The following is a 72,089-nucleotide window of genomic DNA, read 5'->3' on the forward strand; positions in this document are numbered from 1 at the left end:
ACACACCCAGTTTCCCTAAACATCTAATGCAACTAGCTCTTCCTAACTTAAAATATAGCATTATCTACTATTCCCTAGCAGGGATAGCATTACATGCATTGAATTCTTGAAACTAATTGATGTTGTATAAACAACAATGGACTTTCAACGGGAGTAAGAAATGACATGAGTAAGAAATTCTTAGTATATAGAAAAACATCTGTTATCAGCAGTGAATATCTGGATTTCCAAGGCCAGATCTGTAGCTGCCAATGCAGCACCTCATGAAGGCACAGAACATTTAACCTAACTTGTTTTCCTTGTTTCATAGGAAAGCCAAATTATGATTTTTTGGAGACACTCTGAGCAGATTGGCTTGTTGATGTGATGAGAGTGAGTGCTAAGCTGATTTTCTTCATGAGGAAGCCATAGAATCCTCTCTCAAGTTTTGGAAGGAAATACCTTGCATTTTTAGGTTAGAGAAAATTGAAGATGGATATATAAAGTTCAAAATAAAATTCTGAAAAAGTCTGGAAATGCAGTTGGAAACGAATCGTTTATAGACTTAAACACATGAGATGTTGATGGAGTTTTTGTTTGTTTGTTTCTTTGTTTGTTTGTTTTGTTTTGACATATATTTGACTTCCAGGATTGGCTTTAATGGAACAGAAGTCCTGTGTGGTCCAGTAACATAGGAGAAGAGATGTTGTTTTTGCATAGCAAAAGAATGTTGTGAAACCAAAAGGATATGCCTCAGGACTTGTGCTACAAGCCAAATTTCTGCTTGCAGTTAGGACCAAAGTAGGTGTGCATTAACAATAAGATGATAAAAAAGAAATTGAGAAACTGAGATGAAAAAAGAAAGATGTCCTTGCCAAGGAAAATCTGAGAAGAAGAATTTGTAAAAAAACTTACCTTGTAGACACATAGCAGGATATGCCATCTTGACAACTACTTGTAAATTCTGCTTTCTTGACAAGACAGAGAGGTAGGCTTTATCAACTACCTGTAAATCTAATTTGCTTGATGTGACAGAAGGGGATGGACTTCATCAAAAAAGACACAGAGATAACTCTAGTTGGTCAAAGCAACAAACTCTTAATCCAGATTACAAAATACATATGAACAAAGGAAACAGAGGAAGGGGGGGAAAGGGAGGGTAAATGAGCACCTGATAGGCTGATCAAGAAGAATGTAAACATCAGATACCTTAACCAGTGGGGAACAGGGAAGATTACCAGAGTGTTCTTGGATCTTCTCTTAGCATAATTTGTATTATTTTCTTCCATATTGTTTGTCTGAGTTAGAGTCTGGTACTGGACATCCTGCTGGAGTTGACAAATGATCTGAAACACTGATAATACAGGAGAATACTTATACAGAAGTTATTTCTTATTCAGTTGATGTAAGCAATATCTTCTTCTGTCCATGTGTCTAACAAAAAAAAGACAGGCATCTCCTGGAGAGAGTACAGTGGAGGGCCACAAAACTGATAAAGGGCCTGGAGCATCTCCCCCGTGAGGAAAGGCTAGGCAACCTGGCTCTGTTCAGTGTTGAGAAAAGAAGACTCAGAGAAGATCTGATCAATGTCTATAAATACATAAGGTGAGGGAGGCAAAGGACAGTCTCTTTTTGGCAGTGCGTGGTGGCAACAGGACAATAGGAAATGGCCACAAACTGATGCATAGGAAATTCCACATGAATGTGCATAAGAACTTCTTCACAGTAAGGGGGACAGAGCACTGGAACAGGTTGCGCAGAGAGGCTGTGGATTTGCCTTCTCTGGAGATATTCCAAACCCACCTGGACGCATACCTGTGCAACCTCATCCAGGGAGCCTGCTTTGCAGGGGGGTTAATGATCTCTAGAAGTCCCTTCCAGGCCCTACAATTCTGTAATTTTGCAATTCTGTGAAATGCAAAGCAAACTATTTTTTTCCTAGGAAGGATTATCATAATAAACCAATTCTTGCTAAATTATATCTTTTTCAAAGGCTCCTCTGAATGACCCTTTGGCTGCTGAATATTATAGTTAAGTTGGTACATGCTGTTAAAAAATATTGCTCTATTTTGCCTTTAGCAATCATGCAGTAAAATATTGCTTAGCACGGAAATGAAATGATATATTTAAGAGAGTTAATAATTGGAAGATATGCTACTGTATCTCCTGTTATTAAAATGAGTAACATGAGAGGATTTGAAATACATATCCATAATTATTTTTGTCTGTCTATTGAGGAAACAGAAAACCAATGACAAAAATAAAAAAAAAAAATTAAAAAAATTATAAAAAAATTAGTAAACTGGTTTTAGTTAATGTTATTATACCCACTTTGTTTTCCAATTGGTTTTGTAATGTACTTTTATAAATTATTTAAATGCAATTAATAAACACTGCTGCAAATATTGAGAGGGTCATTATTATTGTCAGTGGATTGCTTGTATGTATACCCTGAAAAATGGCTTTTCCATTTCTTCATGACTTCAAAATGAAAAAAAAAAAAGACTTCTTCCTAAACTTCATCACTTTTATTCTCTGCCCAACATCAGTTCTGTTGTCTTTGCATGTCATACCTTCTGCCCGCAAGGCATCCTGGGATAATGGTGAAGAAAATAAATAAATTAAATAAGAATTCATTTATTTAGGTATTTATTTCAAAACAAGTGTTTTACCTTTAAAGAAAGATCATTTTACCCACTCAATTATTACAAATTACCTTGTTCAGTGTCCCAGATTGAATTAAGCTATTTATGATATATGCCTTGTATATATGACAGGCTGTAGATGTTCCATCCCTGTAGGTGTTCAAGACTGGGTTGGATGGAGCCCTGGGCAGCATGGTCTACTACCAGAATAATATTTCAACATCACACTAAAAACAGCAACAACAACAACAAAAGATTCCTTGTCCTTACTGAAAAATAAATCCACTTTCTCTGAATGCTCTGCCAAATTGTAACAGGGCGCAACATATTCATACAACATAAGTATAGTTTCAGCATACATCTCCTTGCCATTTATTATCTCCTAACAGGGATGCAGCTGCAGGTTAATTGTGTTATCAAATTTTAGTAACTAATTTCTCTAGCTTACAGTGTAGGTTTTACAGAGATATATTTCTTTTATTACTACTGAAATGAAAACCTGAGGTAGTGGCTAAACCTTTTCTGCAAACACCTTTAAATTTCCTTTAAATTGATGTAGCATTTAGGATTAAAGTATAATAATTCAAGATATAACATTATTATTGTTTCTTTTTCTCCAAAGGAAACAATGACAATGTAGTCAGTAAATCCAAAATATTAAAAACCATATTGCTGGAAGGGGCTTCAAAAGGCCATTTTCCTACCTCTTTGCCCTCAGGCAGATTCTCTGTTATTACCAACAGATGTTTGTCTAATCCAGGCTTCCAAGGCTAAAGTTAGGAAAATGTCCAAACTGCTGAATTAGAGAGATTACAAATTAGAGAAAATTTCCTCTAATTTGTAACCTCAGACTCCTTTCTTGCATTACATAATGTCTGTAACATACATTTAAAGGCACTTAAAATTTCTCTCAACTCTTTCTGAGATTTTTCAGTTATTTCTAACTTTACTAGAGGAGGAATCAACCCTTCATCAGGTCAACATTTATGAGTAGGTAGATGCGTATAACTTCTTGACTTTATTTCCAAGTCCAGTAAAAAGTCAGGAATAAAAGAAAGAAGGAACGTGTTCCCAGATGTTTTTTCCCCCAGCTGCTCCCACACTGTGCTGTGGGCTGAAGACAATAAATGATTCAGTGTGATTCAGTGCATAAGTACTTACCTCCCTTTTGCCAAGTTTACTGTTACTGTTTACAATCTGGATGCAAATTTTATAAGAGTTTATTGCTTCTGTTTCCAGAACCTTCTATTTATTTATTTATTTATTTCCCCTTTTGAAGTAATGACTTTAATGTTTTGGAATTTAAATTCTGACAACAAAGGTGAAGCAAAATAAAGCCCTATTTTCTTTAGAAAATCTTAATCTTAGAAAATTCATCTGGTAGTCAGCTGGAAAACTTAATTCTGTTTCCAAAGCTGTTTCTATGTCATTTCTGACAGACATTCCTTGTTTAAGAAAGTTCTCACAGCCAAGATTCTACGGACTCCCTGAGCAGGCTGCTTCCATGCATGGGATTGTTCTATCTAACCAAAATCCCCTTTGCTGTATTTAAGACAATTTCAATGTGATGAGCTGATATTGACATTAGTAAGAAATGTTTGTCATGTATGTCCTTTATACTGGAAAACTGCTTGGGCTTGTGTTATGATAGGGTTAAAGAAAATACTGGTACTTTTTGTCCTGGCTATATATACATATATATAGCCAGTGAAGTATTACATTACTAAAAAGGGGAGATGTTAGAAATAATTTTATTTACTTAGAGGATGAGGAGGCGGATTCCCAAAGAAGTTCTGAATGCTGCATCCCTGGGGGTGCTAAAGGCCAGACTGGTTGTGGCCCTGAGCAGCCTGGTGGGTGATAGCCCCGACAATGGCAGGATGGTCTTTAAGTACTGCTCCAACACAAGCCGTTCTATGATCCTATGCTTTTATGATTCTTTGATTCTACAAGACATGGTTACTTGGGAAATTATATTACTTTCAAATGTTCCTCCTCTTTCTTCTTTGCGCTCATCATTTAATTGTTAATCACAATGTCCTATGGTATGGGATATCCCTTTAATCAATTGGAATCATCTGTACTGGTTATGTTCTCTTTCTGTTGCCCCAAGGATGCTTTAATTGCTATAAAAGCTCATATTTATGTTTGTAATTGTTTACTAAGTTTGGATTTTTCCACTTCCTGCTACAACTTATGCTCAAAGATTTGTCTTCTCCCTTCATATCATGCTGTCCTTACAATTTCTCTATCCTGTCATCATGGGGGAATTTGCACTATATTAGGAAAGGATCTAACTGTAGATTCTTGGGTTTCTGCTCCAATTCTTGTCCATCAGAAATGATTTCCTGGCTGGTGGTGACTCATAAAATAGAACACCTGCTAGTTCAATGCCAAAATAATTAAATATATTAACAAATGTATCAGATAGAATAAATTAATATCAATTTCTTATCCCGTCTTTTACTTCTTCCAGTGTTCTCCTTAGCACAAAATAGGTTGTTGAGTGCCAGTTTGTTTAGCATCAGTGTTTAAGATCTATGCTAATGATAAAAGTTAGCAGTATCATGCAGTGTGAACTCTGACAAATTTATATCACTGATTCTTCTGAGACCTCTTAAGTCTAACAAGGAGCTTAGTGGATGTAAATAAAAAGACTAATTCTACTTATTTTATCCTACTGTTTCTAGATTTTTAACTTGGGACAAACTACAGCATTTGATAAATTATATCCTTTAGAATATCATAGAAGGGTGGATGATGTGAGCATTGTAGAGTTTTGGCAGAGTAGGGCAGGCCTAGCATGAACAGGTATGTATTATAGTGGACAAAACCAAAGGAAGAGCAAGAAGAGTTCCTCTTGAATCCACAGTTGGAGGAGTTTCTATTGACAACTTAGGGACAGCGTGGCTTTATTATCTCATTGTCATGCTCCAGTGATTATACATCTTTATGGATATTGTTGGAAGAGATTTTCTAAGTGCTTCCTGACCCAAGTCAGCCCAAATCACCTCAGTGGGGAGATCAAGCTGAAACAGTGGAGTCTGCAAACTGGAAGAATTACCTGCTCTGAAGGCTAACAAAGGCCTAGCTAACATATTCAACTAGCTTCCTCTGTAGACCTTTTTGTAGTAGAATTGTTTATTTTTCATTGCTACAGTGCCTGAAAAGCACTGATCTGTTGTCAGGATTTTAAAGAAGTTCCAGAACATTTCCATGAAAACCTGACTCCCCCCTCCTCCTTCCCAAATAGCAGATATGATTCGTTTAAGTATCTTAAGTTACTAAGTATCTTATGTTGCTCTGAAAAATGGTTATGCACCAAGCACAAGAAAAAAAAACAAAAAAAAGTCTACCCTTTTCAAACACCATGCACTACATTATAATCTTGAATATTTTTTAATATATTTGCCTATGTCATTTCTGAAAGGCTTTTATTTTCAAATGTTTTATGTGGGCTGTCATTAACTGCTATACATTGCAAATGACTTTTATTTTGTATAAGAAAAGTTTGACAATAATGTTGTGTCTAATTGTACTGCTGCAGTATGATACCACACCATGTATTTTGGTTCTTCAAATCAGTATTTACCTTCTGTTATATTTGCATATATACCTTTTGTGGTAAATGCTAATTGGAAATGTCAGAGTTCTCTTTCAATTTAATTAGCATAATTGCACACATAAAAGAGTGGAAATCTCTTTTAATTTAAATAACATTTATTAAGACTGCCCAGAATATCATTGTTGTTGGGGTTTCCTAGGAAACCTTAAGTACATCAACTGTCAACTTACAGAGCAGCTTGACATCTGAAAATGCCTGTAAACTTACAATACTGGAAAAGGTCTGCCACCTGACTCCTTGATTTGTTCCATTTACTCCTCTTAAGTCTTTTGTGGATTTCTTTTTTTCTTTAGTTGTTTCTTATTCCCACCTTCTTGCTCTGTGCTTTTTTTAAGGACTGGAAGTCTTGTCTGGGAAAAGTATGGCAGAGATGATGCAAGAGTGGATGCAAACACTGGGGAGATTTTGGGTTCTATCAAGTAGATCTGTCAGTGGAGTTTGCTCTCATAAAGCCAAAAAATAAAAATAAATAAATAAAAATAAATAAAAGGAAAAAAAAAAAAGAAAAGAAAGAAAGAAGTATCTAAATACAGCAGTTAGTGCTGGTATTTTCTGGCATGTGCGTGAGACAAGTGAAAAATGTGCAAGCATTCTTTTGAGCAATGACATATGAGATAGGTTGTGAAAATCTGCTACAGACAAATACATGAGACAACTCTTTTATTTAGTAACATGCATTCTGCTGGCTTTTAAATGTCCCATGTTATTTTGGGTAAACCATTTTTGTTCTGTCACATTTCCTCACATGTGTTTAGAAAGAAATTCACGGGAATATGCAAGAGGAGCAGATTCTTAGAGGTAACCCATGGAGAGCCCTCAGAACCTCATTTCACATCTACTTCCTGACTAAGAAATTCAGCTCCACAAAACAAACAAACAAACAAACAAAATGCACAGCTGAACTATTAGATGATTTCTGCAGCATTTCTGATTTCTTTACAGGCAGTTTGTATGACAAGTTTCAGAAAGTATCCTTCCAAGAAAAGTTTCTGAAGTTCTGTAAAGGAGTATTTTTCACTTATTTTCTAAACTCCTTCACAAAAACACATGTAATCTTCACTGAACCCAAAAGAGAATAAAATACATAAATATACCAGGACATTTATGAATGAGAGACTACAAAGGCACAGGGAAATGATGGAAATGACATAAGGATTTAATAATGATAAAAACTTAGTGCTCTTTATAGAGTAAAAATGTCTCTGGGGGGACAGCTTATTACTGAATGGTCAGCAATTCAGAAATAGAACCAAAGAAACTTTTCAGAGTTTCAATTAGAATTTTTAAAACCGAATCCAATTTCCATACTCTAAGCTCTAGCAAAAATTACTGGAGAGCCTTGAAACTGCTATCAAAGTGGATTTTTTACTCTGATAACCAAATAATCATAAGTTGTAATAAGTTTTCTACGTGAAATGTGAAAAACAAGTTAAAAACCTTTTACTTATTTGTTAAGGAAAAAGTCTCCCCCCTCTTAAGAAAGACACACACACACACAGAGAATATATGATGGTTGTAATAATACAGCTGTAAGCATTTGACAAAAGTAGGTCTGTTGTGGCTTGGACCACTGAGTACTATTAGAATGCCGCAGAACACAACTCTGTTCTTAGTGAACAGTGAGTTATAACATTACTCAAAGATATCTTTCAGCCTTATACATACAGCGAGTCAAAGTTCCTGTTTCCTCAGCTTCTCCATTTGCTACATAATAATCTCCTTTAGATGTATTTTTACACATGCTTCTGCAAATTGACATTATTTCATTCATGCTTCTGTATAAATTGTAATAAAAATTTATCTCTTTAGAAAGGGTGCTGTGTGGAGCAACATTATTAGATGAATTTAATAACTGTCTGTTTTTTCCTTAAGCCAGTGAATTTACTATCTTAAATAGCAGCAAATTATAAAATAAATGAATTTGCAAAGACAGACTACATTTTAGTGTTAAAGATGAGATGGCTGCTGGGTTTTATGCAAGACATACTACCAGGAATAACCCATGGGCTATGCAGTCACTGTGGTATGGATCTTTTTCTTCATCATATGTAACTTAAATGTGCAGATGGAAGATATTTTGAATGCAGTAGAAATTAATGACTGATCAAAGAATGTTTGAACTTTAACATTCACTTCAAGAGTCCGTTAGCCATTTTGTAAGATACACCCATTTAAAGTCCACACTTCACAGCCTTCTTCCATGATGTTATAATACAAGGAAATTTCCCTCAATGGAAATACATCTGAAGGTAATCTGGATTACAGCTCTTTTATTTGTTGTTTTAGTTAAGAAGGCAAGAGTGAATGGTTCCTGCTGGCATGAAAATCTTGAAATGCAGGCCTAGGCTAAAGCTTGATTAGAGATCCTTAGGGCCTTGTTTAATTTCAGCAAAATAACACAGAGCTATATAGTTGTTAGAACAAGGCTTTAGATTGTAAGTGGGGTTTGGGAACATTGTATGATTCAGTCCTCCTTCTGTATCCATAAATATTCTGTGGGCTATTCAAGTCATTTACAGATCTTTCTGGTGTGCTGCTTGTCAAGATCAGATTGCCATTTTATGTAGCCAACTGAAACTGAGTTTACAGCCTTGGAAAAAAACTCAAGAATGTGAAAGGTGATACAGAAATTTACTGAACACTGTGTGCTGCAGAACAGATTAAATCTTGAGAACTTGTGGACTGGTAAAATGAGTTTGTAGTCTAGTCTAATTTTTTTCCTCTTTTCCACCTCAGTTACATATTTCAGACATGTTTTGTCAGTCTGTAATGTCTGGCTAAGCAGTTCACTTGCCTTGCTCCCACACTCTGTTCATTTTCAATGATGCTATCTCCCTGTTCATGTGGTTCAGAAATTATTTCTGTTCTTGCATTACCTACTTCACTTTTAAGTGAGCAAAAGAAGGGGGAAAATAGTGCTATTGATATACAGAAAAGTGGTATATCTGGATTGAGGGAAATGGTTAAACACCAGGACTCTACCTCATATGAGGAAGAGTGAGGTTCTGTTATATGGGGAACACAAGTCATTTGATAGGCTAAAGGTGATGTCCTTGGCAATGAGAGTGGAACCAAAGGAAAGTGTGAAGTACTTGCCCTTTCTGGGAGGCAGTCGATGCAGTCTTTCAACATCCAGTATAATTATCATTTCAATTTATCCAGGAGAGAACTTTCTGCAAAGCACTATAATTTATTTCATTTAAATTCCCTGAATTCCCTGATGCATGCATAGCACAGAGCACCTTCATTCATATATACTTGTATATCCACTCTAAAAGTGTTTGGCTTTGCCCTATGAGAAGTATTTCTCTTAAGACGTGAATATAAAAGAAAGTCATTTCCAATAAATGTTCCATATAATCCACCCCAAGTCCTATGTCACCCACAATAAAAAAGGCAGAGGTGTTCCATGCCCTGTGCCTTTCAGTGTTCAAGAGGGATTTGGACAATGCTCTCATTAATATACTTTAAGTTTTTGTTAATCCTTAAGAGGTTTGGCAGTAAGTCCAAATGGTCTTTGAATGAACTGCACCATGCTAGGCTATGCTATGCTGTGCTGTGCTATGCTGTGATATTCTATTCTGTTCTACTCCTCTCTAATTCTTTTTTATGGGTTGCAAATTTTATTTGTAGCTTTCCTTAAATCTAACTACCATCTTCTTGCTATTCTCTAGATGCAAGATCTGCCATTTTGTCAGTTTTAAGCTTCAAAACTTCATTTGCCTTGACTTTACTTTAGAATCCTACTTTAAACTTAATATTCAAGCTAATGAAGTTTTCTCAGTGAATTGCCACAGAGGCAATTCACAACCAAGTGAATATCACCTCCTAAAACTTTCAAGATATAGTGTATAAAACAGAAACCATGATACCTTCTTCTCTCTCTGCATGCTTTGGTATGGAAACATGAATACTGACTGCTAAGTGAAGTGAAACTTTGAATCTTATAGTTCTGAACTTAGAAAACATCAGCACCTCAAAACTACAGAAAGCCTGACTAGAAGAAATCCTCTTCTAATTAAGACATTTGGATTTGAGAGCATGGTCTTCTCAATTTAATATTGAGGCACAACAAACATAATGTAAATGAGAATCAGGGCTTCTACATTTACATCAGTTTTCCTTTCAGCATGACTAGAAATATCAGTGGGAAAAGGGAGAGAGGGAAAGAGGAAGGAAAGGTCCTCTACACTGTCTATAGTTCCTAGCTTAGTTACATGAATATAAACAAACAGATCACTAAAAGCCTGCAGAGACAGGCCTGCTTTATAGTAGTCTGGGAGAAAAGCTAGGCATCAGGCTGCCTAAGGATGCACGTTGTTGCAATAAGTCTGCAGGACTTGTTAACAGTTGTGGAAGGCTGAATATCATTAGCTTCCCCTCATTTATTTTACTGCTAGGTTTGCAGTATTTGCACTAAAGAGGCATACATGAAAATGCAAACAGTCTGCTTCTCATGTACCCTGTATTTCTCCATGACACCATTAGCTAAAAGATGAAGACACAGATTTCCTGAGTAAGAGGTAAGCTGTCATCCATATTTTTCTGCAGAAAAGAAAAATATTTTTTGCCCATTTAGTAATATGAGTAGACTTGTTTTAAGGTGAGAAGCACAGGCTACAAATAGAAATTACATTATGACAACTTTATTCAAGTACTTAAGTAGTAATTATCCTAACATTTCTAATGGGCATATGGAACTCACCATTCCCTCACACACAGTCCGTGTGTTCTCTTTGACCTTCATATTCTCTCACATGTGTTCTCACTAGGACAGACACAAAGTTATTATCAATATTCAGTTGGTCTGTGGAGACATTTTAGAAAATAGTACTTTCTATTACTTCAATATATCCTAGTATGATTTATCCCCATTTCTTTTGCATGTAGCAAAAGCAAATAAACAAACAAAAAGTGAAAAAAGTGTTGTTTTTTTTTGTTGTTGTTGTTGTTGTTGTTGTTGTTTTCTTCTTTAACACTCCATTATGAATTGTTATTGAGTAACTGAAATTGAGGCTAAAATTTGCTTACAGCCTTGAGTGCTGTCCAGACAAAGCACTGGTACCATGCAGCTACATATATTCAATCAGCAGAGAGCAAATCCTCCTTTCTTAGCAATAAGGAAAGCAAACACTAGTTGAAAAGACTGCAATAATGAACACATCAAGAGGAATCGCCTGGTCTAAAAAAAAAGAACAGAAAACAAAGCTGGATTTTCAACTGTCTTACAGCTTATTCTGCTGTATATGTTGTGCAACGAGAGATTGGATTGCACTTTCCTTCCACTGAATAACATGATAGGCCAACGTTTCACAACACAGTATTTTTCATCATGTTGATGATGGAAAGGTCCAGTGCAACAGGGAAGACAAATCCCACTTGTGAAAAATCACTTTGAAATCCAGCTGAAGAAGCTGGTCTCCCCAGGGTTCTGTGTGGGCAATACAGGCAGAAAACAGAAATGGGGAAATCTGATACATGAAACACATTTCCAGCTTTCTCAGACAATTTTATAATACTCAACCTAAATTTATTATATATTTATACAGTTGTATATAATTCATGTATCAATAACAAAATCGTCATTCTTAAAACTGCATTCAAATAACAAGTCAGTTTTACAGAACACAGTTTCTATTCACCATTCCTCTTAATTGAAAATGGCTGCTAGTATTCTGATTCTCTCTTTATAAAATCCAGCCTACAATTTGCCCTCTAGATCTCTAACACTACTCTCCTCTATCTCTTCTTATTGCTATTTCTCAAAATGTCCTCAGACAAATGCTGCTGTTGTAGAAGACCATTTCCTGCAATCAATCAAAGCACCTTTCATGAACTTTGCTATTTATTAGGTAGCAAACGAATGGTTCAAAGCAGGTAAAAAGCTGTTTCTGTGGTCCATGTAGAAAATTCAAAGCAAGATAACAAATTAGCTTTATTTCCTCTGATTCTGTACATTATAACTTAGCAAAAATAAAGTTAGAATAATGCAGAGGCCAAAGAGTTAAAATTCAGGTGCATGTTCTTTAACCACCTCAGCATTGACTATGAAGTTGCATCCATTCTTTTAGGAGGTTTTTCTAAAGGAGTTTGGTTACCTTCTCTGTCATTTTGCCTTTTATATATATTGCCACAGATAGAGCATTTGCAAAGACTAAAGGAAAAGGCTGAGTGGTATTTGTGAAAAGCATGTAATTAGTTGCACATTAGTGAGCTTTCAGATATCAGCTGGAGCCATAGAAGTCATGAGTATCAGCTGTCTTTGTTGTAGCTATGATTACCAGACTTCTCTGTTTTAACTGTAAGTTTGCCGTATGTTTATGGTGACACATGGCAGGGTTTGATTCAGCAGAATTTAAATAGACATCCACAAAGATCAGGCCAGAGGCAATAACCATGCAAAGGTCATCATCTTGTATAGTTAAATTTGCCTGAACAACTACAGAGTACATTGGCTGTGGTAGACTCTTATCTCTTCTCCCATGAAATATTTGGGGGGAAAGGTACTATGAAAATGTTGGGAGAATAATAGAACACGTATAATTTGATGAGTAAAATATTTTAAACAGTTATTGTGTACTAATTGTGTACAGTTATGTTTTATATATAAACATAAATAAAACTATATTATGTTTTAGTTTTATACATAAGCTGTTGTTTTAATCTATTTTAACTGTGACACAGTTGAACAACAAAGTTGATACAACACTCAGTGGATTTTCTTGAATGATTTGTATTATTCTCAGAACATAGTATCATAGAACCATAGAATTACCCAGGTTGGAAAAGATCTCAAAGATCATCAAGTCCAACCACAGCCTAACCATAGTACCCTAACTCTAACAACCCTCTGCCAAATCATATCTCTGAGCAAAAACATAGATCAGCCCTAGAAATTTTTGGTGGTCCTTTCAGATGGTGTAAGTATTTTGTTTCAAAAGAGAGGTGCAAAACTTCTATGTTTAATTTCTATTTTATATTTTCATGTCAATCTTGAATCTCAGATCAATTTTTCAAGAAAATTAATATTAATTTGATATTAAAACTTTGGAGTGAATTGGACAATTTATGGGCTGGGATCAAAAGAATATATTAAGAAGGCTGGTTACATTTGGCAGTTCAACTACATTCTGCTTTGGAACGTTGGGACATTTGTGGACTGTAAATCTGGAAAAGCTCAAGACAAAAAAATAAAGGTTTGACAACTAAGAAAATTGTCTCCTGTGGGTTCTTTAATAAGTAAGAACCTTTTAAGTGGTCCATAAAAAGAACACAGAACAGTACATTTAATGATAAAGCCATGGAATCCACTGAATAAGAATGTATTTGCTTGATAGCATGATTGGCATATGCCATTATGTGGTGTGCATCTTTCTACCGCTGCTCTAAATATTTCCTTGTTGGGCTGGTAGCAAAGGATTTTGCAATGATCTATAATGACTAGCAATATTTAAAAACAGTTTTATGAAGACAAGCATTTAACATGCCCACATATAGAACATAATACAACAAAATGTTTTACTTTACTTTGTCAGCCTCTTTGCAGGTACATCATAAAATCATTCACAAAATAAAGCTGGAAGTATAATCTAAGCCATCTGACTTCCCCCTAGTGAGATTCCCAGCTTTCCTTAAACATCTGCTTACAGACATTTCTCTGTCCTGTGCTCAAAGGTTACCAGTAAGGGATTGCTGAGTGTACACAGAAAAGGAATCCCAGCACTCATCTGTCCTTACAGCCAGAAATTATTTTCCTAAGTCTAACCTAAATCTAATTTTTCATCTACTTTACTCACACATTTGAGATCTCTAATTTCTCATAATACTGCAACCCCAAACTATTTTAGGTGTCCTGCGATATATGCAATAAATCTTGTCAGTAAAATGTTGAGTGAAGGATTACTGTTCTTTGTGTATCAAAATGAAAATGCAAAGCTTGACATTTATGTCTGTTTCTGCTGTTTATCTGCTATTTCTGCATGGCTTCTAGCACTGTTTCTCAGTCATGGTTATCAGTCTAAAATGTGAGTATGACGACACTGAGGCTAGTTATGCCTCTTGCAGTCACATATCTCAGAAGACCAGAATTTACTATTTCTGACCTACAGAATACTGCTTAGAAAAAGCCAAAGCAGATATATCTTACAGAACTCTGCAGTCTTGGTTAGACAAGTGTGATACTGTTTCCAGACATGCTTGCATAATTTTTGCCTATTCTTCTTGCTCATCTCTTATGACAGATGAGAATCCCATGAACTCTTATTAACAAAAGAAAGATATCATTGGTGAGGGTTCACAGACACAGTCTTAATGAACACAACAGCAATTATATATGGGAGATCATATTCTTTGGCAAGTTTTTGTGTGTTTTATATAATTAAAATTTGCAGTGTTTACTTTATTGTGCATATTTCTATACAAGAAACACTGTGGTTAGGCAGTTTTCAATTCTGAAATGGCAAAGAATGATTATAATACAGTGCTTTGGTTTGTGTATTGGCGAGAAATCCAGTTGTGATGGGCTTATTATTACTATGTCTAGCAGTGCCTATTCTGGGAGTTTCAAAAATTGCCATTCGGGTGAGTTTCAGACTTTGATATTAAAATTTCATCTGTCTTTATGGAGCGATCAGTGGAGTGTCTTAGACATAGATTACAAGATTACAAGAAGATGCTTTCTGAATCCACTGATCTACAGTAATCTCATGAGAAAAGAGAAGTTGATAAAGTCAAATATAATATTCAAATTGAGTTTTATTTGCTCATTTAGAGAATTATAATTTTCATAATAAATGAAAATATTAAGATATTATAATCTTCCCAGAATTACATTTTTGCTTATTTGGAGACTTCAAATGATGCAAAAGACTGACATTAGGGGAATGTGCATATATTAGTATCTTTAAACTCATCAATGAACTTCTTCACAGAGCACAAGTGGTGGCATTCTGGTCATGAGATAGAAATTATGCATAAAGAAAAGCATAAGGAAATAGAAAATAAACTGAGAGTCCATTTGTGCTTCGATACCACATAATTCCAGCAGGCATGCCCATGATATTAAAAGGCCAACCTATGCCTCAAGAAGTGTTCTGGCTCTCATCAAGTGTCTCATTACCACAATTAAGGAGACTTAGCTGTTCAGTAGTTAGAGTAATTCCAGGAGTTAACTTCATTAGCCAGTCTATTTTAGTAAATCTGTGTTTTATATACATACAAAATAATTTTCAGTTTGTAAATCTCTACTTAAAGCTGCTAAATAGCCTATAAACAAACACAGATTCTAAGATGAGAATCTAATAATGGAGTCTAATTTGTCTTAAATCCCCGAAGTCCTGCAGTACATGTCAAATGCCCAGTAGGTGATTCACAGCTTGCTGACTAAAATGAAAAAGAACCCCTGGGTTAGTGCAGGTAATAAATAACATTGCAGATTTCTGCCATTAAGTACTGCTGAAGCTCTATAAGCTAAGAATGACAGAATCAGCTTTTTTACTTCTTAATACTTATGCACAGAGTTAATGATTTAACACTGACACCTTTCACACGAGAAGACAGCTCTCATTTCTGAAGAGCCTCATGGCCGATTGATCTGATTTACCATAGATCAGATGTGAACCAGCCCCCTAGGCTGAGTGACACCACTGTTCTAAGAATGAAAAGGACTTCAATGCAGAAAGTGAAAATGCATATATATATATACATTTTCAATGTAAAACTATGGGGGGAAGAACAGACTCACGAAATAATACAGGAATGGTGGGCTAATGACCCACCTGAAAAATATATTTGATAAAACTGTTGGGAAAGAGAAAACAAATGCCTTTCAGGTTCTGGACTCTAGGTACAGTGAAGTATGAACACAAATTGCAAAAGAATGTATTAGCAAAATACATTCTTCAACCATTATAATCAGTTACTGTAGAAAATAAATTTTCTCTTTGCCAAAAGTAATACAAAGCATTTTCATTTAGGTCACTTTAAGGAAAAAAAAATGATAATCACATCACAATGTCCTTATGATGCAAAAAAATAGTATTTTTTTCCGATCTTGTAAATATATGATCTTCTTAATTTTTGCAACTATGTAAAGAAACCTGATTATGCTTTACTTCCTCTATGCGTAGAAGGAATTCATCCAAATTCTTTCAATAATAATAATAATAATAAAAAACCAAAACAAACAAACAAACAAACAAACAAAACTAAAAAACGACCTTATCATCTAACTGATTTCTGTGCTTCTGGCCTCTTTTATACAAATAGCCAGATGAGAATTGTATTAATTGTTATATCAAAATGTTTCTAGTATTAGATTGTAGACTGTAGTCTTGGAATTTCTTTCAACTGCTTTTATCTACTCCCCTTATTACAGAAGAACTTCAATTTATTCAAAAAATTCTGTTAATCTTTTGCTCAGACAGAGTAGTATTTGCCATACTATCTCACTTCCAGCTTTCAGTTTGTGTACATTCTAGTTTAAATTAAGATATTGTATACCATGGGGTAATTTTTAATAGTCATAGAAAAAAGCAGTTGTACAGTGGATATGCTTCTTTCAAAGGAATTCAAGAAACCACAGCTGTAGTCCTCTACAAAGTCTTTTTCATTACATGGGAAAGAAAAAGCATAACTGTTTTTGTATGACATTACAATTTGCCACCATTATGCCCCTGAGGCATAAATGGAGTCTCCAAATATCAGTCATCTTACACCATAGATAGTCACTAGTATCCACTTAGGCTATAAAATAGTGGGATAAAAAACTCTTTCATGATGAAACATCTTTCACAATGAAAATTATTAGCACAAAACTTGTCTTTCTTCAAAGGATAGGACTGCTCTCCAGAATTTTAAGAGCAGCTCCTCCCATTTGGTATAGAGCCGGAAGGTCTGTTGTTATTGCTATAATCCTGTTATCTATAGACTTTCTATTTACAGATGAGGCAGCTGTGTTTGTGCAGTTGGCTATTTCCACTGAAAGTGAAAGGTGCTGGATACAGCATTGACCAATACAGTTAACACACTCAGAGGTATGATCTAACCACATAAGCTCTTTAACAATTCCAAAAACTACACATAGCTGTGAATTTCTTGACACACACTGAACTATGAAGATCCCTTCGATTCTATTGAAAATACAGGCCTTGGTGGAATGTCACAGGTTACAGGATTCATCCTATATAAAGACAAAGGAACAAAGTCTCTGTTCAGAGGATATGGGCAGGAACAGGAGGAAAGGGTCTTTATACATTTTGAAGATGAACAGAAATGCATAATGTTGTTTCTTTTGGAGATCTGTGCAATCTGTGCAAAAAGCAGGTTGTGGACTCCTCACACAGCCCTGCTATAGCCAGACAGATTAGGAAAGCCACTGTTTGTCTTTTGCTAAACATTAATTTCAACTTTCCGGAGTTCTCTGTCTGACGACAGAGCTGAGTAATTCTGTTGCTGCTTTTCTGTATGGTTGCCTAGATACTCAGTTTCCTTGAGGATCATGCTGATTAAAGTGCAGTTGCAATTTGATGATTTGAAGACCCTGTTCTGTCACCTAAGTAAAGAAATCCTCAGAAAAGAAAAAAAAAAAAAAAAAAAAAAGTTTTGTGCTTAAACACAGTTATTGCAGAGGGATACTCAAAGTTTTACACATTTTTCTGTCAGTGATTTTAGTGATGTTAGCTCAGCATTTGTGTTATTGTACAAACCAGCACATTTCCAGCATTACCTGTCCTTATAATCTGCCTAGCTTTTTTTTTCAGTGTGCAACTTGATGGCTGTTTCCACAAGTAGGCACAAATCTTTCTCAGGGTGAGAACATCACAGGCCAAAATGCACATTGCAGCCTTGTTTTCTCATGGTGATCGCCAGACCTATTTTTGATATAATCCTTGTCTGGAAGCCATGATAAAAGCACTAAATAGTAGCAGGTTAGGAGCAGTGTTGTGTTTCTTCCTTTCCAGATAGTCTTCCTTTAGTAAGAGTAAAGCTTCTATATTTGTCTGATGTCTGTTTTGCTCATTCCTAGAGTTACAGAATGCCTAGCAGTAAATATGATAAGAATTAGAATCCAATATACTAATAGTCTACATGTGAATCTCTTGAAATTCTGTAGGAACTTGTAATTGGATAAAAAATTTATATATTTTTTTTTTCTTGCACATAAGAAAAAACACAACCTATGAAAAGGAGACATTTTGCTGAAAAACTGATTGCATGAATAATTTCTCAAGTTTAATGAAACTGAAAATTTTGTCTCACATTTACTTAATTTTTCCCAATAGAGATATAGGGGAAATAACTGATCTATTCAAAAAATATACAGACTTCATTTACTGAATGAAAGATACTCATATAAATATATATCTATAATAGATATATGTATTTCTAGCTACTTGTTTATAATTTGATATGAAAAAATTAGAATTTTGTTACCTGACTTGTTATCTCAGTACTTTGGTTGTTATGGTTTTATATGGAATAATAAGAATGTCAAATCTAGTGCAGTAAATGGTTAAAAAACCTTAGGTCTTTACTTGTGTCTCCTTGTTTTTCAATTAGCCATGACTTTCTGAAAGCCCTGAATTTTATTTCAGCATTCATTCAGCCATTTCTGCATTACAGCAAGACAAATAAAATATTCTTCCCATTTCATTACACCTTGAAAGTATCTTTCTTTGTGTGTGTGTTTTTTTTTTCTCTCTGTAACACAAAAGCTGATGAATTGTAACAAATCAAAGCATACGAGACCATCATAGTTCTGTTCTTATCCAGCAATACATAATGTGTATATATGATCTTAAAACACTGCTGAATAAAGACAGACATGGGACACAGGAAAACATTTTGTTCAGCTAATAATCTGAAAATCAGAAATATTTTGTTCAACTAAATATTTTATTAGTATTCTATGTTGTAGTTATGTTATTTCCCCTGAAACAAAATAATTACAAAATGTGTGAAGTTGAGCTGAATGTCCAGCCTTGCTTCTGAAACATTAATCTTATGAATTGCAGATAAGCAGGAGTTGTCCTCCTGTTACAAATGTTGCAGAGTGAACTTTCACTTTTAGAAAGAGAATTTCCCAGTTTCTTCATCATCATTCCTTTTATCCTAAACTAGGTGTAACCAATTCTCCTCCTCATGCAGAGGAACAAGTAGTGGAAATGAATAATGTGATAACAAGTCAAGTCAGGAAAATGATAGAGATCAGTTGTTTTCTGTCTTCTTTGTCTTCAGGTAATGTATAATAATATATTTTTTCAGTACAAGAAACAGTTGTGTGTTTACTTCTCTTATGGATGAGATGGATGCTAATATTCAGGTATCTAAATAAATTTTGCTCCATCTCAAATAAGCACGCATACTTTTTTTCCTTTAGATAGCAAACAGTCTTATCCATCTGTAATGACAGACAGGGAAATATTGGGAAAATATCCACTTTGCTGTCTTTTAGGTGAGAAGGAACAGTCCATCATTTATTTAATTCCAGTACTGATGTACTGATATTAATCTCATAAGATATTCAGCAAGAAAAGGACACAACCCTTAAAATAAAGTGAAAGACCTAAACAATGACAATACATTGCAATCTGACAAAATCTCCTATACACATGGAGTTATTCTTCCATTCTATTGGCCTTTCAGTGATTTTAACACAAGCTGTCCGATTTCACAACCCAAGGTAGAAAAAGGTAGATGGAGTGTGTAGGAAATTAATATGATAATACAGTGAGAAAACAGTCTCATTATTATGACACTGAGTGAATGATCTTAGTAAATCTTCAGAAAACTAAATATAGAAATGTTCAAAGAGGATTAAATTTGCAATAACGGAGAGTGTCTAAAGAGGCTATGAAATGAACATATAGTTAAATTAATTCACTAGTTGAGGAACTGCTTAATGACATAACTAAAATTTATTGCAGGTATTTCTTATGATGTGAGAAACGAACTATTTTCTGGAATTACTGAGCTATACAATTCACTCCTTCTTAAGGAACATTCAATTAATTATATTTTCTTTCTACTGTTCTGTGATTTCTAAATATATATGTTTTAAATTCCATCAAGCAGGTCAAACTTCATATTATGAAAAAAGTTCTGTGGTACTTACTTTCTAGAAGTGCATATAACAGATGGGCAATGCTGACTTGTGAGGATGTTATTACAGTTGTACCTTGTGGTGAAGAATCCCTCCATACTTACATAGAAATACCTCTTTTCCTGTGAGGTAGAACAATTCAATTACCATAGAAAATTAAAATAAAAGTATCGTCCTAGCTCAACAGAAAAATATGTGGCGCAGATGGCATGAGATGTGTTTTACTGTGAATACAGCAATATCCATATACAAACTCAAATGTCTTCTGGTTCTGGTGCCTTTAAAAACCGAGCACAGTAAATACCATATGCTTATATGCTCCTTTCAGTCTAACACATTAATTTTTCTTTGTCTTAAATGTGTCACATTTTCAAAGTTACTATTGCTACTTCATTTATGCTTTTATCCTTGCTTGAGCATTATCTGTGAGACTCTGGTTCAGATTAGATTCCCTTCTTGTTCAAATTGTGAAAATACAGCTTTTCTTTTCCTGGAAGATCTATCATGATCAATAAACTAATCATGCTGTCAGAAGGAAACTTGTGACTGGACAAAATTGCATAAGCTTAATGAAAGTTCATTCTGCACATTTGTCCTGGGGATTTAGAGCACTTAATAGACCAGTATTTTTTGTCAGTTGTTCTTTCTCAGAAACTACACTGGGAGCTTTGAATTTCTGGACTTGATCACTGTGTGATTAGAAATATGCAGATGTAAGCAACTCTCTGAAGGATCATGTGGCTAAAAAAAATTAAAAAATACCCGGTGATGTCATAAGTAGTATTTTATCCTATTTTCAGCTATATGAACAAATACATCTATTTTCATGTTTTGAGAAAGCACTGGTGGCATTTTTAATCTACATAGTAAATTGACAAAAAGAGTTAAAAAAAAAAAAAGACATTTACTTAGGGTCACTTTCAAAAATTCCTAGATACCCTGGATATTTAAAAAATGATCAAAGTCACTTGGTTAATTTGAAGAAATATACAGTATCTATTGAATGAGTGACAACATATTAACATTTAGTGGTGCCTGAACTAAGCAGCAATTTACATGTACTGTCACAAAGAATTACTTTTAGATAACACCAAGGATGGTTTTGTCTTCCTTTATCCAGAGAGGCTGCTCTTCTGACAAAGGACACATCTCTATCTACAGATCTAAATTCCTATCAAAATGCTTTCATCTCTGTGCACTTTACTGATTACAACCCAAAAAGCTGGACAGAACTTTTTCTTCATGTTGTCAGTATTAGGTCAAACTATTATTATAATGAAATCAGCATGGATTTGTATATCCAACAGTGTTTTGACCTTTCTACTGTATCTCGTGGCTGATGTTCAGAAATCCTCAATATTTTTGAAGCAGATGGTCAGTAGATTTTTATCATAGTAAGAGGCCAGGTGGCAATGGCACAGAATAAAACTATTGAAATGACTGTGGTTTTAACTCTGATCAACTAAATAGTATTGATTCTTATCATTAAAGCAGAAAGATACGTTTCAACACAAAATATAAGCTATGGACTTAAAATATTTAATACTTACGGGGGTAAAAATCTCGCTCATTTACTCCACAATCTCTTAATAGTAAGAGCTGGTAAGTAATCACCTCCTATAAATAGCACAATTACCAAATAAGTCAAGGATGTTTACAAAGAACATTTGTAATCTCTTAGATTAGATTAGATTAGAATACTAGTCTCTTAGATTAGAATACTTCATATACTTGCTTTTTAAGCCCAATTCTCAAATTATTATCATCAAGATTAATCAACTAATATTTGGATATGAGGAAATACTGAGGAGTCATAATTGCACAATGTTAATCAACGACAGGAAGAGTGATGAGAAAATTGAATAAAAGGAGGAGAGGTTTTCCAGACTTTTTAAATACATTTATAGAGACCAATTTTAATTTGCCTATGTGATCTGATTAAGCATGTGATTAATGCTTTCAAATTAACAGTCAAAAGATCAATATGAATAAATTAAAAAATTGCTTAAAGTAAATTGCCAAAATATTTAAAAAATTATTTTGCCACTGAAGAACTGGAGACTCATGGCCTCTTTTAGCTCAGGTTATATGAATTGTCTGTCAAATTCTAATGTCATATTTTACATCAATGACATATTAATCTTTCCACAAAAGCAAATCAATTCATTTATTTGGAAGCTGATGAAGTTCCTCAATAAAGCACTATCTTTGAAATCCTTTTTTTCTTTGTTTTTGTTGGATACTGAGTCAACAGAATTTGAGCTTTGTAACCTCCTACTAACAAGATACCTCACTGAGTAAGTGCTTCAAATATGATATTTCTTATGTAAATCCAAATCTTGAAAGGGTGCAAGTTTCAAATATATTAATATTTTGGAAAAATTAATATGTCATAAAAAAGGAATTCAAATACTTACCAGTGTTAATATATTTTTCTTGTCTAATTCCAGCACTATTTTTTTTCATATTTTATATGTATATCTCACTTAGCTAAAATCTATTTGCATACCTCGGAGCAAGTGGGAATATGAGTAATTGAAAGTGTTAAAATTGGACAAAATAATAGGATGTACTATCAACATCATTCCTATCACTAATTCCATTAGCTGTATTTAAAATAAATAAATAAATAAATAAATAAAATCATGGAATCATCATATCATAGTATCATAGTATCATAGTATCGTGCGAGTTGGAAGGGACCTTAGAGATCATCGAGTCCAACTCCCGGGTTTCGAGCCCCCTTGTAGTGTATTAGGCGAATAGCGGGGACTCGGGCTGTTACGGGTAAGGTTCCACCTCCCTAGTGAATATGCATGACGCAATCATGTGGGCGTGATAAGCCACACCTACTACCTAGAAGGCTCGGTGCCAAGGTTATACCCAGAAGGCTCTGTGCCAAGGTTATATAAGGGTGTGTAAACTTGAATAAATTGCCATTTTGCCATGTGCTCGCTTGCTACTGTCTTGGCATCTGGCCCAGCCGCGAACAGTCAGGAATGAACACGGGACAATTCACTATTACACCCCCTGTGTAGCGAAGCGGCACTTCTACCCCTGCGCCACAGGGGGGATTCAAACCCGGGCCCTCCGGTGCCGCAAGCAGCAGCTTATACCACTGTGCCACTGGGGGCACACAAATTCAATGGCACAACATCAAGATCAATAAATAATATAATTCCACATTAGTCTAAACTTGAGATTTGCACTCCAGATAATTGTGAAGATGCTGAACTTCAAGCTTGTATGTTCTGTGAAAAGTGATTTGACTAGAAAGTCTCCAAGCCTAAAATTTATGAAATCACCCTGGTTGTAGCGATGTTATATTTATATATATTCCATGACCTTGTCACTTGGATGACCAGATAGGAGATATAGCAAGAATATACCACAGATTTTTGCCTGTGTGTTGACTTCCTTTTCTCCGCAAAGGAAACTAAGTTGACGATGTAGATGAAAGGCAACTGAGTCTTATCTCATTAGGGAGTTAAGAAGGAGCCATAGCACACACTTTAGAATTTGGGAAGATTAAGTATATGTAACTCATTGATGGATATTTTTGCATGTTTTAAGCCAAGTGTTTAAATGTTTTGCTGATCTGGCAACTACAGACAATCATTTTCTGAAGTATTTCCAGGTTTTTTGAATGATAGCCAGAGAAAAGAATATATATTTTCTTTCTCCAATTTTTACAAGTGAAGCTTTTATTTTTCGACACCACATCTATTTGCTCAATATTTTGCAAAAACAATGCCTAGTTTTAAAATATTCATATTTTATTCCATTCACTACTGACATTCCAACATAAAACCCTGGAATAGAAGAGTACTCTTTCATGGTTTCCGTTTCCAAATTTCTGAGCAGTTCTGCAGCATAGTCCTTTGTATATTCAAAACTAGGCTATCAAAATATAATGCCAATTTAAGCCACAACCATTATTTATATTAATAGTGAAGGAGGAAAAAACGTAGTGGTAAATTAATCTTTGTGCCGCAAAGAACTCCTTAAAATAGGTTTTCAACATGCATAGTAATGAACTATTGCTATCTCTCCTCAACAGACATCTTTAAATAACTATGTCCAAAGTTGTTTAAAATCCTTTTCCTAGAATTTCAGTTTCAGTAATGCAGGGAAGACTGATTTCTCACTTATAGTGCTGATCAACACAAGCCTTTTTTTTTTTTTTTTTTTTTTTTTTATCTTCTGCTTAATATAGGGAACTCATGAATCAGCTGTGACTTTTACATGCCTTCCCTTTGACCTTCCCACAGATAATCATAATAACGCTGGGCTGCTGAGAATCAATCAGTTTTCATAAAGGCAGCAGCCTTCAGATTAATCTCATATTATTAATTCTGCAAGTTAAAAAGACAAGCAGAAAGACAAGATGGCTTTCAGTGCTATTTACTTCCCTAAAAATATTTCCTGTGGATAATAAACAAACAAATTTCCAATCTGGTGGAGCTGTAAATTTGCAGCCTTCATGAAAATTAATTTAAATGGATGTGACTGTGAGGTTGGGATTGTAAAGATTAGGGAGACTCCTGTAGTTATAATTGCCTGTTCAGTTCATCTGCTGCTCTGTCACTCAAGAGTGGCACAGCTGCATTAACAACTCTAATCATAATCTAATTCTCAGATCAAATTCCCATCTTCAATATATCCTTTAATAAAGCTTCCATACCCCATCTTTTAGCCTTAATTATTGCTTCCTGTCTCCCCTGACAACCAAATTAAAAGGTACATGCTGCAGCTCTATAATAAAAAATAGCACAGACACAACTACTGTACTGCAAATTCACACTAACCTTGTGAAGGTTGGATGGCTTGAGATAACTAGATATTTTACTGATAGCACAAACACTAGAAGATAAGAAATACTATTTTATAATCATGTATTGATTTTTCCTTTTTCCTACTAATATGGAAAATTATCTGGACCAGGTTTTAGATTAGCGAAGTGAGAAAAGACAATTTTATAGGAAAACTGTCTAGATCCCAACATGAGGACTGTTTCTCTTCTTAAAGCTGGAGTTCTTGAAATGTCAGTTGTTGACAGAAGGCTTTGTACTAGCTAAAGTTAAATCCCTCAGCACAAGAGATGAGATGCCAAGTCAGCAAGACACCTAATCGAGCATTTACCTTTTGGCATTTGAATACTCTCAAGTCCACAACAGCATTAACATGTTTTATGTGCAGAACTCCTGAAGTAATGCCTCCTATTTATTTCCATAGAAACTACAACAGATGCAAAGAGCACAATAATGCTGTTTGATAGAACAAATTCTCAGCTACATTGACAACAACAAAAACCCATCATAGTCATCACCACCAGTTATGCATTTTCACCAGCAATGAACAACAGCTTGCATGTCATGCTTGTAAAAACCTGCACCAGTAGAGATGACCCACTGTCACCTTTGCTGAAATGCACCACCCACCACATCACTGTGTTCACATTCAGTTTTTCTTCATAAATGTTGCTCAAGCATCCATGAAAGCCAGCATGTGCAATTTTTTTAACATGAAGTAATTCAATTCCATATCTTTGCAACATATCCACTCCCATGTCAGACGCTGTTCTGTCAGACTGTCCCTCTGCTGCCATCCATAACACAGCAACAAAATATAATAGAATACTGGTGGAAATGATCAATCTATAGTGCCATATCACCAACATCCACCTCTGTGATTCTGTGATTCTAACATCGTGGGCCAAAATAATAAAATAGGAGGCATTGCTTTCAGAACAGCCCTTGTAAGTTAGCAAATATTAAAGTAAGTTTTGTCTAGAACCCATGTCTTATCCATGTGGGATTCTATTTTGTTTGTTATAATGTGTAAATGAAGATTTCAATAGAAGTGTTATTTTTAATTTATTTCTTTTTTCTGTGCAAATATATCAAGATGGCATGTTAGTAATTCTGGGCCAAAAATGCATTTCCCTGAAACTTTAATACTTTTCATTAAAAATTAAATTTGGAAAAAGCTTAGATTTAATATGATGGCATTGGCCTTAGGGGGCAAGGGGAGGAAAGAAAGGAAAAAAGAGACAACTGTCAGTATGGGCAAGTTGGGTAATAACTGGTCAAACATTAAAAACTTTTGAATAAAGCAGAACATTATGGACTTCAAGGGTGGTAAGCAAAGTCTGCTGAGAAATGCTTTCACTGATAAGAGAGGCCTGCAAGACTGCCAAAACTTTAAACATGGCAGATTTTAATTATACTGATACCAGTATTGATTTGGATAAGAACATTTTCAGGACTAAGGGGACAAATGTATTTGAGAAAGTAGCAAGGATTTATTTTCTAGGCGATGTGCTGTGCTGACCAGGTTTAGTGGCTTAGGGCTATCTTGTGAGTGAATGGAATAATGAATAAACTGTGATGTGGAGGACAACTTGTGAGCAACAGTTCTGAAAAATATAGTTCAGTGAATTGTGAGGGGTTTATTATTTAAATGGATGCAGTTTGCACAATGCTGACCTAGAAATGAATGTACTTAGTCATTCTTGCTTGGGATATCTAAAAGTGAGAAATGAAAAATGTTGCATAACACTGTAGGTCACCTCTGAAAATATAGAGTTGTCTTGTACTAATTGTCTCATAACTTGCTTAAAAAAGCAATGCAGTATTTAAAATGCCAGTTGTATTGTATCAGACATTTCTGCTGGCTTTGGGGACAGCCACCAGTTTTACATCTAGTGAACTTTATAATTTGCCACTGGCCACCAAAAAATACCCCTCGATTTCTTTTTCACATTTCATATGTGACAGTACTGAAATATAGAATTCATTTATTTTTTCTTTAAAGAAAAAGGAGAGAATGACTATGAATAACATGTAAGACAAGTGTTGATATAATAACTTTTAGTCATAAAGCTGAAATGTGCAAAACATTCCTGTAACTCTGATTCTTCCTTCATTTGCATCTGATGATTACCAATAACTTTTTGATTGAAAACAGACCACTGAAGTTGTAGGGTCAATGTTGACAAAACTCTCAAATGAACCCTTTTTAGAGTACAAGTCCTCTCTTTCTGTAACACTGATTTGATGGCACTAATTTCCATCTGGCTTTTCACATCTTTTTAATATATTTATCTTTACAAGACACTGTTAGTGTGAGAATATGCTACTATTTCCACCTTTAGTTTTTAAAACTGATGTACAAGTGGTGTGATTCATCTCCAAGTATAATACATATACGCGTGGATAAACCCTTTTTGTAGACAACAGAGAGATAAGTTACCTTTGGAGGGCAATTGTTTTTACCACAGAATAGACATGGAGATGAATCACACTCTGGTGGAGTCTAAATTTCTTTATGTCCAATACATAGGATATCAATGATTAGCTTAGACTGCACAGATTATCAGATGGTTGTAGGTAAGTCAGATACCCTCCTAAAATCAACAAGAGTCACATCCTGGTAAAATAAAGTTCAGAAAAGAGAATATAGAAATCACAGCTCTGAGAATTACAGCCCTTAACTACAAGAGATCTAGGGTCTTAAATATGGGAAAAATGCTTTCTTTCATTGCAGGATTCCAAAAATTGCTGAACAATCATGAGAAAGCAGTCCTCACTTGAAATTGCCAAGGGAATGTACCTGTTACCAACAGCAGGTGACACCACTCAGTGTATCACATTTCAAATAATTAGAAAAACACAGGTGGTTCAGCAAGCACTATGTAAAGCAACATATGCAAGTTATCAGAGCCCTTTTATCATGATGTTCATTCACAAAAATTCTTGTTCTAAGAAAACGGGCAAAGTAGGGCCGCTTTTTATAGACTCATGCTACACACATTTATCCATAAAGGAATACAAATAAAGTAAACTGTAATATGCTTCTTTTTCACTGGGTATGCTTTAAGAGGACATTGGGACAAATAACAAGTGAAACCTAGTGGGAAGAGTCCTTTACCTGTTGTTACAATAGGCCAGGTAGGGCAGGTGTATTGTGTTTGAGGAAGCGGCTAAGTATTAAGGAAAGGTGCTCTCGTAGATTTGTTGCTTGTAAACAGAAATAGTTTTGTTCTTGAAGTGGTAGTTTCTTTTTGCCTCTCTCTTCAACACAAATAATGGAGTTCAGAAACTGAATTGAGGACAGTGACTGTGGGAATGAGAAACTCCCAACCAACTATAAACTTGTAAGGGATTTGTTGCTCTAGCTGGATGTGTATATAATTCTATGGATCCTGATGAGATTCTTCCCAGGGTAGTTAAAAAGTTTGTGTGATGAGAGATTTTTTATTATTATTTTATTTTTCCAGTTTTGGAATCTTGGGATCCATTTTATTAACATCTGCATTCCATACTGAGGTTTGAAAGGTTTCTTACAACAGCATTCTCAGTAGTAGCTTTGTAAAGTTAATGGATATTGTCCTCTAAAATAAGTCCAGAAATCTGTCTCTGTATTTTACGTAAGAAAACTTAAAAAAGGAAGTTCATTTAGCAGTTGATAGATCTACAATATTCATTCTTATTGTAGCAACCTAATTATTTTCTAAAACTTCTAGATAACTTTTGATGACTATTTCATTTTGTTTTGCAGTTTCTCAGGTAATGACATAAACTATGTCTATAACTGTATGTGTATGTTTATGCATTACTGAGGCAATATTCCACTAAAGTTTCATGCCATGAGTGCATTTCTAAACAACAGCTCAAATGAAGAGAAACATATGTGAGTAACTAAGTTGACATCTTTAAGCAGCACACAGATGGAACTGTGAATGTTTGTATTTAATTTCCACGTACTAGGTCTCATGGGGAAACATATTTGTATATATTCAAACCTTTTTTTGTGTGTGCATGGATGACCTCTAACAGCAATTCTCCAAAACTCTCTTCTAGTTATCCTTGACTTTATATTCAGCCTTCTTTATCTATGTCAGTCGTTTCTCATGTAGATATCAGTTATGGAAATAAACTCCTAAACTGATCTGTGTTTTGTCTCAATACACAGGAGACTGTAATGTAGTCTTATTCAGTTTCTGGAAGCTGTAATGTGCTTCACATATCTGTACCTTCTTCCTCAGTGTTCCTTTTCAGATTCTATTTTTTTTTTTTTTTCCTTTTTTCTCTTTTTAAGACTACAGCTTACATATGCCAGCCATGCTGACTTCAGACCTTTACAAAGCTTGGAGGGGAAAGCACCTTCCACACTGCTATACTGTCTGTGTCCTTTTCCCCCCACGATTTCTGATTGGCCTCTAAAATGTGTTTACTCCAAATAATAGCTTGAAATGGTGTAAAAGATTTTTCCAGATGTGTTTTCAAGGAATCATTCTTTACTTTGTCATTTCTCTTTTTCTTCCAGTTTTTAAGAGATCTTTGTTTTTTTTCTGTGGAACACACTGAGAAGAGAGTGCAGGACACAGTCTTGGAATTTCATAATTACATTCCTAGCATAAATCAGCCAAAGAAGACTCTGTTATTGCTTTACAGAAAGTGTACCGAGGGGAAAGACAAATGAAACTCAGTCTGAACAATGGATTCAACAGATTTACTATAAATCATGTACTAAGGTATTTGGCTTATTTTTCTCATTGGAAAAAATGAAGCTCTGAGCTGAACCGAAAACAATTCTAAATCTATGAGATGTATGGGTGAATCTCAATATCACTTCTTTATCAGTCCTTATAAGAGATTCCCACAGGATACAATATATTCATTTTATTTTTTTTTTCATAAATGGGATGTGGAGAGTCTTATTGACAACTGGCTAGCTGAGAAGGGTCACATAGACACAGTGCAGCTGACCATGCAGCCATGCCACCTGCAAGGACAACAAGAAGAATGGGATGTCTTATGATGGTGAGAAACTAGCCATGGTTTTGGGAACTCAGCAAGGGAGTAGCTATCAGGACGATAACTACAAGTTACAAAGATGCTAGGGATGACATGTAATCAAGAACCAATGATGAGCTCCACTTTTTCACTATGTATGAGCTAATTATCTGCATTATAAATGTACACGTAGCCAAGCAATAAATGAGATTAGCTGGTCAATGACAGGTGTGGTCGTTTGCTTTTCTCCCGCCATCCCTGACAATGGGATAAATAATTCTACAGTATGTATGTATGTCTTGGTTTTATCAGTACACCATATCAAGACATTATGCAACAAGCTGTTTCAATGATGGAACACAGTGCCAGAAAGCTGATTTTCCTTATTTACCCCTTGGCAGTGTCATTTCACACAAGCTTGAGCTCTCCAAGAAGATACACTGAGCAGAAACAAACTACCATCCCCAGAAGTCTGCAGTATTCTCATGGGATTTCCAATTCCAGGTAAAAGAGATAGAATAGCACAGCAACGGGGTAGAAGATCTCTCTCCAGTTTCCAGTAGAGCAGCAAACAATATGGTTGGAACTTCTGTTTCTCCCATTTGTTTAACTTATTACCTGTAACTCCTTTTCCTATCATATTTTCTCACATTCTTTTACCATTCGTAGTAAATAAATTATCCCTCCTTATCTTGTTTGTGTCATTTGTACTTCTTCCCTCCCACAGAGGAGGGAAAGACAGGAGAGGTGAAGCCCTGGTGATAGAATCAATTAAACTGTGACAGTATGAAATAAAATAACCAGATAGAAAGATCATCAAGGTCTATTAAAATATTTTTTCCTTCTGTGTATTTTATATCAGGTCTTTAGCAACCAGGAAAGCAATATCTTTGACAAGTAGCAATAAATTATAGAGACACTGCAAGGGAACTACTGTCATTGCCTGAACTGATTGAGTTCCTGGTGAAAGGTGTAGCTGGCCCAGGGAGCACAGATACAAGCAGTCCACTTGTGCTTCCCTTGTGACCAGAGGAGTGGTCAAGATATATATTACAAATAACAGGAAAATTATCATCTTTGTGACCCAGAAACAAAGCTTTAGCATCTTTGAAAGCAGAATGTTTGAGCGTACAGGGAACACTACGTTATTGACATTTGTTATTTGCTACTTATTTGCTCTGCAGCCATTTCTGTAGTCTACAGTGATGGGCCTCATGTATGCTTTGGTAAAATCCAGCAGTTTTTTTGCTGTCTCTGAGTGAAAGAAAGAATAGTCTGGAGGAGAACTAAAGGCCCATAGCTTCAAACATTGCTGGATACCTGGCATTATTACTCTAAAGAGGAAAATGTTCTTGAGAAATAATGAAAGCACTAAAATGAGCCTTCAGATTAGCATCTGAGCTGTTTGACCAGCTAGGAAAGCTTTCTTCTGAGAAATTTCCCATACCTGACTAGCAGGACTGGATATTACAGATTTTGCTTGTAACTGGAGGATCTGAAGATAGACCCTCAGCTATTCTATCAATAACTTAAGCACCACACAATGTTTTCTTGTTGTTGTTTTTGTTTGTTTCTTTGTTTTCTGGTATTTCAGTTGTTAGCTCGTTTTCTGCTGTTTGTTGTAAGCATCACTTATTTTGTATCCTGGAGAATATTTTTCTCCTTTGGGAGAAAATTAGACATAAGTGGCTTTAAGACAATGCTGTTGACATTATGAACATCCTGCAGTTTGTGGATTATTATCCACCATGATTATAATGTCACTTGTGTAATCTTACTACCCATATGAGAACGTTTTTGTTAGTGTAAATCAATTTAGGAAAACATGGTGCACTTATGTACTCTAGTCATTATAGGAAGATCTCCAAATGCTATGTCTCAGTTGCATTTCAGCACATCTGTGTTCCCTGGTATGCTCCTCCTTCTCAGGTCTTCAACATAGAACTGAACAAATAGAAATCGTGTCAGTGTGTGGTTTTCTTGCCCTTTCCCAGCAACTGTCAGATTTGTACTTCAATTACAGTCAGAGAGTTACTGTTTCCAACTGAAGGAAATATCTTTGACACGAGATATAACCCACTATTTTAACTAGCATTTTTTTCAGAGAGCTGTCTGAAATGCCAAGAAATATTCAACAAGTGCCCTTTCAGAATTCAACATGAAGATATGTAGACCTGCTTTGAACACTTATGAACAGGTAACATCAAAAAATCCTGATAAGACAGTAATCCTCAATATATCTTCTCAGTATAGATGAGAGTCAACTGATTCTAACAGGCTTTTAGCTGCAAACTGACACAGGAAAACTTACTGAAAAATGCCCAATGGAAGGCCCGCAAGATGATCAAGAGCCTTGTGCACCTCTTCCATGAGGAGAGGCTAAGACAGTTAGGACTGTTCAAGCTGCTCTAGGTGTCCCTAATTGAGTGAGGGTTGGGTCAGATGGTTTCCAAAGTTTCCTCCTAACTTAACCATTCTGTGAAAAGTTTTTTCAATAATTACTGACAAGTTGATAAAATTGAAAATATATATGTATGCATGTGCTATAAAATGCTTCCAAGAAGCAAAAAAAGCTAAGATTAAAAAATGGTCTGAGTTTATTTCAAAATTAATAAATTGGTATTGATTATAGAAGACTTTGTATGACTGCAATTTTCCTAGGAAATAATTGAGATTTTTTAATGTATTTCACTTGATGAGATTATTTTTTTCTTTTTTCTTTTTTTTTTGTCACAAGTGATGCTTGTTCAGTAATTTTAAATGCATCCTCTATACGTGAGCCATGTGTAATCCAAAATACCTTTTAAAGATATTTATTTCCTGAGATTCCTGATTTCTACTTTCTGCAATGCTTTAACCAGATCTTTGCTGTAAATTAACCTGTCTTCAGTGAAGCTGTGTACGTCATCATGTCAAATAGTGATCAAAACTGTGTTTAATTTGGTATATATCTGAAATCCAATTCACAGAGGAAGGGCTTGAGTATGGCAAACCATGCAAGGAGGGCTACCTTCTGCAAAGACATACATACACTTGTAGGTACAAAAAGATAACATTTTAAACTTAGATGCTTGGGGAAAAAATAAATAAATAAATAAAATATATGAAATCTGTGATCAGGCTTTCTGGATGCCACCACTAGCAAATTAGTGCAGTAGCAATTATTGGCATCCACTCACAAAGAATGAAGTCTCTTCTTATGTCACTTCATGTGCAGAAGAGGACATGCAGCACATTTCTGGAGAAACAGATGATGAACTGCAAATGCAGTGTCAGATAAGCATCCAGAAGTTTCAGATGTGGTGCTACGATTAGACCATTATAACCCAGGAACAGGCACAGATGGCTGTGGTTTTCAGTGAGAGGAAACAGAAGTGGATGCTGTTATTCACCTTATTTATAAATATTTCATTTGAATTATTTTATGCAAAATTAAAGTGTTACTAAGTTATCTGATCTTGCCTGGATATAGCATCTAATGCCATTCAAAATGACCTCAAGTTCTGAGATATTCATTGATTTTGGCTATATATGCTAGAGTATTTAGCTTTATAGAGGCTTATACTGCTCTATGGCATTTTATTTTAGCAAACAGTTTAGGCTGACGTAAACAAAACAAATTGACAGGAACTTACTCTGAAGAATTTATACATCATACACTGAATCTCCTAATAAGACTATTCAAGCAATTTTGTCCTAAAGCAATCACACAGAGGAAAAAATGTTCAACCCAGATTATACAGCAACAATTAATTAAGCAATTTTAACTCTAGACATTTTTACCACTTTCCTTAAAACAACAATGACCATTGTTTCCGAAATGCTTTAATGTCAAAATTCAGAATACAATCTTCCTAGCAGTTTCTTCATTCAGTAGGATAAACAGCAGCTGAGAAGAGCTTTTAATTTCACAGAGAGGGACAGATTTGAGCTTGGGTAGGCTTGGGAAGAACAGTGAACACTATAGTGAGAGCTTACAGTCATTCTGTGTTCTGCAAGGTGGATAGTACATTTACTCTCCCGTCGACTACTGTTTTAACCAAAACAAATCAAAAAGCTTTCCCTGTACCATGTTGAAATGCTCAAGCATGTCCTATAATCTGAAAAGCTCCTGTTTGTGGTTTCACTTTCTGTTAAAACAAATTTGCAGACAACAAAATTTATCTGAAAATTTTAATAGTAGATACTGTGTCTGTTTCCTATTGCATATGACTTCATTCAAAACACTTGCACTTCATGAACAGACTTTTAACATGAAATGTCTTGTTCTTGAAGTTCTTGCTGTGGTTATGGTGTTTTATGGATCTCCAGTAAAATGTATCTTTTCAATATCTGTTTTACTGGCAAGACAAAACCATGACAACATTACAAGATGTTACTGTTGTTGAATATTTAGATAGATATTAATTTTGCATATTGAAAAACCTAGCCAGGCTTGCATGGTATTTGACTGCAAATTTGAAATAATTTTATTATTTTTTTTTTTTTTTCCTTAATAACATATTAAATCTAACTAGAAAATGCTAGATATTCACAGTAGAAAAATAAACAAAAATTTCCAGAATGGCAATGGCAACATAGAGTCTTATATCTCAGCTGTCCTGTAATCAAGGGTAGTCTCCCCAGGGTAGCAATGTGGTCCCGCTCCCTGGAGGTATTTAAGAGATGTGTGGATATAGTACTAAGAGATAAAGATTAGTAATGAGACTCAGTAGATGAGGTTGATAGTTGAACTTGATGATCTTGAAGGTCTTTTCCAATCTAGATGATCTATCTATGACTGAGCAGGAAAACTGGGTGGGAAAAAATAAATAAATAAATAAAAGTTTTATCTAGCTGTCATTAACCATCCTTGTTGCTGCAAATAGCTCAGTTGCTTTTTGTTGTCTCCTGCAACTCTAAACAATACCTTGGTAAAAATGTGCATAGGATCAATTCTGATCTATGATTAGACATCAGACTTAAGTAGAGGTATAGTTCAGATCTCCCTATGAAGGGTCCACACTCACTATGACAACCTGAGGGTGGAGTACATTTGTCCTGATTAAGAATGAAATGAAAAATGTATAAATATTCTTTTATCCATTGAATATTTGTAAACAGTTATTTTCTGTAGCCTATAATTCATCCAAACAAAGGGATCTCAGGAAATATCTCACAGTGGTTTCCTGTGCAGTTCTGTGTCCTGTTCCACTACTAGTGTTTCTCAGGAAAAACATTTTGCTCATGTTAACTAGCAAACCAACAAGTACTCCTGATACTCAATCTCTGAAGTGACTGCTCTTTTTTGATAAAACTAAAAAGAATATCTGGCCATGAAGTGTTCAGGAAAAAGCATTAAGGCTTATTCATCACAAGCAACTAAAACAGGGTCTAATTATAGCAATTTTGGCCCTAATTGTCATCTTTAATCTATAATAATTTGAGATAGGGGAAGGAAAAAAAAAAAAAAAAAAAAAAAAAAAAGCTCTTAAGTGAGCTTAACAAGATGGGAAAATAGAAAATGTTCTGCATTCCCCCATCCTAAAAGTAGGTTTCCTTTATTCACTGCTAATTTTGCAAGAAAAAAGAGGGCCCTTTTATTCTTCTTCAGTATAGCAAGCAGTATAAAATCACATAAATAAATGAAAATATTTTAATTCTGTGCACAAGAGAAGTCAGCAAGAATGTGCCATGGATGCTGCATTTTAATTTGTCCCTCTATTGTCTAGGGAGATTCTTTCAAGGTCATTTGCAATTAGAAGAGCTCTGAACTCTGGTGTTGAGGGACAGAGAAAATGGGAAAGGATTACTTCAGCAGTGTTTTGAAAAGACTGTGTAATGCATCTGAGTTAAAAGAATGCATCTTGAACCTTTACTCCAGATTCAAGCTTGTGGGTTTGCTTACCACTTAACTGACAAGGAATAAATGGACTTCTCATTAGAACATGTGAAAAACTTTTTCTGTTCTCCAAATTCTTTCAGTCTGATCCTGAGTAAGTCATTTAGGGTGAGCACTGAAATGCGCTTTAGGCATCTCAAAACCTTTGAGGGTCTGGGCTGTACAAACAGATCATAAAATGTACATAGGCAAAAACACATAGGCATATAGGAGCTTAGTAGGAGCTAGGGATGAAGAATAATACTAGAAACCTCACAGGATTCTTTTCAGTGTTATTATAAACTCTCACACTACTCACAAAACAGAATAAAATACCCAAACCACACAGGGCACTGAGGAAAAATATATATGCTTATGCTCCATGTTCTTCTGTATTTAACTATAGTATTTAATATTATCACTACACACAAATGGAGCAGATAATGACATCCAATTGGCAATCATGTTCAAAGTTAAGTATGTGTTTAATTAACTGGGGCCTATATTGGCCCAAACTGCATCAACAACTCAACCCTTTGTCCAGTCTCTGCGTAGCACCACAGCTATGTTGCTGGAGACCACAGCAGCCTCTTCATGGCCCGCCTTGTCTTGTGCCATGCACAGCTTGGGCTGGCAGCCTTCTGCCTACCTGTTCATTTCAGAGAAGGCGTACTCCAAGAGAGCCAATGAAGGGAAGATAGCACAAGCCTTCTGCTTTAAGAATAAATACACATATGTGCATACCATAAGCGCTGCTTTTTTTTTTTTTTTTGCTTTTTTTTTTTTTTTTTTTTTTCTTAGACAAGGAAGTACAATATCATCCCTTGAGCATTTTTTTCCCCCTCCTTTCAGAAGTGCTTTTTATAGGAAGAGCATATTTTACAGTAGTCAGGCATGGCAATTCTGATTTGCATAATGCTATTTATCACAGTATACAGATCCTTTGCAGAAAGTTACAGAAGCCCTGGAGATGTATGTTCTCAGCCACAGCAACCACCTGAATATTGTCCAGAAGTCCATTACCTACAGAAATACCTAATGTATTTTTAGCAAATGTTCCTTCTTTTGTTACTGTCACTGTGGCATATTCCTACAAAGTCAAAGAGAAATGAAAAATAAATTGCAGTAGAAATAACATGGTGAGCTGAACAGTGTGACGGATACAACAACATGCCTTCCCCCAGAAACAAACGTGGGTGTTAACCATCCAAATAGATTCCTATTCTTCCCTATTAAATATAGAGGAGATTAGGCTATATACCAACCAGCCAAGGACACAAGGTTCTATTATTCATGAAATGAGTGACACCAATTTGGTCCATTCTAAGAGAATAACACCCCGTATCCCTTTAAAAAAGCATTATTTTACCAGCATTAAAAATGTCAAGTACATATTTTTGCAGTGTTTTCCCAAAGCCTTATGTTGTCAACATGTTCTTCTACTATTTTTTCCAGGAAGAATTTCATATTTTCTTGAAAACTATTTAGAAAAAGCTAGACTTTCCATGGAAAATATCTAAGCTAAAGAATTAGTATATAATTTATGTGGGTGATTATAAAATTAATACTAGGTCTTTTTACACTGCTAGATAAAAACGAAGAACATTCTGTAGTCATAAAATCAACACTACATTCTGTGATGTATCAGTTCAATATTACAATAAAAGATATTGATGAATGTAATGATAGCAAACCAAGATTATGATTCCACAGAGAAATGAGGATAAGGTGATAAGGCAAGCAAGCCCCATCACAGGTATGGGAGTCTGCCAAGTAGAAGATAAATAGCTGTATAAATATATACATTTGGTCTAGAACACTGTACTTTCCAGTCAAAGCCATTATCTCTAACACTTCAAAATCCACAATGAATGCAATAAATAAATAAATACATTATTATTATTATTATTATTATTATTATTATTATTATTATTATTATTAATAATAATAATAATAAAATAAGGATTGCAGTGGTTTAACTCTGTCAGACAATCAGACAGCTAAACACCACACAGCTGCTTGCTCATTCTGCCCTGGTGGAAGAACTGCAAAGGCCTGGGAGAGAACTGGAAAGGTAAAAGTGCAAGAACTCATGGGCATGGTGGTTTCATACAGATAGACACCTAAGTTCCACACAACAAACTGCTCTCTCAATTTCTCTCAAAAGAGATGAGGAGAAAATATGATGAAAAAAAGGTCTCATGGGCTGAGGTTAGAGTTGTTTAGGTAAAGTAAAAGAAAAAGAAGCAAAGGCCTCATGAAAGCAAAAGGAGAAAACAGTTATTCCATATTTACCACAGCAAATGATGTTCTTCCAACATATTGGGTAGCAGCCACTAGCATAGTGGTTGCTCAGGAATAGATTCTCTTCTCCTAACACTTCCTCAGTTGTGTTTTTTTTGTTTTTTTTTTTTTTTTTGTTATTTTTGTTATTTTTGTTTTTTTATGAGTGTGATGTCATACAGAATGGAATATCCCCTTCATAATGAGATCACTTGTCTCTTGTTGTCCTCTGAACACTTCTTGTCCAACCCTGTACCACTGGCCTTTGCAGGGCTGTTGGCAAGACAGCCTTGATGCTGTGCTAGCACTGCTCAGCAGTTTTCAAAACACTGTTGTGATATAAATGGTGCTGTAGCTAGAGGTGCAAAGCCCAGCACTGTATGGGCTGCTGTGGGGAAACTTAACCCCTTCCCAATCAGATCTAGTGCAGTGAAATGATATAAAAACAGTTTAATAAGGCAAAAGCCATGCACACAAGAAAAGCAAAATGAGGAATTTATCCACTACTTCCCATCAGCTGGTAGATGTTCTATGACTTCCAGGAAAGTAAAGATTATTCTACATGAGGTTTTTTGAGAAGACAAATGCCATCACTCCAAACATCTTCTCTATCTTCTTTCCCCTAGCCTTTTTTGTGGAGCAAGACATTCTAGAGCATGGAATATCCCCTTGGTTGTACTGGCTGTGACCTCTTCCAACTCCTTGTGCATTCCCAGACTCCTCATAGGCATGAGAAGTTGAAAAGTCCTTGACTCAGTGTAAACACAACTGAGACACCATTAAAACACTGGTGTGTTATCAGTATTATTGTCATCAGAATACAAAACACAAAGTCATATAAGCCTCCATGAGGAAAAATAATGTTATCCAAAACTAGGACAGGGCAAGAAGTCAGTCTTTTTAAAGAGTTTTTCAAAGCACAGAACAAAATATCTGGCCCTTGGTAAAGTCCAGCGCCACTTCAACAAAACTTGTATAAACTATGCAGGAATAGATAGTGCCTCTTTTCCACTGAAGTAAATGCCTTCATAATTCTCCTTCATAATTCTGTGTGAATATTCAAGAACTCATTCCTTTTTAAGTCTTGTTAGGATGTATGCATTGCAATTTCCCTTGTAAGTGATCACTACATATTAAATAAATTCTATCTGTACTGTTCTTAGTTGTTTCCCTTTGAAAATCATTGAATATTTTCTTCTATTTTGAGACAGAGGAACAGAACTTTCTCAGATATCTTTTCCATACCAGCTGTTAAATGCATTCAGTTTAGCATAATTGAAGCTTTAGAAATGTAGATGGGGTTTACCTCGGACAGGCTTCTAGGAGTTGATAGTTAACTCGAGAAATGTTCTTTTAGTATCTGAACACACACATGGCTGTGTATCTCTATAAGGTATTATAGTCAACCTGTGTAGGAATTTCTCCAGCAAATTCCTGTAAAGACAGGGGAGTTACTATCAAGGCTACCCCAATGTAACTGAGCTTTACCCTACAAACAATTGCATTTATGATCCAGTGTAACCAGTGTTATTAGAGACCATTTCCATATGAACCATTTCCTACAAAGATCCTCCTCAAGATCAGTGTCTGAAGACAGTATTTTATGCCTTAAGTAAATGGGTTAACAATTAAATATATAAATAAATAAATATGTCAAAGCACTTTTCTCAATAACCACATTTGATAAATCCATGAACTTATCTAATTGTTTAAATTTCATTTTCCATTATCATTTTGAATGCCGATATTTATAAGTGGCTGCTCAGCTAAGTTTAAAAAATGAGTGGGAAGCTAGATTTCATAAAAAATGCAGATAGGACTGGATTAAAAAATATGCAGATTGCAACACCACAGAAAGTTGACATTTTCTATCTAGTCCATTTTCAAGCACTTTACAGATCTGGTCACTTCTGTTACAAATCTGGATCTTAGACAAAGCAAAGCATTTCATAAAGAAATATCTTGTTAGTAGTCAAAAACTAACATATACCCAGACTCTAAAATTTACATGGATATCTAGTCAATTCAATAGAAAACCTTATGCTCTGTTACAGGTTTCCTCAAGCAACAATGTAACCCCATTAAACAGAAGCCAACTGCCATATGACAAACATCCTCATTTTCTCTGTCACTTCCATCCATCACTTATGTTACACCAAATAGAAATAGTCACTTTACTCTCTTTCTTCATCAATTTGCAATTAAGAACTGACAAATAAAGGCTAAGGGGTAAGATAATACTGTGTGTTTATGCAATCTGTATTGCCAAATATGTCATAAAGCTGGCACAAGGGAATACATTATTTTTAAAATATATTTTATTAGACTGCTAAATTTCATTAATGGTCAACTGCATAAGAATGGTCAATCAGTAGCAAATAGTGCTTTAGTATGCATAAGTTTTGTATAAATAATAAGAAAAAATAACACATATGCATCAATTTTGTGTTAAAAATACTCATTACACAATAATCCCGTCTGTAACTTCTGAAAATTAAGAGACAAAAGTTCACAACAGATAGGCTTGTAAATACTTTGAATAGAACTTAAGGGTAAAAAATAGTTGCTGTGCTACAGTTAGGTACTTCAGTGCAAAAAGTAGAAATATTTTATGTTGGTATAACTTTTACATTAAAAAAATATTGATTTAAGAAACAAAAAAGTCACTTTTTTGAACTGTTCTAAATCAGAGCTAGAACAGTTTAATTGAGGACCATAGAAGAACTAGCAGAATCACATTCTCGTATCTCCAGTATACATCTGAAGCATTTTAAGTCTGTTCTGTTCTTTGCAGTGTATCCACTTGAATAATGCAACCACTTATAGCATGACTTTAAGATATTTCCTGTCCCTCATGTGGAGCATTGTAACTTCTGTTACAATAACATAGAAAGAGAGATATATCTATTACACTTAAGCAATCACTGGCACTGTGATACTCATGTCATGTTATCAAGTTAAAGAAATTACTTTTCTTTGAGTGAGGCGAAGCAAGTAAATAGCTTTATAAAATGAATGTTTTGAATCTTCCCACAGCAGTTTAAATGTTCACTGTTTAAATCCTTGCTTTCAAGTTCTATATCCTTCTCAGGCTTCTAAAAGACCATTTATTGAATCAATTAGCTGTGGAAAAACAAACATCCTTTAAATAATGCAAAATACAAACTGCCCGGTGGATAATTCTCTTCATAGGAAGCAAGATTGATTTTGCCTTTGATTATCCATGCTACAAATAAATAATTTTTCCAATTAGGGTTAAAATGTTAATGCTACAGAGTCAACAGCTTGACAAAATATCACATAAATCAAGCAGTATAAATTCATTGGAATTCCACCTATTATGCCCAGGTGGTCATTTCTGGAGTATCAGGCAAGCACCCAGGTACAACAGCATGTTTTGGAGCAAGGACATTCTGACAGTAATAAGTTGATTGTATGAGTAATACCATATGTTTAAATAAGTTCCTGACATATTTACTACCACTTTTTTCTGTTGTTTGTTTGTTTGTTTCCTAGGAGAAATCAGGAACCTAAACAGTTGAAATACTTCCTATAAAGTTGTCTTACATAAAACACTTCCTTTAAAAATAAATGAATATATCTACCACAACAGTGCTATCACAGTCAGCTATGGAGAAGAGCTTCCCCTTTGGTCTTTTCTGTTGCGGGCAGTTTGAGCACTGAAGCTCACAACTGCTCTGTTTTTCTGCTCAGATATGGACCAGGTAAACACATAAGAAGGAGTGGCATTTTTTTATTTTTTTATTTTTTATTTCTTGGTAGGAACTTATAGACGGCATCCTTCTTTCTAGACATTTGAGGCATAATTTTCAGTAATCTGAACCTGCAGTGTATTTCTTTGTTTTCCCATTTCTTCTACCATCATTAACTGTAGAAACAGCCTGGAGTGACCACCTACGACTAGACATCTGTACTTAGTTAGCTGAATCCTGTTGAAGGTCTCTTGGAGAATAACTATGCCTGTACATCCCTTATGAAATACCCAGAATTTCCAAAATTGAAACATAAAAAGAGTCAGAAGTGGAACCCAGAGAGACAGATGGACAAACCTTTCTCTTAGAGATCTGCACAATATGAGTTCTGTGAATGTGTAAATAATGTAAAATGTTAGGAAAAAAAAAAAAGACACAAAAGTTAAATAGTATAATTTCTGATACAGAGTAGATAAAAGTTATTAAAATAGAAGTTCCAGTATGGTCATGTTCAGACTTCACGGCCCAGAGAGAAAAGTCATGAGAAGTGCTGCAAACTTTATGGGTTGATTTCTGCACATTCTGAAGTTGGAGTGAAAGTATCTGTACAATCACACTGGGAAGAAAGAGACAAAGATGTAGTGCATTGTCCTCACTTGGAAAATATGCTTCCAAAATTGTGTGTTTAGCTTTGACAGAGATCGGTCCTAGGGAGAGTTTCTCAAGCAACAAGTTATCAGACAAAATAATTTATTTGTCACAGAACTAGACAAGAGAATGTGAACATCTGGTTTTCTATGTCTGCTAATATAGGAACTGAGCTGATAGGCTCCGAAAATTTTAATTACAGTGTATCTATCCTTCCCTAGTACATCCAAAACACTTTAAAAATAAACAAGTTTGCAATGGAAAATAAACACAGTACCACTGTTGCACATACTACAAAAGTTGCAATCCTCTATTTTATCTGTTAATGGAATGTAAATAAAGATAGACAAAACAGGCTTGTTTCTAAACATGACATGAGAAAGTTAATGATTATTACAAAAGACCAAGATAAAATTATGATTACGTTTATCAATGATTGATATTAACAACACTTAAACAATGATTAATAAATTAATATTAATGTAAAGTTTTTAGAAGCTGTTTTTCTCTTTGTTCATGCAAGAAATAACTTGAAGGCAAGCATATAATCTCAGGAGAGATGTTTCCTATGCTGGGCTATATAAATTACAGTATTTTATATAATCCTTTAACTAATTCTGCATGATGTTCTGGTTCCTCTTTCTCAGGGTATGGTAGAACTGAAAAAGATTGAAGAAAGTAAGGAGACATGATAATTATGCTCATCTTTTCAAATGTTTTCTTGATATTTTTTAATCTGTGCACTAATAAACAAACCCAGATGATCGTTCCATGTCACCGTGACTTCTGGTATGCAACTATCTCTTGGGAGTTCTATACTCTATTGCAGTGTGCGGTGCAGATAGATCTGAACACCTTGCCTCTATCTCTCATAGGATGGAAATATTAGAGCCAGAAGCAGAACACCAGCCTTGATCCTAACTATGGTTCTACAGGGATTAAAGAGCATATGTTAACACATTTCAGCTGAGGTCTATCACTTGGAATACTCAGATTTATTTATTCAAATAAATAATTATATAAATAGAGTTCTATTCCTGGAGTTTCTCCATGTACTCATTTAGATTTGTAAACAGTGAAGAAAATGTAAAAGCTGTGCATTCCCAGCTGAGCTGCAATTTACAGCTGCAATAAGAACAAATTGTGCAGGAAGAAGAAGAAAGGAATGCTTAAAACAATAGTTGAAGCAATTATGTCTTTCAATAAGCTCCTCAACAACTACCACACCTGTTTTCCATCCATCTTTATTAATAAGTCTAATGCGCGAGATTAAAAACTAGAGACTCAGAATTCAAATACTCATTACCAGCTGTTATGTGCAGATGTCAAAAAATTGAGACTTTCAGATGGGTTACTTGAACCACAAACAACCTGAAAAACTCTGGGTCAAGTTTTGTATCTCCTCATCTGATGCTCATTGAAGGGAAGACCTGACCATTTGGACCAAAATATGATTTTATCAACACACATTATCTCTACCAGAGACAAAGGGAATAAAGGAGGGCTAGGAAGGAAAGAGATGACTTCAATAGGAACATATATTTCTTTATAATATAGATGAACTTTCTTTTTCAAACATTTCCACTCATCCCATCCCATTATCTTGTGGCCTGTGCTGTGCACTTTCAAAATTAGCAAACAGGTGTTAAATCTGGTATTTGACAGCTATAGCAATGACATGCATTATCTTCACAGCTGTGGTAACTGGCAGCCATTGTTACCATAAGAAATACTGGCATCTGAATGAATAATTTGCATTATTTTGCACTTGCATAGAAATTAGTATTGTGAAGCTACTTCAGCCATCAGTCAGCTCTCTGGGCAGAGTATTCAATAATTCAATATCTTTTGTATCAGTGAAGACAGCAGTCAGCAGTCCATTTATTTTGCACACTGGCACTTAGTATTAACTTGTCACTTAGTGGATTTGGCGAGTGTGTGAACATAATCTCTGCAGCTTTATGAGTTATGAGATCTTCAGCAATTTTTGTTAAAGATGGAATGAGACAAGACCATCCAGTATGACCTTTCTCACTAAACAGAAAAGAAACAGGTTTCCTGATTCATGTTCCTTAGCATAAATCCCAAACCTGAATTTTCTCTTGAAACTGAGAATCTCAAAATCTGTACCCTGAGATTTAAATAATTCAGTGAAGTTCAGATTGCCGTCTAAACATAAAGGATTGTAACACCAGAAAAGTCAAGCTTTTCTTCCATCAACACAGATTCACCACTGGGAGTAAAGATTAGGAAAACTCTTGAACACTTTCTTTAGCTTCCTAATTCATTTTTTCATTGTTTGCTATTTGACACAAAAGCTGATGCTGTGGGACTGCAACATCCACTGCCTTCTTTCTCAGAGCTCTCTCAATATTCTCATACACATATTCTCCACAAGGATTCTAGGCCAAACCCTAAAGATTTAGCTTAGAAAAACAAAATGTTGGTTGCTAACAGTACCAAAAGTACTGAAGGTGCTTCTGCGCCATATTTCCTAAAAAGAAAAAAAAAAAAAGTTTTATCTTTTTTTTTTTTTTTTCTATTTTGTTTCTTAAGTTTACAGAGCCACAGAAGATGCGTTTTAGATGATATTTTTAAATAGCATAAAAGACTGAGGAGTAAATTTCTCATGATTTGTTATGAAATTAACCATCAGAAAGTGTTACAAATAGAACTGTGATTAAAAACTAAGTGTTCAAAGAAGGAAATTTGTTAGTCAAACCGTTTGCTTAACTTTATGTTCAAATATATCCTAATAAGCACTGTATTTCCACAGTGAATCTACCATAAATCACTTCCTGAAGTTATTTATATTTTTTGGGAAATACAACCCCAATCATAAATATTATGCTTAGATTGATTTATTTTAGTATTTATACACAGTCTGCTCTTCAAGCTTCTGGGCTTTTAATTAATCTGGATTTGGGGCATAAATTCTTTATGCCTTGATTAATACCAAGCAGGTTTTATTTAATTAAAGAGACAGACTGGTAAGAGACATTTTAATCAAAAAATTCATATGCATACAGTACATCTGTATTTTTAATACAAGCTCAAGCACATTAAAAAAAGATTTATTCTTTCTCTGCTGTTTTCCTTTTTGAATGATGGAATATTTCTAGTTCAAGTGAGGAGCTGTCTTCACACACTCATTCCATCATTCCATCCCCTACCTTTCCCTCCTAAAAACAGCAGAGCAGAAAAGTAAAACTAAGTGACGGGAGCACTCAGAAAAATAATAATTAAAAAAAAGGACAAAAGAAGATTTTAGAGTTTTCTAAAAGGAACAAAGAGTAGTGTACAAGACATGTATTGAGCAGCAAAGTGATTCTAGCAAATATATCAGAAATTCTTTTGGCTTTAAATAAGTAGTGGGAAGAGAAACTTCCAAGGAAGTAACTATCATATGCTCATATTCTCATTGTCTTTTCAGCCATGCTGCTTACTGTTAATTTTAAAGCAGTACTGACTGAGTACTATGTGGAAAATTATTGCATCTCACAGTGACAAATGTTTGATTACAGTTTTGCATCTAGCTAGATTGTGTGTATAGGCATATTTTTCCTTCAGCACAGTGTTCTCTTAGCAGCTTTTGATTCTTCAGCATGTTTTTTTTTTTTTTTTTATCTCAATCCTTGTTAAAAATTTTAAATATACAGAATATATCAAAACAACATATATTTTTAATAGAAATAACTGTCTTTTTATGTGATAAAACAGATATAGTGCTTGCAATTTTTACATGGCTAGAATCACAATTAAGGATCATCAACTTAATGTTCACAATGAGATCACAGTATTTGGTGAGGGATAAGATCAGTTCATGTGAACAGAGGGGAAGATTTTTGAGAAATCTTTGAAACAAATCAATGTAGATGGTACGTGTAAATAATATGTACATCTTGGACAACCTTTAACATTTGGTTAGCCCTGAAGAGGTCAGGCATTTAGACCAGAATGTCTTTGAAGGTCACTTCCAACTATTCTATTAACTATTCTATTCTACTCTATACTATTCTGTTCTGTTCTGTTCTGTTCCACTCCATCCTGTTCCTTTGCTATTCTTTTTGTAAGGTATTTCTCAAATAACATTGACTAAGTTTGTAAAATTTTTTCTTGTCTATATTTGTTTTATAATCTTAAAAACAAATGTTCTGTGTAAAGTGTATATATAGGTTCAATACATACTTTTGTGGAATTGGATTTAGATGACTGGTAAAGAAAAAGCATGAATGTTCCTGGTGTTGTGGAGAGCTCATGATGGTCAGGATTAAACCTTTTAAATGAGGAGATTCTACCCATCCAACTGGTCAGTGCTTAGAGAAGTTACAGGAGTTAAAGTAAAACAGTGCCAGTGAGAATCACCACACTTGCTGTAAAGTGTTTGTAATGCAGTCATATAAAGCAGAGGTTACCTTAGTTTCACTTTTAACTTGTCAATCTATCTTTTTCTGATGGGAATAGCAACTTATTTTAAAATAACTGATGATTAAATTTTCTAGTGAAAGATGCTGTTATTGATAAATTTTTTTTATGGTAATGCAACCCTAGTGCTCATCTATAAACAAAAACTATGAAAAACAGCTGAGATTTTAATTCCCAAATTTTAGAAAATTATACAAGAGTTAATGAAACCCATTATTTGAAGTGGAGAAAGTGATATCCAAAAATCAATGTGCTCTGATGTTATTATCTTGGCAGTATACGTATATAGATAATTTGTTTGCAGAAGGTAAAAAAAGAAGGTAACAGGTAGTATTTTTGGCAGAGGGGTAACTGACACATTTTTTTCAAAACTGAACACAAAATGGGAACATTTGTCTAAATAAATGTCAAGAGAAAAAATCAATGACTGCCCAGACCTCTGAATTTTGAAACCAAGTGCTGCCTGTCTGCAAAGCAGGCATTCTAGACCAAACATATGTTTAAGAATGCCAGTTTCTCGAAACACAAGAAAAAATATCTGTGAACAATAAACTGTATCAAAATGCTTTGGAGTAGAGATTTAAAGAATAAAACACATGGTGCTTTGTTGTTGTTTGAGTTTCTGAGAAGAAAATATCTTCATAGTGGCTGAATACAAGAAGTAAAATCTGACCAGAGGTATCTAATCTGCAGACGAGGTATTATAGGTTGCCGATGCTCTTTCATGACATACATAGAGGTGAACTGAGAACAGCAGTTCACAGTATTTCAAACAGAATGAAGAGAAAGCTCACAAGTAGAAAAATAATTTTGAAAATCACTGATATGGATATAGAGGTAATGAATAATACCATTCACAGAGTAGCATTTGTCTTTTTAACAACAATCAACTGTCATTAGTTAAATTAAAGATGAATGCAGGATTAACATATCAAACATACTAAGTTATCATTCAAACGTGATTTACATGGGGTCTTTAAATAAAAACTTCAGAAAAGTGGGGATTAGCAATAACTTTTACTCCTTGTTGACTTTGGATTGCAGAAGGTACACATTAGAAATTTTGTCTGCCTGCACTGCAATCACTTCAGTGATAGCACATTTTTCAGAGGGATAAGCAATATTTGTGCCAGTGGTTTTTTGTGTTAAAGTTGTGCAGAAGCTGGTTTTACAGGAAATATCCACAGAACTGATCTCTCTGTCTCTCCCTTTTATGCACTCTTGAACACTGATATATTATGTTTCACCACCTGTCTGTCAATAATCCCCTTCTTTCAACTTAAAATTCCTCTGAGGGTTTTTTCCTGTTTTACAGAATTTTATACACAGAGAACACTACTAGATATTATCGTTACATATTTATACACAGAGAACACTACTAGATATTATTGTTACATAAAACAGTGGGATGAACCATCTCAGCCTCCCAGCACACAAAATGCATGGAGAAGGCAGGATGTCACTGCTATCCTGCTTCTATCTGTCCTCGTGTAAGTCTAGGTTCATCTGCTCTGCCTATGCAGTAATTGCAGGAACAGGCTTCCCAAACATGTCTACCTAAAAGACAAAGGTCATCACCAAGTTGGGGAGGGACTTTTATTTAAGAGGATATGTAGGAACAGATTTCAGGGAAGTACAGAGAGTAGATATAGGCTAGTTATCAGAAAGAAATTCTTTACTGTGAGGGTGGCGAGATGCTGTAACAAGTTGCCCAGTGAGGTTCTGAATGTCCCCTCCCTGGAAGCATTCAAGGCCAGGTTGGACAGGGCTGGACCTGGCCTAGAGGTGTCACTGCCTATAGGAGGGGGGTTGGAACTGGATGACCTTAAAGGTTCCATCCACCCCAAACATTCTAAAATTCTATGAGTCTACGAAGACATGAGAGGTATGTATTTAAAACAATATAATATCTCTCTGATTATCACTCAGAACTGTAGGCTACAAAGACTCACCCTCTTTTCAGTGGAAATGACAGTATTTATCAAAAATAGTTGAATGCCTGTTAGAATAAATCACCTATGCTTTGCACGAATAATACGCAAGATTGACAAGAACCTGCATGCTGCACTGCATGCAGCAGTGGAGGTGACCTGTGGTCACTGTCTCCATTGCTGAAAAGCTCCTCCCACCACCCCACTGTGCTCACATCCACTGTTTGTCTCCAGATATGTTTAGCAGGTGTTGATAAATGTCAGTTGGTGCAGTTTTTTTCTGAATGGAGGAATTCATTTCTGCACCTTTGTTTCATATGTGTTTCTATGGCATATGTGTTTCTATGTCAGACTGCTCCTCTTTCAACATCTGTCATGCCACAACAGCATGTAATGGAATATTGGTGGGAAAGTTGATGACATACGACAAACATCTGCCTCTGACATTGTGGACCAACATGATAAACTAGGAGGCACTACTTTCACAGCAGCCCTCGTATGGTAAAGGTCAAGGATAGCTTTCTATAAGAAATTTTGGTGTCTACCTCTGTTGAAGTTAATGAAATTCACAATGAAATTAACCTGGTTTTATACAAGCTTTTTTGGACTAAGCACAGGTTTTATTCAGATTTTGTTATTAGTTCTCTTTAAGCCACTTACATCATCTCCTCAATAATGCTGGCGTGATAGAGAAGCAAATGGTGAGCTTCAGATCAGATTCAGCAATGAAGATTGGAAGTTTTATGTTACTCTTTGAGTAATACAATAGTCATAACACATAGCTTTCCTAGAGTATCACCAACAGCAGCAAAATAGACAGTGATCAAACACTGCATTTTTCCCTCAACTAGAATATCTTTGTTTCCCTCCCCACTTTTTTGTAGACTCATTTTATAAGTTGTCAATCTTATTGACAAACAAAATGTTTGCAGTGTTCCAAATATCAGAGTCAGTCTTCCTGTGCAGAGAGAAATTTTATATTTCATTAATTATATTATTACCACAATTTGTTGGAAGAAACATGTGTTCTTGGATGTTAATTAATAGCTCATTATTGTGATACAAATTAACTTGGCAGCACTATGTACTGTATATTTGCAGAATAATGAATTACATTAAAGGGAAGCCAAGATGGCAAACATTGAAGTGAGTGCATCTATTATCTGCTCCTTATAAATGCATAAACCTTTCCTGGGGCATTAAGCAGAAATCCTAATGAGAAGTACACGAAAGTCAAGAGAAAAGAAGTATAGGGTGGGTAAAAAGGATAAGGAGTGATATGCAAACAACTTGAAGTACTGAATGTTACACCAAGAAATAATAGCTGCTGTTCCAACAGCATTTACTCCTAAATAGGTTGTCATAAAATCTGGGAAACCTGACAATGTATTGAACAGTAGTGTGAGGTTTGAGTCTGTATTATGAAAATGGTAGTAACAAAAGGCTCATCTCAATTGCACTGAGCAATGTGTGCAGCAAAAGCCACACTAGATTAGAAATTCAGAATGAAAAAGGGAAATCTCTCCTCCCCTCCCTTCCTCTCCCCTCCCCTAACTAACCCTATATTAAATCCCCTAATTAAATCCTATAGTTTTATAAGTTTTACTCATAAGTAAAACTATATATATCTTGGTAGGACAAAGCTTATGTATTGTGAGGAATATGACATGATATTTTTTTTCTCTTCAGCTGGCTCTTTTCTTTTTTTTTTTTTTCTTACAAGGAAGTATTTAAAAATTACTACCTGTTATTCATTATGATATTCTTAAAAAGGGAATAACTCATTGACTGCTTGTTTGTTTTCAAGACAACACTACAAATGTGTTAGAAATATTTATAAAGCTGTAAGTCTATTACAAATGTAAGTACAATCTGTACTTTGATGTGCTATTTTTCAGGCAATTATAGTTTTTACGTGAATTACTGTGTATTTTTCACAGTACCTATGTAGCATATGCATACTAAATGAAATACAATACACATTTTACAAGTCATCGTTTGACCTGGAAAGTTGAATAATATCCATTTTCAAGCTGTTTTCTGTATCTGCCAGCAGAATTTCCTAGTTAGTGGAAATCTCAGTTTTATGACATGGAATATGTGGAAATTTAGAGGCTGTTCTCATTTCACGTCTACTTTAAATGCAAGGTATCATCTTTTTCAGTCATGTCACCACAACTATGATTTGATTGAGCATAGGAATTATAGTAATGTGCTTTTGATAACATTCCTCTTTGTATATGTTCCATACACACACAATTTATTTTTTATTTTTTTATATCCATAAAGATAGACAAATCTGGTCTTGCATATGGAGAACTTCTAGTCTTATTGATTCACTACACAAAAATTACAGACCCAAACTAGTAACAAAGCCTTTGCTCATCAGTACAACTCATATGGCTTACCTAGGCAAAAAAAGGGAACGGCATTTCATTCAAGGCATTTATGATTGAGATATTAACCAATATATTAAATATATATATATATATCCTTGACTGTACACAATGGATAGAGGTTCACTTGAAGAATACTGTACCATGAGATTTAATAGCAAACCTATATAAGTGGTAGGAGTACTGACTGATTTTTTCTCTGAGTTTGGTTTTCTCCATGGCTACCTCACACAGAGAAGTCACAGGTATTTTCCTTCTCAACTGAGAACTGAACAGTTTAGCAGTGGTTCATAAATATTTATACTGGCAAGTTTGTATGTTAAAGAGCTCAAGTGTGTATGCAAAACATTGCATAACATGATGAAGAAAAAAGTCATCTAAATACACAGATTAAAATAAACTTCATGGTGTAAATGAAATACTTAATAGAGAATAGTTTAAAAAAAAAAAAAAAAACACACAAAAAAAACAAAAAAAACCACTGCTAAAACACAAGCACATTCCCAAATGTACCTTTAAATAAATAAGTTACACATACTATTTATATTTCTACTCAAAAAAGATGCTCACTCTACCTCAAATGCAAATGTGAAATGTTTTTATTAATCATATGTTACAGTGTTTCAACAGAAATCCAATCTCACTGTTTCACTGCTTCCTTTTGTCCATATATTTTCAAATAATAGATTTTTTTGCTTGCTAAGGAACAAGTAGATGGTGCAACTGATCTGTGACAGTAATTTAATGTTCCATTGTACATTGCTGTTTCTGAGTCATTATCTAAAATGACAGCAAAAGAAAAGAAACTAACTTGCTAATTCTAAAAATCACTGGAAAAGTCAAAACAACACCTGCTTTTTCTCCTTTACCTTGACAGAACATACAGACTCATTTCAGTTGTCCATTTTCCCTAAGAATTATATGTGAATATAATTTTTTTCTTGTTTTACATTTTTGTCACCTTAGATTTCAGAATAGTTTGACAGAATAGTTACACAGTCAACAGATTTTTATGTACCATTTCTAACATAGTCTTCTTATTATATTAGAATGCAACCAAACTGGTTAGATGTTGTATACGGCGTAGGGTGTTAGTAGTACTATTTCCATCTATAAGGGAAAGGATTGTTTGTAAATTTACTCATTTATTTCCTTAAGAAAATATAAATAATTATTTGAAACTTCTCTGAAACTTTTTGCAGGATTTTATTTTCATCAATGCAAAGCAGAAGTTGGAGATTAAAGTAAAAAAAAATGTTGTAGCTTCTCGATGTTTACCAAAGTGATTAAGACTTTGTGTCTTTAAGACTTTAAGTGACTAAGAGTAAAACCCCTACTTCCCACATTACCCTGTCTTCAAATAGGTGACACAATTCATTCCACTGAAGAGAATGAAAGTAAGTAATTAACAACAGTGTGCTATACCTACATTTTCAACTGGAAATGATAATTTTTACCACTTCTATTTAAGCAAGACAATTAGTTATTGTTAAAGCACAACAATTTACTGTATTCTTGCATTTATTATATTGGCAGTTTAAATATCACTGACAAATATAACATTTTCCCTATATCCTGAAATAATAAAATGAAATTATTGAAGTTAAAATATTTTATGATCTTTTGTAGCTATGGTTTAACATTATTACTGGGAACATATGTAAATATTTCTGAAACAGGGAGCAATAAAATAAATGGCTTGTTTTACAGTACCTTACAAAGTACAAGTCAAAATGTACAAAATAGCTTCACAAGTTCCACAAATCTCATGTATACTTAATGCAGACAAGATTCTTGGAAGATTTTTGTTGCTAAATTCACAATTAATGTATGTGATAGGTTGAAGAACCATTTCTGTAGTTCTGTAGTTCTTAAAACTATGCTATGTATTCTATCCACCTTGTCAGTGTGTCCATTAAAGACATTCAGTGCTGTGTATGCTATGCAATATATATTACTTCAGTAACTTCACCACATAGAAAACATAGGTCAAATATTGATTTGCCACTTTTGCCTAAAACTTTTTCCACAGCTGTCACAGGACTCTCATTTATGTTTGATCATAATATTGGTACAGAATTATGTACAAATTTATACAAATTCTAGGTCTGACATTCTTTCAAAACAGACCTAAAATGCAAGGGAACACTAAACTGTAGAAAATTTCACAATTACAGACCTCATAATATTTTTCTAGCAAAGAAACACCTTTTTCACCATGCTTATGAAACCATCTCTAGCTTCTGACTGATACAAATACATAGAGACCAAGCAGCAAATTAATCATTTCTATTTCAGAGTTATTATTTCAGTAATGATATAGACTGCAGTTACTTTTACTGATGCATGTATTACATTACTGGCAAAAGCATGAGTTTATCATAGCTGCATTGTTCTTCAAGGAAAATCGTGACTTTCAGTTGAGGCCAGTAATATAAACGAGATCTAAAAGAAAGTTTGCCACTTCAGATTTAGGAAATGTAGAGAAAACAAACTTGTTAATATAATCTATGTTTCTTATTCATCAACTCAGTTTACCTACAGTTTGTAAAAGTTTCCCAGAGCTATTCAGTGTCAGCCACCATCAAACATACATGTGCTCTGGGAGAAAGAGAATACATGAAATGTATCCCCTCATTGTAATACTCTCTAGTTTCTAGAGAAGACCACCACTCATTTAGACATAAGGAAATTTTTTTTTCTCTCAGAGAGTGGTCAGGCACTGGAACGGCTGCCCAGGGAGGTGGTGGAGTCACCATCCCTGGCAGTGTCCATGAGATGTCTGGATGAGGAGCTACAAGATATGGTTTAGTAGCTATGGTAGCAGTGGTAATGGGAGGACAGTTGGACTAGATGATCCTGTGGGTCCTTTCCAACCTTGTGATTGTGATTCTATGATTATTTGTTTACTTTTTTGTTAACTGAATTTTCAGTGTGCAAGTGGAAGAAATATAGAAGAACTGCTGTTTATTTCCCATACTCCTTCCTTTGCTCAATTATCACAAGGGTCATAATGATTTTTCTTGACAGGGGGAGGAACAAAAAAGCACAGTTACGGCACACATACCAAAACTGTCTGATGGAAACTTTACCAGTCTATCTCTTGTCTTCCTTTTTTTCATACAGCATTTTCCAAATTTCTTATCAAGTGTTTTATCTACTCTATGGGACAGCTTGTTTGATCAGTGCACATCTGCTTCATTCAAAACTACCAGAGTTCAAAATATCTTTCTTTTCCCATGAATGCTATCTGCCATCCAATAGATTTGCCATGTTCCTAGCATAGATTTATCTCTGCAGAGTTTCCTTGCTTTCTCATGAAGGGACAATAGTTCTCTCTGAGTTCTGACATCCTAATGGCTACCAGTCAGGCCTTTTTTCTACATTTCATATGAAATTTTCACACCTCAGAGTGTGCCATTTTTCAGTTGAATTTGACTTATTGTTCACAGATGGAGAGAGACACCTGATAAAAATTCTCTTTAGAAGACAGTACAAGAAAACACATTTATGCATTGTGACAGGTTAATATTCTACACATTGATTTGTTTAGAGTTTTCAGGGTGTGATGCCAAAACTTTTAGTAAATGGGATTCAACTTCTTTGAAAGTTGTTGTAAGGCAGTGTAGTCCTACTACAAAAATAGGGAAATGACAAAGCCTCTATGGTAGGAGCAAACACTGGCATGGAAAGCAGCAATTAAAATTGGATACATTAACACCTCAGATCTTAAATCTAGTAATCCAGGACATATGTACTGACTGAGAAATGAGAGACTGAAGAGTAAGCCCATGGAAAGGGATCTCAGGATTGTGGTTGATAGCAAGATTAACATGAATCATCAATATGCTCTGATAGCCAAAATGGCCAACAATATCCCAGGGTGCATCATAAACAGAGCTGCCACCTGGTCAAGGGAATGGATTGTCCCAATCTGCTATGTGCTGGTATGACTTGACCTCAAATATTGTTTGCAGTTTTGGGAACCAAAATAGAAGAAAGATATAAATCTACTGTATCCAAAGGAGGGTTACGAAGATGGTGAAGGATCTGGAGGTCTACATGCACGAGGAAAAACTGGGGTCCCTTGATTTGTTCAGCCCAGAGCAGAGGAGGTTAAGGAAAGGCCTCATGGCAGCTGCAGGGAGCAGAAAGGCAATAGTGAGCTCTGCTCTCTGGTGACAATGATAGTGCCTGAGCTGATGGCATGGAACCACATCAAGGGAGGGTCAGATTGGGGGTTAGGAGAAGGTGGAGTAGGCATGGTAGGCATTATGCACAATTATGTGGATTCTGTAGGGTTTGTTTGTTGTTGCTGTTTGGTTCTGTTTGGTTTCATTTGGCCTATTGAAGAAATTTTGTTTTCCACCAAGAGAAACATAGGAGAGCTGTATGTACCCATTTGAATTGGAATGTACATGTGCACACTCGTCAAGCACTAGTGAATATAGTACAAGAGAAATCAGATGATATTCCCATGCATAAATATAAAGTCCTTTTCCAGTTTTAAATTTTTACACAGAGATAAAACTGTTGCATTGTTTCTTAATAACACTGATATTTTTATTAGTTCAATAATAGCTATCTAGTCATGTGGAAAATCTCTACTTGTGAGCACACTGAAAAAAATTAATTTTATTTTTTGCTTTGTTATTCAGATATATTTCTGCTTCATCTTTAGATGTAATTTTCTCATTCTGTTTTGATAGTTGCTATTCAGCACTGTGAATTGTGTGATTGTTTCAGTGGACACCAAGTTATCATAAGGCTTAAATTTATTAAAATTCCTATGATAGCTTACATTGCACTTACTTGTCTTTCTGCTTGTGTGTGGGAAGTTGATGTAAAGTGGATGGGAACATCTTACTTTCTTTCTATAATAAATAAAACTCTTCAACTTACTTCCAGTGAAACTTGGATGTTCAAATTTTATTAGAGAGGTGGACATTTTAATTAAACTTTTCTACATTTCAAATACAATGTTCTTTGTTACAGATGGCCAAGCCAAGAATGAAGCACACCCTTGGTCATTAATACTGGAGGTTATTTTAGGAGATAATCTATTTCAGTGCATTATTGTGGTTTTGCTATGACCTCGTTCCTTGTTAGGGTCATTCACGATAGGTATTTATCAAACCTGTTACAGGAAGAAAACTGTGGAGGTCTCCTCCAACCTCCACAATTCCATGATTCTGTGAAAATAATGTTCAGCTTTTCTTTTTTCCATGGCAGGCAGAGAGACCATGAAATGTAAGGTAACTGTGATGATATGGGCAATGGCAAAGATTGTTATGCTATCACTACAAAGTCCACTTGCAGCAATTCACTCTATACATCTTGTAGTTCATCTTACTGAGAAACAAAAATAAATAAATAAATAAATGATTAACAAACAAATAAATTTTGTTTCATGCAATATAAGTACTTCTGATAATTATCTTTTGTCATCAGCAACTTTCATATAAATCATTTGGGGTATTTTGCCTTTTCTGGAAACAAAATGATGAAATAATAATTCGATGAGCACATCAAAATTTTTAGCTACATTAAATCAAGAGAACACGAAGTTTTGTCTCATGTCTAAGGTCAGTCAAACAGTGAAATCTCTTTTTCATCAGTCAGTCAGAATACCTTAGTGTGTGAGATACTCCCACCCCAATCCTGGTGACAGCCATTTGACTTAGACTCAATAAAAAACAATAAATTCTGCCCCTTCAGATAAACATATAAATTTGTATTAGTTAAAAAAAAAAAAAAAGGGGGGGGGGGGGGGAAGGGGAGGGGGAAGGTTTATTACTCTTAAAAATGGGTTTGTTCATCATCATACATGACATTAGCCAGGAAAAGACACTTTTTAAAATTTGTTTATTATTATTATTATTATTATTATTGCAATCAAATGACTAAATTCAGTAGATTCTTCTTGGCCTGCAACACTTTCTAAGCCTTCTAAAATGCTTCTACATTCACAGAGCTAGGGATCTGAATTTAAAGTCCAGCTAAAGAAAAGGCAGATAAAATAATAATAGCATTCTTAAAACATGCTTTGATTTTTGGGGAAATCTGTCATCCATACCTGTGTTTGAATATTATTGAAATAATAAGATGAATTTAAAGAATAAGTAAATATTTATACAGTAAGTTAAACATTTAATCGTCCTCCATGTATTACCACAGCAGAATCAAAGCTGTAATAATGAATTATGTGAAACCTCCTTTCACTAAGCAATAGTTACAACTACTGATAAGGTCTAAGTGGTTTAGTAACGTCTGGCTGAAAAAGTCCTATAGATAAAAATATATATGTTCCCTTTTTATTCCTGTTATGAAATTTTCACTGAAGATATTTTAATATTTTTCAAGGTAATCTTAGTGAACCAAAAGTACAGTGTCTCTGCTTAGCTAGATAATGTGAGTTATGTAAAAATTTTTGTCATGTGAAATGGTTTTTCCTTGAACCTCTTCATTATTCATACATCTTCATTGTTCATACATCACTCTCCGTATACACAGGATGCTTCTGAGGATTTTAGGAGAGATTAATTTGATAACTTGAAGCAAAATTAGTTTGTTCCTTAATACAGTAATGAGTCACATGCAAAAGGAAGGAAAATGCAGAGGGGCAGCCTGACTAGATGGCATCTGACATGGAAGTGCATATGAAGCAAAGGTGTGGAACTGATATTCTCCATGTAGAAAAAATTGTACCCACTAGTATTCATTAATGCTTGCTGAATGTTTGTAGCAACCAAAGAGTGGATGTGAGCTCTGAGAAAACTGTACTGTGTGGACAACATTTTCTTATCAACATTTCCATCATAGCACCTGCATAGCAGTGGATCGCTTCTGCTGGTGCAGATATTTATGAGCCCAGCATGCAGACTCTTGTTTATTGCTGGTGAAAACACAGCTACTAGTGGTGACTACATTGAAAAATAGTGTTTTGTAGCTGAGAATTTGCTCTGTTGAATAGTGTTATTGTGCTCAGTGTACCTGTTCTGGTTTCCATGGGCATACTTTGGAGGGATTCCTTTGGGAACAGCCTATAGAGAATGATGATTAGCTGATCTCACTATTTTATTTATTCATTCATTTGTTTGTTTACTTACTGTGCTGCATTCTTTTCAATTCTTACAAATACTTTCCTGAAGAAAAAATAAAAATAAAAATAAAAAAAACAAAACCAAAAAACCTTCAACAAATTTGTACAGAATGCAGGTTGCCTGAGACAACCAGGTCTATACATGTAGTTCTCTAAGGACTTAGTTTCCCTTTTCAGACCCTGCTTCAAAATATTGAAACGTTACAGGTCTTGAAAATTTATTTCACAGCTTATGTTCAGATCTTAAAATTAATTCCTTTTCAATGTCTGTAGATCCAGACTCAGTGTAACTCCAGTAGAGGTTTACAGAGGCTTTAGGGTAGGATGTGAGGAACTGATTTATTTCAAGGTGTGTTTTGGATTTATTACAAAAGAAGAACTAGAGGAAGCCATATGATTTGTAACACACATAATATCAGCTACACAATCTGATAGCTTCTTTTGTCTTTAAAATAATTTTCTGAATTGTCAATGCTGTCTCACTCTGATTTCATTGTATTTATGTATCTTGTTTTCAGTAGAACTACATTTAATAGTCTGATTAATACTTTTTAGTTCACATTTGCCTAGATGCTAACATAATTTATATACATTCTGAACCTAAGTATGCACTTGATATTTAGCCCTTGTTCTAAACATAACCTTCTGCTGAAATAAATTGGAAACTGTAAATTCAAGTTTGATGATATGTATGTATCCTGAGGTGTATGTGTGGCTCAGATTTATTCAGCAACTGAGATCCAGCCAGATCCAGTATATGGGCAGAGAAAGGACATCTCTCATCATTCAGTTCATCTCACTTGCTATTTTTAATTTGCAAATATAAATAACTTTCTTTAAAAGCAGTTGCCCTACTTTTGGACACTGTTCCCATAGAAAAGTTATTCATATGGATTTAATTCTAACTTCCAAATGAAATACAGTGAAAGTAGTCCTTACCCATAAAGGTATTGTCAGCACTGTTGAAAAAAATTATTTTCAATTATTCCTTGCTGGAATTTAATCCCCTCATGTAGAATTTAATTCACACATGTGGCTCTAGGCAACATAGTCCATCCATGTCTGTAGTGAGGCAAAAATGCAACAGATTTTTTACATAGGTCGCTCCATAAGTATTGCCTTCTATGATTTTCCGTGGAAACGGATGCAAATAGCACAGTAACATTATTTGAAATATCAAATGGTATTCTCTCCATTTTTTTTGTCTAGTGCTCTCTGTCAACATACTTGCCCTGTCCAGTATCACATGGTCAGGCAAAAGCCTCAGTTGCCCTCAGACTACTCGAGACTGGTCCCTCAGCCTGCATCCCCTTCATTCCAGCACCCTGCCAGCACACCATCAGGGAGCCCAGGGATACCAGATTCTGCTTTGGACACCCTGATTATTACAGCCCAGCTCTGCCTACTAACCTCATTGTACGACAAAGGCTTATGCCGCTTCCATCTCTGTCGGGGTGTTTCTAAGAGTAGCAGCTTATTTCATAGCCCACATCTAAAGAAACATCTCCCAGCCCCTCTCATCATGCTCCCTCTGCCTTACATCTCTGTGTGACAGATGCTATTAATCATTGCTTTTAGTCTGCATTAGGGAAATGAGTTAGAATAGACAATTTTACCCAAACGTTTGCAGTAAAATGCTGAAGTACTGTCCCTTCACATACCAGTGGGACCCACTTTCTGAAGTTACTTCTTTAGTAGTAAGTAAGTTCTACAACCCCTATGTCCTTGAAAGTTTAGACAAACATGTAATTAAATGCAGCCTCTCTCTCAGACAAATGCTTTCTGCCTAGATGGGGACCTATCAAAATGAAGCATTTCCACATCACTAGAAGTATATTAGAATTTGTATAAGGGATCACTATAATAGACAATAATCCTACTGTGTTATGCTCTGAACAAGCTTAGTAGCCTACAACAATTTAAGTAATATGTGTGCAGCAAACATGTTAAAAAGGGAGAGATATAGAAACATACTAAAAACACACAGGGCTACAAGCTAAAGAAGCTCTTTTATGAATAAAACAATTGAACCATGTTGTTCATTTCATACGTGTAAGTGAATAGCAGAAAAGAGCAGCTCTGAATCACTTCTTGACTCAGATATTAAGACAACAAACTGAAGCAAAATATTCTATAAATTGCTACCAGAGGTAAGTCAATCTGGGAAGATGATTTTCAAATATAAGAAAGTCCTCATATGATATAGAACTGATAATCCATGCTGTTGATAGGAAAGCAGTTTCCACTGAAAAGAAAGTTTAGCCTGATTCTGTTACAAATTATGGCATTCCTATTTTAAATCTTGGTTTGGGAGTATTACAACAGTTGTTAAAAGTTCAGCACTACTTTGATCAAACTTGTGTTTGCTTCATTAACTTCTATTCCAATACTGACAGAAAGGAAGGAGCTCTTTTGAATTAATGCATAAGTAGGGTTTTTATCAAATTGTCCGCCTCAGAATATGCTGATTTTGGGGGGAGATTTTAACTACAGTATCTATTATGACAAAGACAGGAACCATTTACGGTCTCATCCTCCATCTGTAAAAGAATTGTCCTCCTTTACACACTTATGATTTAACTGATGTAGTAGAGGAATTTTAATGAATAAAATAGGCAATATACTCAACTCAGTACAAATGCTAACTTTCGTTCCAGCTACGCGGAAGAGGTTTTGCATTTTTAGAATCATTTAAATCTGTTAAAGACGAACTGTATTCATTCTAACAGGTTTGTTGTTTTTATTTTAATTCCCTATTGCAGTTCAGTTGTTCTTAATTTTGTTTCATCTTCCTTAGAACTGTTAAGACATCAAAGAGTCTGACATACATTTTTAAAATTCTATCTTTAGCTGAAATAAACGTGTATACCTTCAGACAGTAATAATGTGTTGTCAAGGACCAATTTTGTTTTTAAAAATCAGTTGTAATTTAACCTGGTTTAATCTACATTTGATTAAATCTGTTTTATGCCATTCTGATATGGAAGGCAAGACTTTGGGCCATTCAAAACAAAAGAGAATTCAAAGCCATTCATAAATGGTTTGCTGATTCAAGGCTCTCTTACAAGACTATTACATTAATATCATCATGTTTTATTATATCCTTCAAAAATTCGTCACTATTGCTTCCAGATATTTGTGCTTAACTTCTGAATGCCACAAGGGTTTATTGTTAAAAAATAAGTTAACTTTTTACAGTCATGATAGAAAACATAAATTAATAATATAATGATCATTTTATTTAAGCATAAAATACAAAGCAAACAAGTAAGAACATTCCCCTTTTAACAAATGAACTCAGAAACTTGCTAGCACCTTTCTTGATTCTAAAAGGAAAGGCTGAATGCAGTCTGCTAGTGTTTCCAAAGATGACACAAAAATTATATTGTAGATTTGATCAGGTTCAATAATAGAGAATGGATTCTAAGTAGTAATGAGTGACTGCTCAATACTTCTGTTAAGCTGCAAAGTAGTATATATTGTTTTGTAGTTTTACAAAGTTGTGCACTACAGACTGACCAAGGAATGTCTGCTTTTAAGTGGAAGTACATTTACTGAAAACAATAGACCGGGAGAAGGGTATATGTGTGAATCATAAAAGGAAAAAAAGGTGTTTTCTCTAGAGGCTGAGAGGAAATAATGACATTACAGGAAAATACTACCTATGGAATTAATAATTAATAAGTCCAGTTTTGGATTTTTGTGTGCATTATTTTATTTTCTCATTTGGCTTACAAGAATTTCTCATAAGAAGTTCCACAAGAAAAAATCACATTGAATGAAAGAGAATTTATGTTGATTTAGTTGGTATTTTTTCAAATTTCTATTTAAAAGTATGTTCTTTATTATTGCCATATGAAAAGTCCATTAGATTTCCAGTTCTGCCTTATATATGCTACTATTTTGTATATCTCCATCCAGTTTCCCCTTTTTAGATTTCTGTGTAATGCCCACATGGCAGATTACAGAGTTTTCCTTTACATCAGCTTTTCCAGCATACTCATGGGAAATTACTGTTGGTCATTTCCAACTACAGTAACTTTTGCCACATTTTTACAGACTTATTTAGTGAAGAATGTTGTTCAGAAATTTTGCTGAGATAGAAACGAACAGTCATGTTTCCAAATCAGCTTCCATCAGTTCTTTAATTAAAACTAAACTGTACAGTCCTTTGGGTTTATTAGATGGCATTTATTTTTTAATATTGTCCTACAAATTCATTCATTTTCTTGAGAAACAGAATAGAAACATGAGCATAGAGGGATTATTTACATACTGTGAGTTAAATATTGAACACATTCTTACTTACTTTTTCAATCTGATTAAACTGTAGCTGTTATTTTTCTACTAGACAGAAAATTCTGGTATCCTAACATGAAAAATACGCTCATCACAAGTAGAAAAATAGTTTCTTCCTAAATCATTTAGTCAGATCTTTACAGAGCCCAGTGCAGATGAAGTCAATATTTGTAATCATCTTCAGATGTCTGTTCTTTTTTGGGGAACAATGTTGTTAAATGGAAGAGAAAAAAACAAAACAAAACAAAACAAAAAACCTATTCTATATTCTGCTGAGGAAATAAAATTGATGGGCTCCCTGGTATGCTGTATCCAAAGAACTGAAGATACAGGGACAGTGGCAGCAGACTGATTTCAAAATGTATGTTAAATACTAATTTCTGTCAGGATATTTTATCTCCTTCTTCTCCTGCTCCCCATAATCTTTTTTTCACAGCATGCTCACACAGCAGAAGATAATAATTAAGCTACTGTGCATTGTCTGTCAGTGGCGCACATTAGAAAATTATGAAATAACACTGAAGAATCACCAAAATTAACTTTCAGAAACATTAGTTTTATGAGAACTTAGTGTGAATTTATACACTTCAGAGTGCTATTTTCCTAAGGCTGGACAGACAATAGGCATTTTTTCTCCTTTATAATGGATTCAGAAGTTTTGATTTTTTCCCCTAACTTGAAACAGAAATATGTTATTATTATTTTCAGTGGAAAGGAAATCTGATATTAAAAATATTTTTCAACACCGTCCATTGCAATGATCTTGAAATGAAAATATTTCTGATATACTGAAATACAGTAATGGGCTCTCAGCTGAAAAAATTACCATTTTTTATTCTCAGAACTTCTTAGCAAGCACTATTTCTAGCTCAAGCAAATGACTCTAAGGGGTAGATCTTAGAAGTTCTGGGATTCCCAGCTGAGCTTATAGTTTGGAAAAATACCCCTGAACAATAAACCATGGAAATCCAGGAAGGAAAAGAGCAAAGTCTTCTTGAGAAGAGATGAAAGAGGATACGTGGCTTGCTTGTCATCACCCCAAAATTGTCTTACCTTCATTTCCCTTTAGGACTAGGAATTTGCTGGGAAGTCAACATCTGCCTGGGAAAGGGGAAAAATGTGTTTTCATCAAGGCAGTGGGCAAGCTGAATGCTTTGACATTACTTCAACTGGTGGTCAAAGTGACCCTAGGATCATTTGTGTGCATCATAGTATGCAGAGCTCATTGCCAGGCACATCCTAGTATTTAAAAATCTTAGCCAGGTTTTTGCAGTAATGCATCATGTTCAAAGGGTTTGGTTTGAATTGTGGTTGAAATTCAGCTATCTATAAATTACAGATTTTTTCCTAGTTTCTTCTGCATATCAGTCTTTTGTTGTAATCTACAATACTTTTGACTGCTAAAAAGTTTCTTTAAACATTTTTTACCGCATACAGCACAAAAATATGTTTAACAAGGTCTTCAGTTCTGACATAGTCCAGTATTTGAACACCATCTACACACTCAAAGCAACACTATAAGAAAGGAATAAAATTTTGATTTTGCAGGCAAAATAAATAAATAAATCAATAAATATGAGTCACAAAAGGTGATGTGTTCATTTTCATATGGATCTTACTGTTACTGAAATGATTAAAGCTGAGGAGGAATCACAATTGCCTATTGTTTAAGTAACAGTCTGTCAGTAACATCCTCATTTTTTAATGTTGTAGAAAATTCTAAGATTAATCTCAGAGGAGCTGAGAGTCTTCAGAAACTCTGGTTTGAATTAGATAGATTAGATTAGATTAAATAGTTTTTGTAGTTTGAAGATGGCTTCCCATTTCTGAACAAAGTCTGTTTGACCACTTCAGGACATTATTCATAAAGTCATTTTGCAATCCATTAGCACCAAAAAGAAAGGCTGACATCAAGAATTTCAAAATTAAACATGACATTGAAAAGTTGGAACCTTGGGAGTAGTTTGACATGAATGCCCTTCCTGGTTTAGAAATTGTTAGACATTTGCTTATATTTGGTGCTTAATATTGGAGATAACAGGGTAAAGAGAGAAAGGGCAAATGGTTTAAGTTATCCTGAGGTATTGTGAATATAGTGGTTATTGTTTTGTGTTGTTATAATAAGTTGTGAAAGATTTATCTGGGCTTTGATTTTAGGGGGTATGTATTGAAGCAGTCTTTTGCTTCTCTTTTTCTTTTCTTAGCTCATTTGTAAGTACTATAGATAATCACCAAACAAGATGCCAAACTCATTGTCTGTGCTCATTGTATCATAATTGCAGAGTAAAGCTAAACTTATGGTTAGAGACTGCAATGCTCTGTTATCAGCGCAACAAAACACAGGAGGGAGATTTATAGCATGCATGGTGTTACAAATTACCTACACATGAAAGGAAGTAGAAATAGCTTATTGTAGGACTAGCTGTTAAGTGCACAGTCATTCTTTCATAGCTAGCTTCTCATACACTGCTAAATGCAGTGGTTTAAAGCCATCATCTAGTAGTGCATTTGTCACCTTTGCATTTGACATATGCTCATGCTCCTCTCTGTCCTGAAATAGAAAAGTATGAGCAGTGCGTGTTTTGTTTCTGTATTTTAACTGCCTTAGGGAAAGAATCTGCCATAGATACAAAAACATGTGAATTCATCTTTCTCCAACTGTTCTTGCAAAACAAAGTATCATGTTTATACAATACAGGAAAGACTTGGCAGCAGTTACATGGATGGTGCCTTCCCAGAGATCATGCAGTGCCTGAATCTATTAATGACCTAAACTACATCCAGCAGTGCCCTTGGAAAACTTCTGTTCCTAGCAAATGGTGAATCAGAAATACTCTCAAAACAAATCTGTTGCAGATTAACTTAATTATCTAAAGCCTCTAGGAGCCTGGGGATTTTCAATAAAGTATTTACAAAAGCTGAAAAATAAGAACTAAGTAAAATGAAACACATTTTCAACACATTTTCCAACTTGACCAATGAAAAATTGGTATTGGTCATTTAAGGCTCGCATGTGTATGGTTAGCAAGAATATTAAGAAGATAAATGATTGGTTGACATAGTAATTTATTTTTTATGATGAAGAATAAAAATCCCAGGGTCAAATGCTTGTTCCCTGAAGTCAGAGAGAGCTTTTACATTTAATTTAACAACCAGGAAAATTCCTCTGTATTCTGCATCATCACTCATAATGTTCCATCAAATGCCCATGCCGTTTCCATTAAATTTAGCAACAGAATTTTTCCTGTTTACTTGATAAACAAAAAATATGTACTGATATTAAGTAATTTCCCAAGTAGTATTTTACATGATAGCCTACACTTAAGTAAAAATAAATAAATAAATAAATGGGTTAATCTACGGGAAAATAACAATAACTGGTGATTGGGAAATGTTGTCTTAGGTCAATTGGACCTACTGAGCGTTTTCAGTACTGTGGAGGAAAGTAATGGAGTGGTTAACTTTTACTCTTAACAATATTTCAAGGAAGAAAAAGAGGGTTCTGGAATACGTGAATTTTCTAAATGTTCACGCACTTTCATTCTCACAGTATTTATCTAACAGTCATGCCCTATCTTTGTGAATGACAAAGGCCATTAGTCTAACAGCCATAACAATTCATTACCATAATTAAGGAGACTATTTAATATGTCAAAGTCTACATTTCCTAATAGATCTAATTAGCATAGCATTTTGCATTCTTTGAAAATTTACCATATCCCTCCAGCATGAAGTAGTTGACCTGACTGAAAGATAGAGAAGGATCTGCTAATGTTAATTTCAGAATAGTCACAAATGTAACATTAGTAACGCATTCCATTCCTCACAACCTTGCCATCAGTGAGTAATTAAGAAATCAGTATTCCACTCTGGAGAGTAACTCTTATCCACTAGTATTTGTACAACGTTATTCCAAAAGTAATGCCTCTCATTTATTTCCATGGAAACTACAATGGATACAAAGAGTACAATAACACTATTTGATAGAGTAAAGTCTCAGCTACAAAACACTGTTTTTCAACACAGTCACTACCAGTAGCTATACATTTTCACTAGCTATGAACAAGAGCCTGTATGTTGCATGTATAAAAATCTTCACAGCCATACAGGATATGGCTTGTGTTTTATGTTCCTGTTGCCACTGCTGAGGTGCACTACTCTCCACCTCACTGTGCAGACATCCTCTGTTTGGTCTCCATAAGTGTTCATCAAGTTTCAAAGAATGACATAGGGTGAATTTTTTTCCAGATGGAGGAATTCAGTTCCACAACTTTTATTCATATATACTCTCATGTCAGATGCCATTTTGTCAGGCTGTTTCTCTGCTGTCATCTGTTTTACAACAACAAAATGTAATGGATTACTGATGGGAAGGCTCAACCTACATTGCCATACCACCACCACCCACCCCTGATGTTGTGGGTCAACATAACAAACTAGGAGGCATTATTTTTGAAGGAGCCCTAATCTGTTTCATGGAAATCTATCATACTCTTTCATCTCAACAACAAGTGTCATAGTCTTAACCTAATCATTTCAGAAATACCTAGTGAAAAATCAGTCTGCCTTATCTCTTCAGTCTTCACATCCCAAGCTCAATAATCATGACTGTCCTCCATGAACCTCCTGCTCCTATAACTAGGATTCAACTTATTTACATTTGTTTATATGTATACATACTTATATACACATATCATGTTCGTGTATTTCTTGTCACGCCAGAGCAGACATCAGAATAAATCTTTAGGTCTCTAATATCCTAAGTCAAATATACTTATTTATTTTTAAACAAATGTATTACCTTAAGCCATCTCCAGATTTTGATACCAGAAAAATACTAAGTAAAATATGTTGAGCTCCCTGAAGATGTCTGCACTGTCTTTCTATTGAAGTGAGAAAAGAACACTTCCAAAATCTGGGAAGAAAAAGCCTGGACAACACCTGCCTCACTCCTTTATCCCAACACCTGACCATACTTTTATTTTACAACTCTTTGGGTTGGTTCTCATCTGTAAATGAAAGCTCTTTATAAAAAGAAAAACACTATATTTCTGTAGTGCTGCCCACATGGGGATCTCAAAATGTAACAAAATGTTAATTAAGCCTCAGAAGTTCTTGGAGGAAAATGAAGGTAAATTTATTTCCTTAAAAATGAATATTTCTTTAATCTAACAATCAGATGTAAATAGATACATTTGTTCTCATATTTCAGACAGATTTATCCTGCATTTCTTTTTCTGAGTAAAGCCTATGCAAATCCACGTTAGCATGGAAAAGCATAAGAGAGACATCAACCTATTTTCTTTGTTATAGGAGAACTTCCTAACTGTTTCCTTCACACCTCCACTCTTACTGGCTCTAAGTCCTATTACAGATTGGTTAGAAATGTCTGACCTTCAACTTTGTCATCTATTAAAGGAAAAGAGTATATGTATTCGAAATACTGAAGAAGAAAGTGAGAAAGTCACCACTGACATAAGCCAATCTACATGGCACTGTACCCAGAAAGTTTCTGTCAGGAGCAGCCCACGCAAAATAAGGGTCCCGTGCATACATGAGTTTGAAATCTGCTAAAATCTTCTAAAATTCTTTTCTTTTAATAGATATTGTAGCTCTTCGTAAATACTACTTTAATGGCTTAGAAATATAATAGGTTTTGCCAACTCTAAATGACATAGATGAGATCAAGTGCACCCTCAACAAGTTTGCTGACACCAAGCTGAGCAGTGCACTTAATAATGGGAGAAGGAAGGGATGACATACAGAGGGACCTTGATAAACCCAAAAGGTGAATATATATGAAATTGATGAGATTCAACAAAGTACAAGATTTTGCTCTTGACTGGGTGTAATCCCACATATATATACAGACTGGGAGAACTCCTTGAGAGTAGTCCTGCTGAGAAGGACTTCTTAGGGGTCCTGGTAGATGAAAAACTTGACATGAACCAGCAAGTGTGTGCTTGCAGCCACAATGGTCAACAGGGCCTCATTAAAGGAAGGGTGTCCAGTACAGTGGGGGAGGAGATTGTCCCTCTTTGCTCTCTTGAGGCTTGATTCCACCACCTCCCTGGGGAAGTTATTCCAGTGTCTGACCACTCTCTGAGAAAAAAAGTTCCTTCGTATGTCCAGTCTAAACCTCATCTGATACAACTTGTGTCCATTTCCTCGGGTCCTGTTTGTTGCCTGTCAGAAGAGGCCAAGCCCCTCCTCATCACAACATCCCTTGAGGAAGTTGTAAAGTGCAATGAGGTCTCCCCTGAACCTCCTCTTCTCCAGACTAAACAATCCCAGCGCCCTGAGCTGCTTCTCATAAGACTTGTGTTCCAGACCCCTCACAAGTTTTGTTGCCCTTCTCTGGACACGTTCCAGGGCCTCATTGTCTTTCTTGCAGTGAGGAGCCCAAAACTGAACACTACTCAAGATGCAGCCTCACCAAAGCTGAGTACAGAGGGATGATCACCTCTCTGCTCCTGCTGGCCACACTGTTTCTTATACAGGCCAGGATGCCGTTGGCCTTCTTGGACACCTGGGCACACTGTTGGGTCATGTTCAGCCAAGCATCGACCAGCACCCCCAGGTCCCTTTCCTCTTCACAGTCATCCAGCCACTCTGCCCCAAGTCTATAGCACTGCATGGGGTTATTGTGGCCAAAGTGCAGGACCCGGCATTTGGCCTTATTGAACCTCAGCCCATTAACCTCAGCCCAGTGATTCAGCCTATCCAGATCCCTTTGGAGGGCCTCCCTGCCCTTGGGCAGATCAACATCACTTCCCAACTTGGTGTCATCTTCAAACTTACTTAGCTTGCACTCAGTTCCCTCATCCAGGTCATCAATGAAGATGTTAAACAAGATGGGCTGTAGAACAGACCCCTGGGGGACACCACGCGTAACAAGTCACCAGCCGGACTTAACTCCATTAACCACTACCCTCTGGGCACGACCTTCCAGCCAGTTCCTTACCCAAAGAAGGGTATACCTGTCTAGGCCATGAGCAGCCAGTTTCCTCAGGAGAATACTGTGAGAAACTGTGTCAAAGGCCTTGCTGAAGTCCAGGTAGACAACATCAACTTCCTTACTCTCATCTACCAGCCTGTTCACCCCAAGCGTAGAAGGAGATGAGCTTGGTTAAGCACGACCTGCCTTTCATGAATCCATGCTGGCTAGGCCTGATCCCCTGGGTGCCATGCACGTGCTGTGTGATCTCACCCAAGATATACAGCTGATATATAGCTCCCATCAAGAGACACATTTCAGGCCTACTCATAAGGGGAGAAAACAAGATCAAAATAAATGGTATTGTTTAACTCCCTAAAAAAAGCATAGTTTCTGCCCAGAAAATTATTTTTTCTTAAGGGCAGTATTCAAAATACTGCACTCACTTGATAAATATCAACAACATTCAAGTTTCATACCCAAGATTTAGTGATTTCATTTATTTATTTATTTTCATTTTAAAACCTAAGCCCAGTTTTCACAACTTGAGCCAAAACTTGGCCTGAATGCATGCACTGGCACTGTTACAAAAGGATCTTGAAAGGACATCAGCAAAATACTTAGGAATATCAAAGAAGCTATGAATAGGTCACCTCTATTGTGTCAGTTTATGCCAATTCACCAAGAAACACTGCACACAACAGCATCTGTTCTCTGCTTAGAGATAAGGCATTGGCTGGGATCACTGAAGGTGATCCTTAGTCTGATTGATAGAGATCACACAGGCTTAGTTCAGGGACTCCAGCCAGCTTTAAGTGATGGAAATGCTCTCGATATTATCCACTCGACACAGTCCTTTAAAGAACTGCAATTGTTTTCCTCCATAGATAATAGGAGAACTTAAAGCTGTCTGTGATACCTGTGATGAATACATTGGGATTTTGAAAATAAGCAATAAAAATCAATTCAGTTAAAAAAAAAAAAAAAAAAAAAAAGAAAAAAAAAGAAAAAGTAAGATAAATCTAAGATACTGGAATCAGATCTTTGCAAAACAACAAAGGCGGCTAACCTTGGGTGTCAATTGTTCTGTTTCAATAAGATTAACTGGTAGGATAATGTTTAAAATTTGGAACATATGGAAATAAAAGCAGGTGTATCTCAGGGAATAGAAGAGATTACAACAAATGTTTATTATCATTTTTTATGTATGCTTGAATCTGAAAAGAATGGAGACAGGAAGAATTATAGAAAGTTGTTATGGAGTGAAATTACATAATACTTAAACTAGGAGACAAAGGGAATTTGTAATATTTGAAAATATTCACATTTAAATGTAATCTTTTTGCAAGCCTCAGTTCTTCATTGTGGATATGAAGTAAAGACTGAGTTGCTCCTTTGTTTCACAAACTAATCAGTCTATTTATATTTTTGTCAAGACTCAGAATTATTACTTTTTATTATTATTATTATTATTTTATTTTTTACTAAGATGGAGATGAGGGCATATTTTATCTAAAAGAAAGACAAACACAGGGAGGGTGGAGCTAACATATTTTGATGCAAAAAAGTTGAATAGAAAGTGAGAAAACATGGTAATGTATTATAGAGCTTGCCTCATCAGTAAAAATCTCTGTATGTAAACAGAAGAATCTGCTTCAAACATAGGTTCTCTCATCCATGCCTGTATGTTATGATAAAATATACATTTGATTGAGTGATTGCTTTATAACTCTGTGAGTCTCTAGGATGTGTAATGACAGTGTTCACCCTTGAGATTTTGATTGGATGAGTCATTCAGCTCTCTCTTCATTTGCATGTACAGAACTAGGTGCATTCTTTTTCTTGTGTCCTATCCCTGAGGGTTGGTTCTGTAAATGTGCGTCATACACACTTGATAATCTTCTTTATGTCTTTATCTAAAGCCTCTGCTCAGCACATCAGAACACACTGCAGGGAAGAGGTTAGAACTTGTCTTTAAATATCTCCACTAAGTCACAGATTTTCTTGTTCACTGAGGCAGACCAGTTTATGTTTGCTTTTCTTTCCAGACAGCCATCCTTGCTGCAACTTTTCCAAACACGTCCTAGACTAGTGGAGGGGAAATTTGCTATGAACTTGTTGTTGTCTTGTGCACCTGGGCTCACAGTACAATTCAGCTCATGAAAACATCTGCTCTGATGAGATGTCTGAACCGGACTTGTATAATCATCTGAACTCCCTCATGCATGAAACACTGGAATATGTGTGTTCATTAGGTCTGTGGATTAGCAGAGGTAATAGCTTCCCCCAAAATTTGGTGCACCAGCTGTGTGAAAATAAAATTTCCACTAGCAATACCAGATATT

Source organism: Excalfactoria chinensis, chromosome 2 (genome assembly GCF_039878825.1).
Source record: "Excalfactoria chinensis isolate bCotChi1 chromosome 2, bCotChi1.hap2, whole genome shotgun sequence".
Classification (NCBI taxonomy): domain Eukaryota; kingdom Metazoa; phylum Chordata; class Aves; order Galliformes; family Phasianidae; genus Excalfactoria; species Excalfactoria chinensis.